We start from the raw sequence: 70881 nt of genomic DNA, 5'->3' as shown, positions 1-70881 counted from the left end.
TCTCAGATCCTGCACAAAAAGTGCAGCAAGTGTAGTATGAGCATGTAAACAACGTGTACCCAGTAAGTATCAAGCCTAATCTCAAAGTGGTAGAGACGAGATGGCCGACTTTGACACTCACTATAGGTCAATAACAATTGAAATAAAACTAGAATATTTAAATCAATGTGATTTACAGAATTTATTTAATCAGCGAAAATAATCAAACTCCTTCAAATGTATCAATTTTTAATATATTAATTAAGATCCTTTAATTTAAATAAACTCTAATTTATCAATTAAATCTCATTTACAGGAGTAACAATTAATTCCTTAACAAGCAAGAATAATAATTCATTAAATTCTAAAGATTTTTCGATTTACTAATTAGCTTTACAAGCTGAAATAAATTATTAAAGTATCGTGTAATTATTATTATTATTAAGCACGATTTCTGCCGAGGACGTACGGCCCGATCCAGAGTGTCGTGTACATTGCCGAGGGACGTGCGGCGCGTTCCATAGATGTATCTATCCTGCCGAGGCGTTCGGCCCGCTCCACAAGAAAGGAGGACATTTTCTTATGTGCCTCCAGAAGGACAGTATGTTTATTATATGATAAATTTGGGAGGAGAACAATTTCTTTTGACAATTAATTGATTTAAAAAGAAATCAAGCCTATGAGATTTTCATCCTTTAATAACTTTATCAAACAATTCACAATATATTCATATATATATCAATTAATATTAATTAATCAAAGAATACAATTTACACAAGTAATACATGCTTTGAGTCCTAAACTACCCGGACTTTAGCATTAATAGTAGCTACGCACGGACTCTCGTCACCTCGTGCGTACGTAGCCCCCACAATTAGTAACAATTATTAAATCTTAATCACCTATGAGGTAATTTCCCCCTCACAAGATTAGACAAGAGACTTACCTCGTCTTGCTCCAATTTAATCCACAATTTTGCCTTTTCCACGATTATCCAACTCCGTCTGGATCGAATCTAGCCAAAATAATTCGATACAATCACTAAATATTATAGGAATCAACTTCTATAAGGAAATACTACATTTTAAATAGAAAAAATCCTGAAATTAATTAAAAATTCGCCCGCGGGGCCCACATCTTGGAATCCGGCGAAAGTTACGAAATCCGACAACCCATTCAATTACGAGTCCAACCATACCAGTTTCACTCAAATCCGACTCCGAATCGATACCGAAATCTCGAAATTTCGTTTCTATGAGATTTCTAAACTTTTCCAAATTTCAATCTCAAAACACTAATTAAATTGTAAAAACAAAGATATATTCTTGTATATTGATCAAATCCGAGTTAGAATCACTTACCCCAATATTTTTCCCTTGAAAATCTGCCAAAAGTAGTCTCTGCTCAAGCTCAAGTTCGTCAAAAATGGCAAAATGGGACGAATGCCCTCTTTTTATAATACTGCCCAGCACTTCGGAACTGGGCCTCAAACAGGGCCTCGATCGCGGCATCGAACATGTGCCTTCGATTAGGGCATCGAGGGTTGGGCCTCGATCCTAGCCCTCGAGCCATACCTTCGATCATGCCATTGAGCCTTACCTTCGATCGCGACTTCGATCACATGCTCGAGTCTGGACCTCGGTCATGGCCTCGATCAGGGTATCGAGGTTGGGCCTTCGATCATAGCCTCAATCATTGCATCGAGCTTGAGCCTTCGAGCCTTACCCTCGATCATGCCCTCGAGCCTTGCCTTCGATCGAGGCTTCGATACTGAGTCTCGTCCCTGACTTCGACTCAGGCCTCGATCGTGGGCTCGATATCTGGGGCTCGATCTGAGGCTCGATATCTGGGGCTCGATCTGAGGCTCGGTCACATCCCAGAAAATGCAGCAGAAGAGAAAATTGCAGCAGCTTTTTAAGTCCAACTTTTGATCCATTAACCATCCGAAACTCACCCGAGACCCTCGGGACCTCAACTAAATATACCAACAAGTCCTAAAACATCATACGAACTTAGTCGAACCTCTAAATCACATCAAACAACGCTAAAACCATGAATCATACCCCAATTCAAGCTTAATAAAACTAAGAGTTTTCAACTTCTACATTCAATGTCGGAACCTATCAAATCAACTCCGATTGACCTCAAATTTTACACACAAGTCATAAATTATATAACGGAGCTATGAAAAATTTTGGAACTGGATTCCGACTCCGGTATCAAAAAGTCAACTCCCCGGTCAAACTTTCAAACTTTAAATTCCTATTTTAGCCATTTCAAGCCTAATTTCACCACGGACTTCCAAATAAAATTCCGATCACGCTCCTAAGTCCAAAATCACCATACGGAGCTGTTGGAATCATCAAAATTCTATTCCGGGGTCGTTTTCTCAAAAATGTTGACCGAAGTCAAACTTAATACATTAAGGCCAACTTAAGGAACCAAATGTTCCGGTTACACTCCAAACACTTCCAAATCCCGAACCAACCATCTCCGCAAGTCATAAATCATTACAAGCACCTACAGGAAGTTTTATTTTAGGGAACGGGGTTCTAAAAGTTAAAATGACCGGTTGGGTTATTACATTCTCCACCTCTTAAACAAGCGTTCGTCCTCGAAAGGGTTTAGAATTATACCTGAAGTGCTGAATAAGTCTGGATATCTGCTCTGCATGTTTTCCTCGGTCTCCCAAGTTGCTTCCTCGACTGGTTGGCCCCTCCACTGGACTTTTACTGTAGAAATCCTCTTGGACCTCAACTGGCGAACCTGTTTATCACCAATGGCAATTGGCTCCTCTTCATAAACCAAGCAATTATCTAGCTAAACTGTGCTGAAGTCTAACACATGTGATAGGTCGGCATGATACTTCTGGAGCATAGATACGTGAAAAACTGGATGAACTCTCGATAGGCTGGGAGGCAAGGCAAGCTCATAAGCAACCTCCCCAACTCCTTTCAACACCTCAAATGGGCCTATAAACCTTGGGCTCAACTTGCCCTTCTTCCCGAATCTCATAATTCCCTTCATCGGCAAAACCTTCAAGAGAACTTTTTCACCTACCATAAATGATATATCTCGCGCTTTCTGATCCGCGTAACTCTTTTGTCTGGACTGTGCTGTACGAAGTCGCTCCTAAATCAACTTTACCTTTTCCAAGGCATCCCTTACCAAATTAATACCATATAACGTAGCCTCACCTGGCTCAAACCATCCGATAGGTGAACGACATCGCCGACCATATAAAGCCTCAAACGGAGCCATCTCGATGCTGGATTGGTAACTGTTATTATAAGCAAACTCGGCCAAAGGCAGGAAACGATCCCACTGACCTCCAAAGTCAATCACACATGCTCTGAGCATATCCTCCAAAATCTGAATTGTCCTCTCTGATTGTCCATCGGTCTGCGGATGAAAAGATGTGCTGAGCTCTACACGGGTCCCTAACTCACTCTGTACTGCTCTCCAGAAATGTGAAGTAAACTGAGGGCCTCTATCTGATATGATGGAAATTGGCACACCGTGCAACCGAACTATCTCCTGAATATAAATCTGGGCCAACCTCTCTGAAGAATACGTAGTCACAACAGAAATAAAATGTGCCGACTTGGTCAGCCTGTCAATAATCACCCAAACTGCATCAAACTTCCTCAAGGTCCGCGGCAACCCAACTACAAAATCCATAGTAATTCGTTCCCATTTCCACTCTGGTATGGTCATCTGTTGGAGTAGGCCACCTGGCCTCTGGTGCTCATATTTAACTTACTGACAATTTAGACACCGAGCTACATACTCAACTATGTCCTTTTTCATTCGTCGCCACCAATAATGTTGCCTCAAGTCACGATACATCTTAGTAGCACCTGGATAAATAGAATATCGAGAACTGTGTGCCTCTTCTAGGATCTTTTTCCTCAGTTCATCCATATTAGGAACACACAGACGATCCTGGAGTCGCAGAACACCATCCGCTCTAATAGTAACTTCCTTGGTATCACCTCATAGTACCATTTCACGAAGAACCACCAGGTGTGGGTCATCATACTGGCGAGCCTTGATCTGTTCAAATAGTGAAGACCGGGCCACAACACATGCAAGAACTCGGCTGGGCTCTGAAATATCCAGCCTCACAAGTCTGTTAGCCAAAGACTGAATATCTGAGGCTAATGGTCTTTCCTCTGCTGAAATGAAAGCCAAACTACCCATACTCTCCGCCTTTCTGCTCAAGGCATCTGCAACCACATTTTCTTTGCCCGGATGATACAAGATAGTAATATCATAATCTTTTAGTAACTCCAGCCATCTGCGCTGCCTCAAATTTAGATCCCTCTGCTTGAACAAATGCTGCAAACTGCGATGATCAGTGTAAACTTCGCAAGACACCCCATAGAGATAATGCCTCCAAATCTTAAGAGCGTGAACAATCGCAGCTAACTCCAAATCATGTACCGGATAATTCTTTTCGTGGGGCTTCAGCTGACGTGAAGCATATGCAATAACTTGCCCTTTCTGCATCAATACACAACCCAAGCCAACGCGCGAAACGTCGCAATACACAATATACATCCCCGAACCAGAAGGCAACACTAACACTGGTGCTGTAGTCAATGATGTCTTGAGCTTCTGAAAGCTCACCTCACAATTATCGGACCATCGGAATGGAGCACCCTTCTGGGTTAATTTGGTCAAAGGTGCTGCAATAGATGAAAAACCTTCCACGAACCGACGATAATAACCTACCAAACCCAGAAACCTCCTGATCTCCGTCGCCGAAGTAGGACGATGCCAATTCTGAACAGCCTCAATCTTTTTGGGATCAACTTTAATACCTTCGCCCGATACGATATGTCCCAAAAATGCTACAGACTCTAGCCAAAACTCACATTTAGAGAACTTAGCATATAGATTTTGTTCCCGCAATGTCTGAAGCACCACTCTCATATGCTGCTCATGCACCTCCTTACTACCAGAGTAGATCAAAATGTCATCAATGAAGACAATGACAAATGAGTCAATATATGGCCTGAATACCCTGTTCATTAGATCCATAAATGTTGTCGGTGCATTAGTTAAACCAAAAGACATTACTAGAAACTCATAATGACCATATCTAGTATGGAAAGCAGTCTTCGGAACATCTGAATCCCGAATCTTCAACTGATGGTACCCCGACCTCAAGTCGATCTTAGAGAATACCCTAGCACCCTGCAACTGGTCAAATAGATCATCAATACGCGGCAACGGGTACTTGTTCTTAATAGTGACTTTGTTTAATTGGCGATAATCAATACACATCCGCATTGTTCCATCCTTCTTTTTCACAAACAATACTGGTTCACCCCAAGGCGATACACTCGGTCTGACAAACCCTTTGGCTAGTAACTCTTCAAGCTGTTCTTTCAATTTTTTCAATTCTTTCGGAGCCATACGATATGGTGGGATAGATATAGGCTGGGTATCTGAAGCCAAGTCAATACAGAAATCAATATCACGATCAGGTGGCATACTTGGAAGATCTGACGAAAATACATCAGGGAACTCCCGAACTACAGGCACTGAATCAATAGCAGGAGTCTCTGCAGCAGTATCCCGAACATAGGCTAGATAAGCCAAACAACCCTTCGCAACCATGTGTTGAGCCTTTATAAAAGAAATAACTCGATTAAATGAACTAACAGGCGAACCCTTCCACTCAAGCTTAGGCAATGCTGGAATAGCCAAGGTAACAGTCTTGGCATGACAATCTAGAATAGCATGATATGGAGATAACCATTCCATGCCCAGAATAATTTCAAAATCGGTCATCTCAAGCAATAGGAGATCTTCTCAAGTTTCATAACCACAGAATGTAATAATACAGGACCGGTAGATCCGGTTTACCACAACAGAATCGCCCACAGGAGTGGACACATAAACAGGAGTACTCAAGGACTCACGAAAAATGCCCAAGAATAGAGCAAATAGAGATGACACATATGAATATGTAGATCCCGGATCAAATAATACAGAGGCACCTTTGCCACAAACAGAAATAATACCTGTAATCACGGCATATGAGGCCTCCGCATCTGGTCTAGCCGGAAAAGCATAAAACCGAGCTGGAGCGCCAACTGGCTGGCCTCCGCCTGGCTGACCTCCACCTCTAGGACGGCCCCAACCCACCTGTCCTCCACCTCTGGGTGGTCGGACTACTGGTGGAGCAACTGGTCCGGTAAGCATAGGCTGCTGACCGTGTTGTACTGGTCTACCCCGAAGCCTGGGGCAAAACCTCCGCATGTGACTCGGATCCCCGCACTCGTAACAACTCTTCGGTGCGATGGGCTGCTGACTAAGTGTCTGGCCTTGGGGACCTGAATACCCACTAGAAGGACCCTGAATAACTGGTGGGCGGTAAGAACTCTCTGGGATAGCACTGAGATAAGGTCGCACTGGAGCACCTCGAGGAGGTGGTGGTGCTGGATATGGGGGTCTGCTGGATTGTCCCCTCACGAACTGACCTCTGCCCCCGGACGGAGCACCTCTGAACTCTCCAGAGTACCTGAACCGCTTATCTCTCATAATCTGCTCTCGGCTCCGCTGACGTACACCCTCAATCCTCTGGGCTATCTCTATAACTCGCTCATAACAAGTAACCATCTCAACCTCTCGAGCCATAGTAGCCTGAATACCAGTATGTAAACCGGCTATAAACCTTCGCACTCTCTCCGCCTCAGTAGGGAGTATCATTAGTGCATGGCGAGATAATTCAGAAAACCTCGCCTCATAATCAGTCACTGACATTTGACCCTGCTGGAGCTGCTCAAACTGAAACCGCAACTCTTCCCTCTGGGAGGGTGGAATATACCTGTCCAAGAAGATGCGGGTGAACCTGTCCCAAGTCATGGGAGGAGAATCTGTTGGTCTGCCAAGAGCATAAGACTCCCACCATCTACGGGCTCTACCCTCTAGCTGAAAAGTAGCGAAATCAACCCCATGGGATTCCAATATCCTCATGTTGTACAGTCTATCCTTGCAACGATCAATGAAATCTTGTGGATCCTCATGTCGCTCACCCCCGAAGACAGGAGGATGTAGTCTAGTCCATCTGTCCAATAGTTTCTGAGGATCGGCGGCTACAGCCGGCCTGGGCTCAGGTGTAGCTGCTGCCACTGGTTGGACTCCACCCACGGGTAATGCACCCTGGGTCTGATACACAGCAGCTGCCTGTCCATGAGCCTGCGCAGTAGGGGTATGTGCTCCCCCGCCCGCCTGAGATGTGGCTGGGTCTGCCGAAAATAAACCGGCCTGAGTCATATTATCCATGAATCGCAGTATACGACCCATAACATTCTGAAATCCTGGTGCAGATGTGAAGTCCACCGGAGCTGGCTCTGCCACAGGCACCTCACACTGCTCCTCAATAATAGGATTCTCTATTGGATCCACTGGCGGCAAAACCGGAATAGTCCTGGGACGTCCTCTCCCTCTACCACGGGCTGGAGCCCTCCCTCGGCCTCTAGCAACTGGGGGAGTAGCTCTTCCCTGGTCTGGAATCTCATTAAAGCGTGTTCTCACCATCTGTGAGAGAATAAGAGAAGGATATTTAGTACTACATCAATTGCACGATAGAATATGAAGAAAGGTAGTTTCCTAACACCATATAGCCTCTCGAAGATAAGTATAGACGTCTCCGTACCGATCCGCAAGACTCTATTAAGTCTGCTCATAACTTGTGAGACCTACATGAACCTAGTGCTCTGATACCATGTTTTCATGACCCAAATTCACATGTAGGTCGTGATGGCGCCCAACACTACAGCTAGGCAAGCCAACTAATAAATTAAGCATATATTGATAAAATTTAAAACCAAAAAAATATAAACCCAAACTCTACCAATGTGTGTGCCAAGACCTGGTGTCACAAGTGAATGAGCATCTAGTAGATTATACAAAAACTCCAAATACTGTCTGAAATAAAATAGACAGAATATAAATATCAGAAGAAGAGACACTAGTATCTGCAAAACGGCTCAGAAAGGCAGCTCACCACTATGCCTCTGGATGACGTGGGTATGTGATGATAGGTCCTCCACTAGTACCTGTTCAGATCCTGCACAAAAAGTGCAGCAAGTGTAGTATGAGTACGTAAACAATGTGTACCCAGTAAGTATCAAGCCTAATCTCAAAGTGGTAGAGACGAGATGGCCGACTTTGACACTCACTATAGGTCAATAATAATAACTGAAATATATCTAGAATATTTAAATCAATGTGATTTACAGAATTTATTTAATCAGCGGAAATAATCAAATTCCTTCAAATGTATCAATTTTTTAATATATTAATTAAATTCCTTTAATTCAAATAAATTCCAATTTATCAATTAAATCTCATTTAAAGGAGTAACAATTAATTCCTTAACAAGCAAGAATAATAATTCATTAAATTCCAAAAAAATTCCGATTTACTAATTAGCTTTACAAGCTGAAATAAATTATTAAAGCATCGTGTAATTATTATTATTATTAAGTACGATTTCTACCGAGGACGTACGGCCCGATCCAGAGTGTCGTGTACATTGCCGAGGGACGTGCGGCGCGCTCCATAGATGTATCTATCCTGCCGAGGCATTCGGCCCGCTCCACAAGAAAGGAGGACATTTTCTTATGTGCCTCCAGAAGGACAGTATGTTTATTATATGATAAATTTGGGAGGAGAATAATTTCTTTTGACAATTAATTGATTTAAAAAGAAATCAAGCCTATGATATTTTCATCCTTTAATAACTTTATCAAACAATTCACAATATATTCATATATATATCAATTAATATTAATTAATCAAAGAATACAATTTACACAAGTAATACATGCTTTGAGTCCTAAACTACCCGGACTTTAGCATTAATAGTAGCTACGCACGGACTCTCGTCACCTCGTGCGTACGTAGCCCCCACAATTAGTAACAATTATTAAATCTTAATCACCTATGAGGTAATTTCCCCCTCACAAGATTAGACAAGAGACTTACCTCGTCTTGCTCCAATTTAATCCTCTATAAGGCCTTTTCCACGATTATCCAACTCCGTCTGGCTTGAATCTAGCCAAAATAATTCGATACAATCACTAAATAATATAGGAATCAATTCTATAAGAAAATACTACATTTTAAAGAAAAGATCCGAAATTAATTAAAAATTCACCCGCGGGGCCCACATCTCAGAAATCCAGAGAAAGTTACGAAATCCGATAACCCATTCAATTACGAGTCCAACCATACCAGTTTCACTCAAATCCGACTCCGAATCGATACCGAAATCTCGAAATTTTGTTTCTATGAGATTTCTAAACTTTTCCAAATTTCAATCTCAAAACACTAATTAAATTGTGAAAACAATGATATATTCTTGTATATTGATCAAATCCGAGTTAGAATCACTTACCCCAATATTTTTCCCTTGAAAATCTGCCAAAAGTCATCTCTGCTCAAGCTCAAGTTCGGCAAAAATGGCAAAATGGGACGAATGCCCTCTTTTTATAACACTGCCCAGCACTTCGGAACTGGGCCTCGAACAGGGCCTCGATCGCGGCATCGAACATGTGCCTTCGATCAGGGCATCGAGGGTTGGGCCTCGATCCTAGCCCTCGAGCCATACCTTCGATCATGCCATTGAGCCTTACCTTCGATCGCGACTTCGATCACATGCTCGAGTCTGGACCTCGGTCATGGCCTCGATCAGGGTATCGAGGTTGGGCCTTCGATCATTGCATCGAGCTTGAGCCTTCGAGCCTTACCCTCGATCATGCCCTCGAGCCTTGCCTTCGATCGAGGCTTCGATACTGAGTCTCGTCCCTGACTTCGACTCAGGCCTCGATCGTGTGCTCGATATCTGGGGCTCGATCTGAGGCTCGGTATCTGGGGCTCGATCTGAGGCTCGATATCTGGGGCTCGACCTGATGCTCGATAACTGGGGCTCGATCTGAGGCTCGATATCTGATGCTCGATCTGAGGCTCGGTCACATCCCAGAAAATGCAGCAGAAGAGAAAATTGCAGCAGCTTTTTAAGTCCAACTTTTGATCCGTTAACCATCCGAAACTCACCCGAGACCCTCGGGACCTCAACCAAATATACCAACAAGTCCTAAAACATCATACGAACTTAGTCGAACCTCTAAATCACATCAAACAACGCTAAAACCATGAATCATACCCCAATTCAAGCTTAATAAAACTAAGAGTTTTCAACTTCTACATTCAATGTCGGAACCTATCAAATCAACTCCGATTGACCTCAAATTTTACACACAAGTCATAAATTACATAATGGAGCTATAAAAATTTTCGGAACTGGATTCCGACTCCGGTATCAAAAAGTCAACTCCCCGATCAAACTTTCAAACTTTAAATTCCTATTTTAGCCATTTCAAGCCTAATTTCACCACGGACTTCCAAATAAAATTCCGATCATGCTCCTAAGTCCAAAATCACCATACGGAGCGGTTGGAATCATCAAAATTCTATTCCGGGGTCGTTTTCTCAAAAATGTTGACCGAAGTCAAACTTAATACATTAAGGCCAACTTAAGGAACCAAATGTTCCGGTTACACTCCAAACACTTCCAAATACCGAACCAACCATCCCCGCAAGTCATAAATCATTTCAAGCACCTACAGGAAGTTTTATTTTAAGGAACGGGGTTCTAAAAGTTAAAATGACCGGTTGAGTCATTACAGCTACTCCCCCAGTTGCTAGAGGCCGAGGGAGGGATCCAGCCCATGGTAGGGGGAGAGAACATCCCAGGACTATCCCGGTTATGCCGCCAGTGGATCCAGCAGAGAATCCCATTATTGAGGAGCAGGGTGAGGTGTCTGTGGCAGAGCCAGCTCCGGTGGACTTCACATCTGCGCCGGGATTTCAGGATGTTATGGGTCGTATACTACGATTCATGGATAATATGACTCAGGCCGGTTTATTTCCGGCAGACCTAGCCACATCTCAGGATGGCGGGGGAGCACATACCCTTACTGCGCAGGCTCATGGATAGGCAGCTGCTGTGTATCAGACTCAGGGTGCATTACCCGTGGGTGGAGTCCAACCAGTGGCTGCAGCTACACCTGAGCCCAGGCCGACTGTAGCCGCCGATCCTCAAAAACTATTGGACAGATGGACTAGACTACATCCTCCTATCTTCAGGGGTGAGTGACATGAGGATCCACAGGATTTCATTGATCGTTGCAAGGATAGACTGTACAACATGAGGATATTGGAATCCCATGGGGTTGATTTTGCTACTTTTTAGCTAGAGGGTAGAGCCCGTAGATGGTGGCAATCTTATGCTCTTGGCAGACCAGCAGATTCTCCTCCCATGACTTGGGACAGGTTCACCCGCATCTTCTTGGACAGGTATATTCCACCCTCCTAGAGGGAAGAGTTGCGGTTTCAGTTTGAGCAGCTCCAGCAGGGTCAAATGTCAGTGACCGATTATGAGGCGAGGTTTTCTGAATTATCTCGCCATGCACTAATGATACTCCTACTGAGGCGGAGAGAGTGCGAAGGTTTGTAGCCGGTTTACATACTGGTATTCAGGCTACTATGGCTCGAGAGGTTGAGATGGTTACTTCTTATGAGCGAGTTATGGAGATAGCTTAGAGGATTGAGGGTGTACGTCAGCAGAGCCGAGAGCAGATTATGAGAGATAAGCGGTTCAGGTACTCTGGAGAGTTCAGAGGTGCTCCGTCCGGGGGCAGAGGTCAGTTCGTGAGGGGACAGTCCAGCAGACCCCCATATCCAGCACCACCACCTCCTCGAGGTGCTCCAGTGCGACCTTATCTCAGTGCTATCCCAGAGAGTTCTTACCGCCCACCAGCTATTCAGGGTCCTCCCAGTGGGTATTCAGGTCCCCAGGGCCAGACACTTAGTCAACAGCCCATCGCACCGAAGAGTTGTTACGAGTGCGGGGATCCGAGTCACATGCGGAGGTTTTGCCCCAGGCTTCGGGGTAGACCAGTACAGCACGATCAGCAGCCTATGCTTACCGGACCAGTTACTCCACCAGTAGTCCGACCACCCAGAGGTGGAGGACAGGTGGGTAGGGGTCATCCTAGAGATGGAGGTCAGCCAGGCGGAGGCCAGCCAGTTGGCGCTCCAGCTCGGTTCTATGCTTTTCCGGCTGGACCAGATGCAGAGGCCTCAGATGACGTGATTACAGGTATTATTTCTGTTTGTGGCAAAGATGCCTCAGTATTATTTGATCCAGGATCTACGTATTCATATGTGTCATCTCTATTTGCTCCATTCCTGGGTGTTTCTCGTGAGTCCTTGAGTACTCCTGTTTATGTGTCCAATCCTGTGGGCGATTCTGTTGTGGTGAACCGGATCTACCGGTCCTGTATTATTACATTCTGTGGTTATGAAACTAGAGCAGATCTCCTATTGCTTGAGATGACCGATTTTGAAATTATTCTGGGTATGGACTGGTTATCTCCATATCATGCTATTCTAGATTGTCATGCCAAGACTGTTACCTTGTCTTTTTTTCCAGCATTGCCTAAGCTGGAGTGGAAGGGTTCGCCTGTTAGTTCATTTAATCGAGTTATTTCTTTTATAAAGGCTCAACACATGGTTGAGAAGGGTTGTTTGGCTTATCTAGCCTATGTTCAGGATACTACTGCAGAGACTCCTACTATTGATTCAGTGCCTGCAGTTCGGGAGTTTCCCGATGTATTTCCGTCAGATCTTCCAGGTATGCCACTTGATCGTGATATTGATTTCTGTATTGACTTGGCTTCAGATACCCAGCCTATATTTATCCCACCGTATCGCATGGCTCCAAAAGAATTGAAAGAATTGAAATAATAGCTTGAAGAGTTACTAGCCAAAGGGTTTGTCAGACCGAGTGTATCGCCTTGGGGTGCACCCGTATTATTTGTGAAAAAGAAGGATGGAACAATGCGGATGCGTATTGATTATCACCAATTGAACAAAGTCACTATTAAGAACAAGTACCCGTTGCCGCGTATTGATGATCTATTTGACCAGTTGCAGGGTGCTAGGGTATTCTCTAAGATCGACTTGAGGTCGGGGTACCATCAGTTGAAGATTCGGGATTCGGATGTTCCGAAGACTGCTTTCCGTACTAGATATGGTCATTATGAGTTTCTGGTAATGTCTTTTGGTTTAACTAATGCACCGGCAGCATTTATGGATCTGATGAACAGGGTATTCAGGCCATATATTGACTCATTTGTCATTGTCTTCATTGATGACATTTTGATCTACTCTCATAGTAAGGAGGAGCATGAGCAGCATATGAGAGTGGTGCTTCAGACATTGCGGGAACAAAAGCTATATGCTAAGTTCTCTAAATGTGAGTTTTGGCTAGAGTCTGTAGCATTTTTGGGAAATATCGTATCGAGCGAAGGTATTAAAGTTGATCCCAAAAATATTAAGGCAGTTCAGAATTGGCATCGTCCTACTTCGGCGACGGAGATCAGGAGTTTTCTGGGTTTGGCAGGTTATTATCATCGGTTCGTGGAAGGTTTTTCATCTATTGCAGCACCTTTGACCAAATTAACCCAGAAGGGTGCTCCATTCCGATGGTCCGATGATTGTGAGGTGAGCTTTCAGAAGCTCAAGACATCATTGACTACAACACCAGTGTTAGTGTTGCCTTCTGGTTCGGGGATGTATACAGTGTATTGTGACGCTTCGCGCGTTGGCTTGGGTTGTGTATTGATGCAGGAAGGGCAAGTTATTGCATATGCTTCACGTCAGCTGAAGCCCCATGAAAAGAATTATCCGGTACATGATTTGGAGTTAGCTGCGATTGTTCACGCTCTTAAGATTTGGAGGCATTATCTTTATGGGGTGTCTTGCGAAGTTTACACTGATCATCGCAGTTTGCAGCATTTGTTCAAGCAGAGGGATCTAAATTTGAGGCAGCGCAGATGGCTAGAGTTACTAAAAGATTATGATATTACTATCTTGTATCATCCGGGCAAAGCAAATGTGGTTGCAGATGCCTTGAGCAGAAAGGCGGAGAGTATGGGTAGTTTGGCTTTCATTTCAGCAGAGGAAAGACCATTAGCCTCAGATATTCAGTCTTTGGCTAACAGACTTGTGAGGCTAGATATTTCAGAGCCCAGCCGAGTTCTTGCATGTGTTGTGGCCCGGTCTTCACTATTTGAACAGATCAAGGCTCGCCAGTATGATGACCCACACCTGGTGGTTCTTCGTGAAACGGTACTACGAGGTGATACCAAGGAAGTTACTATTAGAGCGGATGGTGTTCTACGACTCCAGGATCGTCTGTGTGTTCCTAATGTGGATGAACTGAGGAAAAAGATCCTAGAAGAGGTACACAGTTCTCGATATTCTATTCATCCAGGTGCTACTAAGATGTATCATGACTTGAGGCAACATTATTGGTGGCGACGAATGAAAAAGGACATAGTTGAGTATGTAGCTCAGTGTCTAAATTGCCAGCAAGTTAAATATGAGCCCCAGAGGCCAAGTGGCCTACTCCAACAGATGACCATACCAGAGTGGAAATGGGAAGGAATTACTATGGATTTTGTAGTTGGGTTGCCGCGGACCTTGAGGAAGTTTGATGCAGTTTGGGTGATTGTTGACAGGTTGACCAAGTCGGCACATTTTATTCCTATTGTGACTACGTATACTTCAGAGAGGTTGGCCCAGATTTATATTCAAGAGATAGTCCGGTTGCACGGTGTGCCAATTTCCATCATATCAGATAGAGGCCCTCAGTTTACTTCACATTTCTGGAGAGCAGTACAGAGTGAGTTAGGGACCTGTGTAGAGCTCAGCACATCTTTTCATCCGCAGACCGATGGACAGTCAGAGAGGACAATTCAGATTTTGGAGGATATGCTCAGAGCATGTGTGATTGACTTTGGAGGTCAATGGGATCATTTCCTGCCTTTGGCCGAGTTTGCTTATAATAACAGTTACCAATCCAGCATCGAGATGGCTCCGTTTGAGGCTTTATATGGTCGGCGATGTCGTTCACCTATCGGATGGTTTGAGCCAGGTGAGGCTACGTTATATGGTACTGATTTGGTAAGGGATGCCTTGGAAAAGGTAAAGTTGATTCAGGAGCGACTTCGTACAACACAGTCCAGACAAAAGAGTTACGCGGATCAGAAAGCGCGTGATATATCATTTATGGTAGGTGAAAAAGTTCTCTTGAAGGTTTCGCCGATGAAGGGAATTATAAGATTCGGGAAGAAGGGCAAGTTGAGCCCAAGGTTTATAGGCCCATTTGAGGTGTTGAAACGAGTTGGGGAGGTTGCTTATGAGCTTGCCTTGCCTCCCAACCTATCGAGAGTTCATCCGGTTTTTCACGTGTCTATGCTCCGGAAGTATCATGCCGACCTATCACATGTGTTAGACTTCAGCACAGTTCAGCTAGATAATAGCTTGGGTTATGAAGAGGAGCCATTTGCCATTGTTGATAAACAGGTTCGCCAGTTGAGGTCCAAGAGAATTTCTGCAGTAAAAGTCCAGTGGAGGGGCCAACCAGTCGAGGAAGCGACTTGGGAGACCTAGGAAAACATGCGGAGCAGATATCCAGACTTATTCAGCACTTCAGGTATAATTCTAAACCCGTTCGAGGACGAACGTTTGTTTAAGAGGTGGAGAATGTAATAACCCAACCGGTCATTTTAACTTTTAGAACCCCGTTCCCTAAAATAAAACTTTCTGTAGGTGCTTGTAATGATTTATGACTTGCGGGGATGGTTGGTTCGGGATTTGGAAGTGTTTGGAGTGTAACCGGAACATTTGGTTCCTTAAGTTGGCCTTAAAGTTCTAAGTTTGACTTCGGTCAACATTTTGAGAAAACAACCCCAGAATAGAATTTTGATAATTCCAACAGCTCCGTATGGTAATTTTGGACTTAGGAGCATGATCGGAATTGTGTTTGGAAGTCCGTGGTGAAATTAGGCTTGAAATGGCTAAAATAGGAATTTAAAGTTTGAAAGTTTGACCGGGGAGTTGACTTTTTGATACCGGAGTCAGAATTCCAGTTCCGAAAATTTTCATAGCTCCATTATGTAATTTATGACTTGTGTGTAAAATTTGAGGTCAATCGGAGTTGATTTGATGGGTTCCGACATCGAATGTAGAAGTTGAAAACTCTTAGTTTCATTAAGCTTGAATTGGGGTATGATTCATGGTTTTAGCGTTGTTTGATGTCATTTAGAAGTTTGACTAAGTTCGTATGATATTTTAGGACTTGTTGGTATATTTGGTTGAGGTCCCGAGGGTCTCGGGTGAGTTTCGGATGGTTAACGGATCAAAAGTTGGACTTAAAAAGCTGCTGCAATTTTCTCTTCTACTGCATTTTCTGGGATGTGACCGAGCCTCAGATCGAGCCCCAGATATCGAGCCCCAGATCGAGCCCCATATATCGAGCCTCAGGTCGAGCCCCAGATATCGAGCCTCAGATCGAGCCCCAGATACCAAGCCTCAGATCGAGCCCCAGATATCGAGCCCACGATCGAGGCCTGAGTCGAAGTCAGGGACGAGACTCAGTATCGAAGCCTCTATCGAAGGCAAGGCTCGAGGGCATGATCGAGGGTAAGGCTCGAAGGCTCAAGCTCGATGCAATGATTGAGGCTATGATCGAAGGCCCAACCTCGATACCCTGATCGAGGCCATGACCGAGGTCCAGACTCGAGCATGTGATCGAAGTCGCGATCGAAGGTAAGGCTCGATGGCATGGTCGAAGGTATGGCTCGAGGGCTAGGATCGAGGCCCAAACCTCGATGCCCTTATCGAAGGCACTTGTTCGATGCCGCGATCGAGGTCATGTTCGAGGCCCAGTTCCGAAGTGCTGGGCAGTGTTATAAAAAGAGGGCATTCGTCCCATTTTGCCATTTTTGCCGAACTTGAGCTTGAGCAGAGACGACTTTTGGCAGATTTTCAAGGGAAAAATATTGGGGTAAGTGATTCTAACTCGGATTTGATCAATATACAAGAATATATCATTGTTTTCACAATTTAATTAGTGTTTTGAGATTGAAATTTGGAAAAGTTTAGAAATCTCATAGAAACAAAATTTCGAGATTTCGGTATCGATTCGGAGTCGGATTTGAGTGAAACTGGTATGGTTGGACTCGTAATTGAATGGGTTATCGGATTTCGTAACTTTCTCTGGATTTCTGAGATGTGGGCCCCGCGGGTGAATTTTTAATTAATTTCGGATCTTTTCTTTAAAATGTAGTATTTTCTTATAGAATTGATTCCTATATTATTTAGTGATTGTATCGAATTATTTTGGCTAGATTCAAGCCAGACGGAGTTGGATAATCGTGGAAAAGGCCTTATAGAGGATTAAATTGGAGCAAGACGAGGTAAGTCTCTTGTCTAATCTTGTGAGGGGGAAATTACCTCATAGGTAATTAAAAATTAAATAATTGTTGCTAATTGTGGGGGGCTACGTACGCACATGGTGACGAGAGTCCGTGCGTAGCTACTATTAATGCTAAAGTCCAGGTAGTTTAGGACTCAAAGCATGCCTCACTTGTGTAAATTGTATTCTTTGATTTATTTATATTAATTAATATCTATATGAATATATTGTGAATTGTTAGATAAAGATATTAAAGGATGGAAATCTCATAGGCTTGATTGTCTGTTTAAATCAATTAATTGTCAAAAGAAATTATTCTCCTCCCAAATTTATCTTATAATAAACATATTGTCCTTCCGGAGGCATATAAGAAAATGTCCTTCTTTCTTGTGGAGCGGGCCGAACGCCTCGGCAGGATAGATGCATCTATGGAGCGCACCGCACGTCCCTCGGCAGTGTACACGACACTCTGGATCGGGCCGTACGTCCTCGGCAGAAATCGTGCTTAATAATAATAATAATTACACGATGCTTTAATAATTTATTTCAGCTTGTAAAGCTAATTAGTAAATTGAAAAATCTTTAAAATTTAATGAATTATTATTCTTGCTTGTTAAGGAATTAATTGTTACTCCTTTAAATGAGATTTAATTGATAAATTGGAATTTATTTGAATTAAAGAAATTTAATTAATATATTGAAAAATTGATACATTTGAAGGAATTTGATTATTTCCGCTGATTAAATAAATTCTGTAAATCACATTGATTTAAATATTCTAGATATATTTCAGTTATTGTTATTGACCTATAGTGAGTGTCAAAGTCGGTCATCTCGTCTCTACCACTTTGAGATTAGGCTTGATACTTACTGGGTACATGTTGTTTACGTACTCATACTACACTTGCTGCACTTTTTGTGCAGGATCTGAACAGGTACTAGTGGAGGACCTATCATCACATACCCACGTCATCCAGAGGCATAGTGGTGAGCTGCCTTTCTGAGCCGTTCTGCAGATACTAGTGTCTCTTCTTCTGATATTTATATTCTGTCTATTTTATTTCAGACAGTATTTGGAGTTTTTGTATAATCTACTAGATGCTCATTCACTTGTGACACCAGGTCTTGGCACACACATTGGTAGAGTTTGGGTTTATATTTTTTTGGTTTTAAATTTTATCAATATATGATTAATTTATTAGTTGGCTTGCCTAGCTGTAGTGTTGGGCGCCATCACGACCTACAGGTGAATTTGGGTCGTGACAAACATCAATTTGATACTTGTTTTTTAAAAGTTATATTTACTCAAGATGTCAATTATGGTATTTTATAGTTTGATTATGCTTAGTCATGATAAAATATTAAATATTGTGGCGATAGAGTGAACTAGTTTGTAAGATTCCCTTGAAAAAAATAAGAAAACTAGATATGTTTTTTGCCATGCTCTGAATGAATACATTTGTATAGTCATTAGTAAAGTGTATAAATTATAATATATATTCGTATTCTGTGATATACTCTTTTTAGTTTCTATCTATAAGTACTCTTTTTTAGTTTATTTTTTTGCTATATGTATAGGTTATTCTTAATGGATAAGAGTTGGATAAACATATTGAATAGGAATGATCCTCTATATGAGAATGGAGCCAAAAAGTTTCTTCACTTTGCCTCATTAGATAGGCCTAATGCATCTGAAATCTTGTGTCCATGTCGGAAGTGTCGTAATATGAAATTTATCCCGAAAGAGTTGATTGTTGAACATATTGTGGTTGATGGATTTCTACCTAGTTACGTTAATTGGATTTTTCATGGTGAGACATCATCTTCATCAATGTATGTGGATATATTAGATAGAGGTGATGAGATACAAGGCTTGGTGCATGATGCTTTTGGAGTTCTTCCTACTAGTGACTTTATTAATATGGACACTCGTGATGATATTTTTGGTGGGTCAAATCAACATAATGTGGGATTTGATAAGAAAACTGAAAAGTTTTTTAACTTATTGAAAGAAGCTGAGCGTGAATTATATCCTGGAAGCAAATATTCACTTCTTTCTTTTCTTGTTCGTCTATTACATTTAAAGTGTCTCAATGGGTGGAGTAACAATTCATTTTCCATGTTGTTAGAGTTGTTAAAAGATGTGTTTCCTGAAGGTGAAATATTACCTAAGTCATTTAATGATGCAAAAAGAATTATTAAAAATTTAGGACTCGAATACAAAAAAATACATGCGTGTCCAAATGATTGTATGATCTATTGGAGTGAGACAAAAGATCGAACTGATTGTAAGTTTTGCAAAGCTCCAAGATACAAACAATTTGTAGGTGAATCTGGTAGTTTGGAAACCTCAAAAATTCCAGCAAAGGTGTTTAGATACTTTCCATTGATACCGAGGCTTCAAAGATTATTCATGTCATCTAAAACATCTACTGATATGAGATGGCATGCGGAAGGTCACACTAAAGACGGGGTAATGCGGCATCCTGCTGATAGTATTGCTTGGAGAAAATTTGATGAATCGCATCAAGATTTTTCTCAAGATCCTCAAAATGTTAGACTTGGATTGTCTTCAGATGGATTTAATCCATTCAAGTCTATGTCTATCTCACATAGCACATGGCCAGTTGTCTTGGTTCCATATAACTTGCCACCTTGGTTGTGCATGAAGCAACCATACATGATATTATCAATGATTATTGATGGCCCTCATGCACCAGGCAACGATATTGATGTCTATCTATGACCGTTAATTGATGAGTTAAAAGAATTGTGGGTTGGTGTTGACACTTATGATGCGTCAAAGAATCATATGTTTCAAATGCGTGCTTCATTGCTTTGGACAGTCAGTGATTTTCTAGCACTAGGTAACTTATCAGGATATGGTGTGAAAACTAGATATGCTTGTCCATGTTGTCTGACCAAGACTAAATTTCTGAGATTGAAATATGGGCGAAAATATTGCTTCATGTCGCACAGGCGTTGGTTACCCCATGGGCACAAGTTTCGAAAAGATAAAGTTTCGTTTAATGGTTTTAAGGAGTTAGAGGCAGCATCTAAATATTTGTCAGGTATTGAAGTTCTTAAGCAATTGAAAGGTATTAAAAATAAATTCGGAAAACATCTATCGGCCAAATCCAAGAAAAGAAAATGGAAGAATTCTGATGATGTTGACGATGCCATGTTGCAATATTTATGGAAGAAAAAGAGCATATTTTTTGAGTTAGACTATTGGAAAGACAATATGATTCGTCATAATCTTGACACAATGCATATTGAAAAGAATATATTTGACAATATATTCTGGACATTACTAAATATTGACGGGAAAGAAAAAGACAATCTGAATTCTCGTTTGGATTTACAAGAAATGGGGATTCGAAAGGCTTTGCACCCTAAAAAAAGAGCTAATGGCAAATACTATCTACCTCCGGCATGTTTCACTTTGAGCAATGCACAAAAAGATATGCTCTTACAAGTTTTAAGAGATGTGAAAGTACCAGATGGATATTGTTGCCCTCTTTCTTTGAAGAATCAAGGGTGTCACAAGCCACTGAATCTTAGGAGCTTTGCTCGCCTTTTTCCCGTTTTTGGTAGTGAAATTTCGGCAGTAGATGTTGACATACTTCCTGATATCATCTTCCTTGGAAAGGTTGAAGAGCTTTCTCATCTTTGAGGCATGTTCTTATGAAAAAGCATCACAACTCTTCAGGCTCTTCTGCAGCTTACACTTAATCATGGAGTTCTATTTTTTAAACTTGTGTTTGACGATGATGGTGGCATTTTTGTTGCAGCTGTGAAGAAGTTAGCTTCTTTTTTCTTTTTGTTAATTGATAAGATTCTTATCAAGCATGATTTTACCCTCCTACATAAGGTATTTAGCCTATTGTAGAACCTGGAAGAAAGAGTAAGTTGAAGACTCTTGCCTAGATGAGGAAAATAAAGATCTATGATTGAAACGCCATCATATTAGGAAAAAAAAATTATTATATGACTTTGTCCTGTTTTTTTATATCTTGTATTCACAATTTTCTAAGTTGTAAATTTTGTAAACTACCAGAGTAACCAATCTAATATTTCTTCTCAAGTTAACATAATCAAGAAGACTGGAGTTAGTGAAGTTGGCACTAAGAAAAAGAAGCGGGTAAGTTTGAAAAAATTACAAGGTTCTTGTTCCTCCTTTTCAAAGGGAGAAACCCTTCATGTTATAGTTTGCAAAACTTATATAACATTCATTAGTTTTTATCTCAGTATACCATTTACGGAAACTAATATTTCAGAATTCAACCCTCCCATCTCCCACCCTGTTTCTGCCTCAGTCTCAAAGAAAAATTAAAACTAAAAGAGTAGGGAATGGTTTTCTTAAGTGCAAGATGAATTGAGAATAGCTGAACATTTTCTTTTCCTTGATAAAGGGTGAAATTGTAGTTTGTATTGAACACCATTTTTCTAATATAGAATCGGTGCTGAACTCTGATATGAAAGTGCATTATTGACTATTGATATAGCATTTGTTGCAAAAAATTTATTATTATCATAGAGGTAAATAGATTCTCCTAAGTGAGCTATCTCATTTAGATTTTGTTTCAACCTTTCTTGGACAGGTAGCTTTATGTGTGCTTACTTGTATTTAGCTTTTTATGCCTGATCGTGTTTATATTTATTTAAATCTTGCAGAACCTCCATCGGGTGGAGTTATGTTTTCTCCCTTCCTCTCACATCCCCCACAACCAAAAAAATATCAACTGCATTATGATATTACAATATTTCAATTGTTGTTCGGTTTGGGCGGTTGCGTTCACTTTCTTGAATTTTTTGCTTTATGTTATTTATTTCTTTCTCTCTTCAGTTGCTAGTATTACATTGATTATCAATTTGTTTCTCCTTTAGAATATGAATCTGTTATTATTTTTGGTATTCCAATTGTTTTAGCGGAGGAAAGAATTCACTTTATTATAAAGATATAATTCTTTTTTTTCTTGTGACTTCTTGTACAACATTCCTGAAGGAAGTGATGTCAATTACTGGGAGTGAAAAGCTTGACTTGTGGAGAGTTGGTTTTATAAGATTTAGTCTAGAAGTTGAGAAAAATTAATTCGAATTAGGAGTGATCTTAAAGTACTTACACATTGATATTACTATCTTTTATTATTTAGTTACATTTGAGTTTTACGTGAGAACAAATTATTTGATTTGACATTATCTATCTTGTACTAAGTACGTTTTATATTGCTACTTTGTTCTTTGGTTAACTTAAGGAAAAAGATATTTGCTTTACATTTATTTCATGTTTGTTATAAAAGTTGATATTTGTGAATGTAAATGTGTTCATGATGAAAATAAACAAAGCATTATTATTTACATTCTAAAAAATATGATACCGACATTAATTTAAATGTCAAACATTTAATGCGACATTTTACTATGTTGTAAAAGATATGTCACTAATTTTTTTAATGACATTCACATAAAGTGGAAACGACATTTTATATATGTTGTGAATTTTCTTAGTGGCATTTACCAATATGTCGGAAATTTCAATACGATATTTTATGATGATCATACGTAAATGTCGTATTTTTTTAGTAAAATTAATCTAATTGTCGAAAATTTTAAGTGACATTTCCTATATGTTGTAAACTAAATATCGTAACATTCTTACCGATATTTACCTAAATATCGTAAATTAAATGTCATAAATTTCTTATTGATATTTACCTAAATGTTGCAAAGTAAGTGTCGTAAATTTCTTATAGACATTTACCTAAATATCGTAAAATAAGTGTCATAATTTCTTATTTACATTTACCTAAATATCGTACACTAAGTGTCATAATTTCTTACCGACATTTACCTAAATGTCGGAAAATTACCGACATTGAAATTAACGACATTTGATGCAAATGTAAATTAAATGTCGGTAAATAAATTTGTGACATTTAAACAGCTTAATGCGACATTTATTAAATGTCGTCATATCTCCACTTTCTTGTAGTGTACGTTGTCGATGTTGCTCAGACCATTTGTCGTTTCTTCCAAGTTAGATGAATTTTGAGATTCTGAACTTGATTTTGAAAGTTTGAAAGATGCTTTAGGATAATCTATTAAAATTTAAGTTGAATTATAAATTAAAATATCTATTTGAGAATCCCGAATAATTGAGTACACTTATAAAATAAAACTATTTTAAGAAGTTCTAACAAAAAAGTAAAAGAATTAAAGAATAAAAAAGTAACAAAATAACTTAATTGACCCCAAGATTAAAAAAGAAACAACAAAAGTAAAAGTGTGTAAAGCCGCTGAATGAAACAATCTCCAACGAATGTTCTATCCCTCGATCTTTCGTAAAGAAATCAAGCGCTATACCAACTGGCCAAGAAGCGCTTGATTGCAAATGATGTCACACTTAATGATTTTTGTAGCTTATATAGTACTTTGCAGATTATTTATATATACATTTAACAAAAATTTACGACGACCGCTTCACTCTTACTAGATCCGCCCATGTATGCATGCATGCTGAACTAAACTTTGCGCCTACAAGAAAAGAAATTTTTATACCACGTGAACCTAGGGTTTGAAACTTATAAGCTTCTTTTCTCCCAAGCCAGAACTATAAATAGTTCTTTTGTTTCCAATTTCACCATCAAACTTTGCAACAAGAAAACATGACTAGTTTCAACAAGTTAACAATCTTTCTCTTTTTTTCAATTTGCCTTTTATCATCATGTGTTCCCTCAGCAAGTACTCATGATCACTTTGTTGAATGCCTTTCTCACAAAACTATGAACTCAAGTTCAATGTCACAAGTCATCTACGCACCTACAAACCCATCATATTCTACCATTTTGAACTCTTTTGAGAATAATCTTAGGATAAGCTCCGACGTCAAACCATCAATTATTGTCACTCCTTTGGACGAATCTCAAATCCAGGCAGTTATACATTGTTCCAAGAAACATGGCATACAAATCAGAATTCGAAGTGGTGGACATGACTATGAGGGCCTTTCTTACATTTCTGAAACCCCTTTTGTCATCATTGATCTTAGAAACCTAAGATCAATCTCCATTGATACCGAAAACAAGACTGCTTGGATTCAAGCTGGCGCGACCTTAGGGGAAGTTTACTATAGAATCGCCGAGAAAAGTAAAACATTGGCCTTTGTTGCCGGGGTTTGCCCTACTGTTGGTGTTGGAGGACACTTTAGTGGCGGAGGCTATGGAATGATGTCTCGAAAATTTGGTACTGCTGCAGACAACATTATTGATGCTAAGCTAATCGATGCCAATGGAAGAATATTGGATAAAAAAACAATGGGGGAAGATCTCTTTTGGGCTATTAGAGGAGGTGGAGGGACTAGCTTTGGCCTCATTATTTCATGGAAGGTGAAATTACTTGATATTCCAGAAAAGGTGACGGTCTTCAACGTGAGACGAACATTAGAACAAAATGCAACTCAACTTGTCTACAAATGGCAACATATCGCGGACAAAGTTGATGACAATCTCCTCCTCAGACTCTTCCTAAGCAGGAGTGAATCTCCATTTCGGCGTGGGCAAAGGACTGTCCACGCCTCTTTCACTACCATGTTCGTTGGAGGAGTCGATGAACTCCTCCACGAAATGCAAAAGAGCTTCCACGAACTAGGGTTGGCAAAAGAAGATTGCATTGAGATGAGTTGGATAGAATCTATACTCTATTTTTTTGGTTTCCCAAGGGGCACATCACTTGACGTGTTACTAAACAGAAATATCACAGATAAAAAGGGATACTTCAAACGAAAATCAGATTATGTCCAACAACCAATTTCTATAAATGGTCTCAAAGGTATATGGAAACTGTTCAACCTAGTAGATGAAAACTTAGCCGAATTACAATTCAGTCCTTACGGAGGAAAGTTGAATGACTTGTCAGAATCTGAAACCCCTTTCCCACATAGAGCTGGAAATATATTCTCAATCCATTATGAGGTGATTTGGGAAAAAATGGAAAGTTCTAAAAAACATATAGCTTGGATTCAGAAGCTTTATAGATACATGGCTAAGCATGTTTCAAAATCTCCCAGAGCTGCTTATTTCAACTACAGAGATCTTGACTTGGGAGTGAACAACAAAGGAATCACAAGCTATGCACAAGCAAAAATCTGGGGAGAGAAATACTTCAAGAACAACTTTGATAGATTGGTACAAGTGAAGACTAAAGTTGATCCAACAAATTTCTTTAGGAATGAACAAAGTATTCCTCCTCTCATGGTAATTTAATTTATGCAGTCTGCTAAGCCATCGCCAGTTTTCTATAAAATAAGGCTTTTGATACTGTTCTTTTATGCATGTGTACTACTAGTGAAAAATAAATAGAGGCATGATGTATCCAGGAAAATGGTGTAAGATGTTTTCTGATTTATAAATTATTTTTTCAAGTAATATACTTTCTATTAAATGTTCTTCATATTGAAATTTGTGAACTTGTACGTACATGTGATTTGAAATTATTAATCTTGAATGGCGAGAACTTGGAGAGGCAAGGCCAGAGGGAGAGCAAGCACCAAAAGTAGGTGGAGAGTTGATAGTATCTCAGAGAAAGCATTCAATAAAAAATTGATTAATAATTCGTTCAATTATTATACTAATAAACTACAAAATTTCCTATACTAAAAAACTTAAGAGTGTTTCTTTTTGTATTTGTGGCCATTATCAGCATCTTTTGCCTTTCTCTTCATCCCACCTTTTCCTGCTCGCTTCGGTGCCTGCAATCAAAGAGACATTTTTTCTATTAAAAACCTCAACAGATTTTCATAAAATAGCAAATGAAACGCCGGCCAACATCCCCATAATAAAGCCGATGTACAAGTCCACATCTTCGTAGCAAATGTTGGTTCTCAAGTCAAGGATACCAAAACTAAAATAACAGAAATTATGTAGAAGCAAAATTCTTCTTTTTTATAAAGTAAGAGATTATACAATCATTTCCTTCAGAAACCTGATATCGTGATTAGATCTATTTATTTTTTTCTTAATTTTTTATCATGAGAAACATAATAAATACAAGTAACTAGAAAACGCAGCAAAAGGATGAAGAAGATCCAAGTAAATCTCTGGTCATATCTGTATGAATAAACATAACTTTGCCAAAACACTCTTAAAGTTATTTTATAATTATTATTAGTAAGAAAGAAATAAACTTCGTTGATAACTCGGACAGAGTATCAAGATACATGACAGATTATCTGCATTCCACAAGTTTTACGTTCCTTGACATAGCAAGGAACCCATTAGACTATATCATCGTGTTGACAAGACACGGTCAGTAGAATCTTTAGTTTGTGACTACAACTATTCCTATTTCTAGAAACATGAATGAAACTATCAGGAACTGAAACATCAGAATATGTACGGGTTTTTTTACCTATCTACAATCAGTATGATTGTTTACACCATCTTAAGACCATAGTTTGATGACTACAATAATGGCAGAAGTACGATGACCAAATGTTAAGCTAAATTTCTAGTGGTACACAGATAAGACATGAATGTAAAATCAGCAACACTTGCAGCTAGTGCAAGTAAAGGTTGGGAAGGTATACCTCAGCTGAAAATGTTTTAAGAGGGTCTCTGCTTTTTTTGAACCTTCCCTTTGATCCTTTGCCACGAGATGCATTAGTATTGCCCATTGCAGCTCTGGCAAGCTTCACAATCTTGCTAGCTTCCTGTGTTGTTGGATCCACTAGGTAGTCAGGTACATCACGTAGGTGCGGGGCAGGAGCCTTCTTACTTAACATCTTATCATGCTTCAAGAGATCTGCCACAACATTTGAATATAATGAGTCCTATGATTGTGTTCACTCACAGTATATTCCACAAACTACAGCTTAATTACCGAAGTCTTTTGGATTATCTTGAAAATGCGCCTTCAACCTGATTAAGACCAGTGGAAAAAACACTTAAGTCAATCAAGATTTCAAGTCAAGCACAGTAAAATATAATGAAGGAGAAATCATACAACAGTAAGAAGAGACTTGGGAAGTGCCTCCTAACAATGTAGGTGAAGAATAATAACAAACAAACAAACAACTATTTTCTAGCACCCTTTAATCCTCACACTATAACAAGTCTAGTAGGGGCCTATACAGCCAAATACCAGATGACAAATATTTTAACTTCTTCCCGCAAGTATATTTTACTGCAGCTTCTACATATTATGAGTCATTGAAACCTGTTGATAAAGTATAAGCCATTCAGGTTCATTTGATAAAGTAGGAGTATTCAAATCTTGAAATTCCTGGCAAAGAAATCTGACAAAATTTTCAGCAGATAGGCATCATACAATCAAGAGTCACGTAACCTTTTGTAGCATCAAACCATCCCTTTTTTAACTGGAAGAACATCAATTCAAGTGATGTCTTAATCAGTACAATCAGATTTCATCACGTTTTAGAACATCTTAAGGTGATGAAGAATGGGATAAGGAGGTCCTTATCAAAAAAGAATGGGATGAGTAGGAGAGTAACACCTATTTTGGACGGAAACATGACAATTATTCTTGGACAGAAAAACATGGCAATTAAATAAAAGAATCAGGGCCATATTTTCAGTACTAGTTAGAATAACCCCAATAAGCAAGAATATCTGTGACCAAAAAGCAAAGGAAAATAAGCTATTCTGAGGAGAAAATGGAAAAAAGAGTAGCTTACTTTTCAGAATTAAGAATTTCATTCCTCAGATCCTGAGCCCGTGATTCTCTTACAGCAATTTTTGTGACACTCCTTGCAACATCCTACATAAAAGATGCCAGTCAAGCTATCTAGACTTTTGAAACAAGGATACCGGCAGGACTGCACCAGTATAGAATTCGAAGTATACTCCTTTCTAACTTTTGAATGTTCTTTTCTTAACTTCCTATTGTCCTGGCGATGTGGGAAGGATGAGGGAACTGCAGCAATAACCAACTTCCTAAAAGCTTTCAGTAGTCATGCGAGCTAGTTTTACTTGCATGGATCTTCTGTGTAGTTTTTGCATGCTTGTGCATCAAGAAGTTGACAAAATATGGACTTACTAATAATCTATTGACTTACAGCTTGGAGCATCTGGGCTGCATTTATCTAAAGGACGCCAAGACAATAACTCCAAATCATTTATGCTTTTAACTAATAAACTTCACTAGTTAAGCAGTTCTAAAACTGAATGAAACATCACAATATTTGTTTGTTTCTTTTCCCAAAAGCGTACTCAAGATAACTAAAGCAGGAAGCCACATATATCTCGTAAGACACTCCCCTCTTGATAACCTCAGTTCCACGAAGCTCACTGCAACTGGGACTAGGTGACACTCTCCTAACTTTGCAAGGCTCCCAATTGATACTTATCACACAATGACTACTGAACCGTCTTCTAATACAAGTATAATTGATGAAACTTTTACCTCGGCTCGGTAACGCAAAGACTCCACTGCGTTCTTACTCAGCAACGGGAATGGGGCAATAAACTGTGACACCTTATCATCATTTTCCCCAAGTAAAGATTTAATCTCTTCAAATATTTCTGTCTCTTCAGCAGAAACCTGTAGCAGAATAAAGATATGGTTGCTAAGGTAGAAAACATATAGTTCTCTACTGTATTCCTCATATGAGAATTCGTAGGAAAAGAAGAATAAGTAATGTTAGAGAAAATGTACGAAAATAGATCATTAATTCTACAAACTCATGGCTCCCTCCAATGAAAAGTAAATTCAACGATAGTACAAAATAAGAACTTCGGCTTATTTGTTAATGCCAAGAGCTAAATTATATATAAATCAGCAGTTTAACACTTAAAACTAAACAACATTTAAACACATAATCTATAATCTGATATTGAGAAGTTGTCAACTAGATTATATGCTAGAAATCACAATTGCACATCAATAATCTCAGCAATGCCTTCAAGGTTAGAAATCACAATTGCACATCAATAATCTCAGCAATGCCTTCAAGGTACTCACAAGAGAGACAGATGCTCCAGTATTATATGCTCTTCCAGTACGTCCAATTCGATGTACATAGCCTGCAGCTGTTTGAGGCATCTCAAAATTTATCACCTGTTCAAAATAAGCCATAGAGAGAATGTGGAGTATTAGGTCTATGAAAGAGCAGATACTGGGAGTATATCCTCTATCACTAAATGGCTCAAGGGGAAAGATAAAAGAAAAAGAACATCAGCTGCCAAAAAGAGGACAAGATTCCACAAAGAACACAACAAACTTACAGTATACACATTTTTGAAGTCTATCCCTCTAACCACGCCAAACTCTGCATCCAATTTATGTTTTCGGTGTTTTTTCGATTTCTTCCGCTCACTGCCATTTTGATCATCGACCTGTTCCTTTCCATCTGATTGACTTTCATCAGTCGCAATCAAGTAATCAAATAGCCCAGCATTGAATTCCTGATATAAAAGAAGAAAATTAGATGCAACATTAGACTTCAGAGAGAAGGAGTGAACAATAAAAAAAACATACAAAGGGTGTGCATTTCTTGGCATTTGATACTCATATGACAGACCTCAAGGATGTGTAGACGAGAACTCTGAGGCAGCTCCGCATTTAATACTGCAGACTTGATCCCAAACTGCCAAAAATAAACACCGATGTTAAAAATACTATCAGGAACACCTCAGGCCAGCAGTAAGTATAGCATCTGAAACATAGACCAATAAGTTAATAACATACAAGCAGAAGATTACAGGTCGTAAGATGTAGCCTTATAGGAAATAGTTAAAATAGAGGCCTATTGGGTTTTGTGCAAGCAAAAGCTACACTTTTGCATACCCAGCGCATCCACGACTCCCTAAAACTTTCAACTATGAGTGTATGACTGAGCACAAACTAACGAAAAGAATTCCCCTCTCTGTGGTGCACCATCCACAGACTGGGAGGTATAATAGAACTAACTTCATAATTCCTAAAGAGAGGTGTTTTGGAAAAATGTTAATATAATAATAATAGAGAAGAAAATAAGTTTCAAGCAATAAAGAAGTTTTGGTGCTTTCTAAAAGAGGTACAAGAAGATAAAAGTGATATTTTACTTAGTAAAGCATTTATATATTGATCACATGTCCTACGATAATTAGTGGCACCTTGTACATGAATATACCTGCTCAAAGAATAGTTTGAGTCTAAAACTCATGTCAATTGAATTTGTAAATATCAGCACTTTTTTCTGAACCAACTCTAGCTTCAAGAGGGCAAGGATATGGACAAGCTTATCACGAGCAGCACAAGAAATCTGAACAAACAGTAAAAGTTTGTCAGAGACAATAAAGTTATAAAAGAAAACAACATTACAATAACAAAAAACACACAGTTGTTGAGGTGTATTTGTTTTAATGAGATGTCTAGAACACAATAAAGTCCTGTAGACAGTGCCACTGCCTACTGGAAATTAGTGTCAAAATGTGGCACTTATCCACCACAAGTGGCTGAAAAATGTGTGATGATTGAACATGTATGATAATTTACCATTGTAGATGTATCCTAAATCCACGCATTACAACAGAAGCTGCGGCTTCTTAGTCAGTATTACAGAAGCCAAAAGTATGAGGATCACAGTACCGAATTTAAACATATCTATCAGATGATAAATAACAATTAAAGGCACCAAAATTCTTAATGTAAACTGTTGAAGAAAGGACAGATTACGAAATCAGTAAATGGAAAACCTTACAAAAAGAAATGATTTTCTACAAAAGCCAGAGTCTTCTATACATACAGGGATCTCATGTGTGCACCAAAAGGAAATAAGGGATAAGAGGCTACTCCTCAACGGTACATAATTCATTTGCACCTTCAAAATCTCTCCCATCAAAATTCTTAATGTAAAAATGCTGAACAAAGGACAGAACACTAGGTCAGTTAATAGAACTATTGAAGTCGTATACTTACATAAAATTGCTGAACATTTTTTGGTATAATGTCATCCTTTGTGTCACCGACTTCAGGCAAAGTTAAGATGTAGGGATTGTGTAAAATAAGCTTTTTCAGCTTTTCAACGTCAGAACTGCAAAGTTAACATGATTAAAAAAGTTCATACCGAAACCTTGAGACGGAGGAAAATGGGAAGTGAGATGGTAAAAGTGAAGGAGACAAAAGAAGTCAAGAACTTTGTGATGGATAAAATCAATATATGCAGCATTTAAGGAATGCAAGAATTTGCTTAACATATATGCGCCGATGGAGTAAGGCGAGTATACCTTGAGGTTGCAGACATCAGAAGGCACTGGCAACGTCTTGGTACGTGAGATGTAAGAGCTTTCAGATCATCTTCATATCCGTATGACAAAAGAAGGTCTGCCTGATACAGAAAACATAATTATTAACCTCATGTCATTTCAAACAAATACAGACAATGTGTGGTTACACTTAAAAAGATTTATCGCATTATTACTGTCCAACCTTTACAGTGGAATTTTTGAGATTTTGAGCAATGCAACTCATTAAATGCTATCTCATAACAACAGTAAAAAGTCCTTTTGCAACTAGAGGAAGTTCCAAGGAACAAAGTTTATTATGTAAACTAACCCACCTCATCGAGAATGAGAATGGAGAGAGAATCCTGAACAGCTTTTGCTTGAATAATTCCATTCTTCAAGCATGTCTGTATACAAGCAGGAGTAGATACAACAATTTCAGGAGGCCCCGCCAATGTAGTTCTCTGAAACAAAAAGTTCATAAATTTACCATCTCCACACCATTTTATCACGTATACATAAAAAGATCAGAAACTAATAGTAATAATCAGCAAATCAATAGTGAGTAAAAGAACCAACCAATTCAGAAACAGACATGGAACTAGTCAATTGGACAAGCCTCAATTGCACTCTACATAATTCAATCAACGAATTGGCCTCTGAACAAACCTGAACCAATAAACATAAATAAAACATACACACAAACTTCAAAAAAAAACTGAAAAATCCCAAAATAAAAGCAGAAAAATATTTCACCTGTTGGCACAGTTCCCTAGTGGGTACAAGAATTAAAGCAGTGGGTGCAAGATTCATGTTTGAAGGTGACTGAGTAGTAAAGAGCTTCTGAAGTAAAGGAAGGAGATAAGCAAAGGTCTTTCCGGAGCCAGTCTTAGCTCGGGCAACCACATCTTTGCCTTCCTAAGAAAAAGAGCTAATGAAATCAGTAAAATTGTGAGAAAATGTTAGCATTATAGGAGTAATAAACTTACGAGGATAAGGGGAATAGCAACACGCTGAATAGGGGTAGGTTTTAGGATAGATTTCTTGGTTAAGGCACGGATAAGACGAGGATCAACTCCTAATTCCTCGAAGCTCTGCTCCTCTTCTTCCTCCTCTGCTCTTTCTTCTACTTTGTTCATATTTTCTGATAACTTTGGTGAAGGTGGAAACAGAGGAGAAGGTAAATGGAGGGTTGAGGAATTCGGCTGGCACGATGGTGGAAAGAGGCGAGGGTTTTGGTTGGGTTTTAGCTTTGGGAGTTAACTGGCTGAAGATTCTGAACTTGTTTTTGCGCACACGTCGAAATTTGGTTTGGTCTGAATACATTGAACTCGTTTTTGCAAGGAAAAAGGGAGGAAAGATTTAGGGCTGGGCGATAAAGACCTACTGATGTGGGCTTCTATATCAAAACTGGCTATTTGGGCTTCTAACTAAATTACAAAAAGATGGAATCATAGTTGGCCGGATACACTATTTACTTTCTCGGACCGATATTTATTTACCGATTAAATATAATTATACACATATTATATATGGATTATACATTCATAGCCTATTTTTAGTATAAGCGATTGGGTAGCGGCTATTTAGTTTAATTTTTCAAATAAATTTCAATCAACTTTGCAACCAAACCCTACTAGACTAATTCAAAATAAATATTAGTAAAAAGAATAGTTCCTTAAGTTAGTAGGTAGGTCTATTTTGGTCCGTGATATATCACCCTAGACATTAACAGTCCTCTAAATATATAAAATTGAATCACTTTTAGTACATGACTAAAGGAATCATAAATGTATAACGGCATAACACAAATCCGTCCATCATGAATTCTAATGAGAAAGATAATGTTATAAAATTAATTATTTAGGATGTGTTTGGCATGAAGGAAATTGTTTTCTACGGGAAATGTTTTCCTAGAAAATATTTTCATAGAAAATTAGTAATTTATATCACTCATTTTTCCTTGTTTGGTTGGTGAATGAAAAAAAAAATTCGAAAAATATTTTATAGTGTTTGGTTAGAGTGTATAAAATAATTTTTTATGCTACTCTCTTCAACTCACATTCCTCAAAATTCTCATATTTTCGGTACTCTCTCTCCCCCCCCCCCCCCCCCTCCTCCTCCCTTCTAGGACTCTATTTTCTTCAAGAATTTAATTATTCTTTTTAAAATTTACACAAAATCAAAGAAACTAACGAACTACTTTACTTTTTCACACAAGAACAATGTTGAAAATTGAGCTTGATAACTAAAAAAATACTACTTATTTTTGTTAAAAAGAAAGTATTCTTTCTGCAACATGAAAAGAAATTACTCATTTTGTTGAATGAAAGAAAATGCTATTTGTACATCATGAAAAGACAATACTCAGTTTGTTGAAATGAAAGAAAATATTTTTTCTACATCATAAAAAGAAAGTACTCGTTTTGTTAAAAATAAAAGAATATATTTTGTGTGCGTCAAGAAAAGAAAAAATTTAGTTTATTGAAATGAAAGAAAATATTTTTTCTACATCATGAAAAGAAAGTACTCGATTTGTTGAAATGAAAGAAAATATTTTTTCTACATCATGAAAAATAAAGTACTTATTTTGTTAAAATATTTTTTCTACATCAAAATACTTAGTTTGTTGAAATGAAAGAAAAAAAATACGTTTCTACATCATGAAAAGAAAATACTCATTTTGTTGGAAAAAAATACTTTTTCTATTTCAGAAAAAGAAAATACTTAGTTTGTTTAAATGACTCGTTTTGTTGAAATAAAAGAAAATGCCTTTTCAACATCATGAAAAAAAAAGTATTCGTTTTGTTGAAATGAAAGAAAATATTTTTTTCTACATCATAAAAAAAATATACTCATTTTATTGTAATAAAAAAAATACTTTATTTACAAATGAAAAGAAAATACTCTTAATAATACTTCTATTTAGGGTGGGTAGTGGGCGAGGTTGGGGTAGGTGGGGTAGGGGTGGTTTGGGGGTGGGGATGGATGAGGTGGGTGGAGGTTGGTGAGGATAAGGAATAGTGTGAGGAATGTCGAAAAGGAGTTTTGAAAAATAATTTCCTTTCTTTTGATAGGGAAAACATTTAGAGAAAAATGAGTTGATGAGTAAAAATATTTTTCAAAATATTTAAGCTAACCAAACATGAGAAAATCAGGGGAAAAAAAAATCTTTCGTACCTAACACACCCTTAAGATGACCGAGTTTTACTTCCCGCAACTCTGTGTATGAAGATGTGGAAGTGCCTCCAGATGACTTCAACCTTTGATTTGCGCTTTGCAGTAAGAGGATGGCGGTAACAAATTAAAGAGCTTGTGGAGCGAGCGTGCATGGCTTGTTGTACTTTGACTAGTCATTATATCTTCTATCTTAGCTAGCGTTTGAACATAGATTTCTAAATTTATTCAAAAAAATCTAATTTTGGTAAAGTTTGGTTTGAAGATGAAAATGTGTTTGGACATCTATTTTGGGTGAAGTTTGGTTTAGAAAAATATGAAACATGACTTATACTCACAAGTTCTAAAAACTATCACAAATACCCAATAGTATCATTATCAATAACATTCATTGTATTATCGCAAACCATAGTCCTGAACATAAATAAATTTGATACAAATTTATCATTTTTATAATGAACTACATGATACACTATCAGATGACCGAGAAGACGAATCAACATCGTTACAAAATAATAAATGGTGGGCTCTTTTATAAAATATAAAAGTTTGGGACAATTTTTAAAAATATAATAATAATATTTTGGCCCAAAAGCTGGTTTTGGGATTTAGAATTTGGCCAAAATGTAGGTAAAATTTATGATCAAATATGTGTTTGCCAAATAAAATTCAAGTTTATTTTGACAAAATCTATAGTCAAACGCGCCATTAGTTTCAAGTTCTAAATACGTAAGTGATAACATCAAAATCTAAGTCTGAATTTGAGTTGGAGGTCAACAAAATAGGCCATCCACCACAAAACTTTAATAGATCGTGCCGTCAATACTCAATAGGGGTAAAACTTCGACCATAATTAAGTAGACTACTTCTAAAATCGATCCAACTTTTCATAGGACAAGTTTTTTTTTCTCCTTTGACGTATAAAGGATATGTACTGGTGCTATTTGGTTGAGGTTAATATATCCTTGTGTCATTTCATAAGCCATTCATCTTTACGCCATGAAATCTTCTTCTTTCACCATGTTACATTTTTTCTTATTAATCTTAGCCAAACTTTGGTGTTATTAATTTTTAGAAATCTTAAAGCGAACATCGGCTTCTCTAGGGAAACCATATTTCGGTTTTTGAGCAAATGTGACTACAGAATGTCGTAATTCTTTGCTAAAAATTATAAGTATGATTGTTAGAATAAGCCTTCAGAAAGCTTACACTAAAAAGTACTATATGAGATCATAAAGTTGAGTCGAGAAATTTTTTAATCGAATAATAAGACCATTTTTGCACATTTAAATAATTGAATTTTCACTAATATATAAGATAATCTTAAGATAAGTTGACAAGAAAGTGGGACACGGATCAAATGTGGAAGCGTTTGTGCACGATACGTTATAATATCAGCAAGTTGGCATTTGTGTATAAGTACAGTCGAGATATACACTAATATTTCCCAGATAAATAACTAAATTTTACGTTGAGAATTAAAATAAACTAGAAAATTGACTATTGAGCTTCGTCATGACGTGATCGTGCTGTCACCTGATTCCCATTGCACAATTTTGACTTTTTCTTACAATACTCTATCTTATACAGTAGTAGTATAGAAACGTGTCCAAGGTCAGCAATATAATTAATAACACAATCGAACATTAGAAAGATGAGCAGGGGCGAAGCTATGTTGGCCCAAAGGCGATCAAATGACCATCGTTCGCTGAAAAATTATACTACGTATAAGGTAAAATATTGTTTGTTATTGATTAAAAATAGACTTTGAACACTCTTGCATAGCTTACTAGCAAAGGGTGTTCAAAATTTGAACACTCTTATTGAATTTTCTGACTTCGTCACGGAAGATGACGATGAGAAAGTAAACGATGTATCTACAAGAATGTCAAAGACAAAAATAATACGATTCTTCAATCTTACTTTGAATTTTCTTTGGTCAAAATGGTAGCAAATTTGATCTAACATATTATATCTGTCTAACTTTTTTTTATACCTGTTTCATTGACTTATTAGCCTAACGTTTGCCTATAAAATACCACATAGCAAATCATTTTTATCACATCAAATTCATCCAACCAGTCCACCAAAAAAAAGAAAGGAAATTCCAATGACGAAAATTCCACTATTCTGCTCGTCCCTTGTTATTCTTCTTCTTCTTGCAACTTCAATTAGTCCTTCCCAGGGAAATCAAACTTTTCTTGAATGTCTCAAAACCAATTCAAACCCTTCTTATCCAATCTCCTCACTAGTATATTCTCCCAACAACTCTTCATTTCCAACCGTTTTACAAGCTTACATAAGAAACCTAAGGTTTAACGAGTCCACAACAACGAAACCTCTATTCATACTCACTGCATTGCATGAATCCCACATTCAAGCAGCGATTGTATGTGCTAAAGCACAAGGTTTACAGATGAAAATCCGGAGTGGTGGACATGATTATGAGGGTCTATCTTATATCTCCGATGTTCCCTTTTTCATCCTTGACATGTTCAATTTCCGATCTATTAACGTTAACATTGACGATGAATCTGCTTGGGTTGAAGTGGGTGCAACTCTTGGCGAAGTTTACTATAGAATTGCTGAAAAAAGCAACGTTCATGGCTTCCCCGCTGGAGTTTGTCCCACCGTCGGCGTCGGCGGCCACATCAGTGGAGGTGGGTACGGTAACATGATGAGGAAATACGGCCTTACTGTTGATAACATCGTTGATGCTAAATTAATCGATGTTCAAGGCCGAATCCTCGACCGAAAATCGATGGGAGAGGACTTATTTTGGGCTGTTACAGGGGGTGGAGGAGCTAGTTATGGAGTTCTCTTGTCGTATAAAATAAAGTTGGTTCGAGTCCCACTAAAGGTGACAGTTTTTCGAGTCCCAAGATTTTATGACCAAAATGCTCTCGAACTTGCTTACCTATGGCAACGTCGTGCAGACAAGTGGGACGATGACATGTTCATGAGAATGATTATCGATGTAGTAAATAGCACTACACGTCCTACAGAAAAAACTATAAGGGTGTCTTTTTTTACATTATTTCTTGGTGACTCGAAGCAACTTGTCTCATTTATGAACGAAAATTTTCCAGAATTAGGGTTACAACAAAAGGACATTACTGAGATGTCTTGGGTAGAATCTGTCCTTTACTATACAAGTTTTCCTATTGCCCCAATTGACGCTTTGCTACGTAGGCAACCTCCATCAGTTACATATTTGAAAAGGAAATCTGATTACTTGAAAAAACCAATGTCAAAGGAAGGGTTGGAGTACATATTCAAGAAAATGATAGAATTACAAACGCCAACAAGTTTGACATTTAATCCATATGGTGGAAAGATGAGTGAAATCTCACCTTCGGCTAAGCCATTTCCACATAGAGCTGGGAATATAGCCAAGATTCAATATTCAACGAATTGGAATGAAGGTGGAGTTGAGGCTGCAGACCATTATCTCAACTTGACAAGAGTCCTTTACGATTATATGACTCCTTTTGTGTCAAAATACCCAAGGGCAGCATTTTTTAATTATAGGGATATTGATTTGGGTGTTACGCACAATGGAAAGTTGAGTTATTTGGAAGGGCAAGTGTATGGGATCAAGTATTTTAAGGGAAATTTCAACAGGTTGGTGAAGATCAAGACAAAGGTTGATCCTGATAATTTCTTCAGGAATGAACAAGGCATCCCAGTTTACCCAACTTGGAGGAAGTAGATATTATAGGGGGGAAATATGGATTATTATTATTATTATTTAATAGGTCGTTTTATTTGATTTTTAATTGTGAATTATAATTGTTGATTGATTCTTAAAATGTAATATTCACACTTAGTGATCCGTTTGTGAAGATAATGAATAATATATTTATAAGGGTTGAAAATTATTCAATATGATTCGATTACCTATCAAGAATAAATAATTCAGCTTTATTAATTAATTAACTCTAATCTTGAGTTTTTGTTAGTGATTCGATCGGATCTTCAAAATTATACGTGAAACAAAAACAATAATATTATTTGTTTCATCATTTTGGTTAATTAATGGACCGTATAATTCTCGACTGCGTGGTCGAAGAGGATTAGAGAAGAAGAGATCAAGAATTGATTCTCAAGCTAAGCGTGAAATAAAGACCAGGGATATATATGTTGACATTCTGGAGTTGAGTACCAAGAGCTGGGTCAGAACCTAATATAATGAGGACGTACGTCATTGTCAACAATCGAGCTGGGTCAGAACCTAATATAATGAGGACGTACGTCATTGTCAGCAATCGAGGTACCAAGATCGTTATAACGCCTAATATTTTACTTGCTAGGCAAGCCAACGTTAAAATAGTTTATCCATTTTAATAGTTCAGATTAAATAATAATAAATAAACTGAAATAAATCTGAAGTAAAATGCGAAAAATCATAACAACTGAAATATCTAATACAACCCCGAATCTGGTGTCACGAGTGCACGAACTACTAGAATAATACAGATAAAGGTCTGAATGAAAGTAAAGATGTCTGAATGAAAATACACAGCTAAAATAAAGCAGAAGGAGACTTGAGGGCTGCGAGCGCCGAGCAGTTGTACCTCAAGTCTCCGTACTGATAGTCAACCCAAGCAATTTACTGACCGCCGCTGGGACCGACTCCAAAATCTGTACAAGTCCAGAGTATAGTATGAGCACAACCGACCCCATGTACTTTGTAAGTGCCGAGCCTAACCTCAACGAATTAGTGACGAGGCTAAGGCGGTCACCTACAGTATAACATGTATGCAGTATAAAATAATGATAGGAAAGGAAAATACGGAAACAAAATAAGGCAGTTAACTCATGAAAATAGCTCAATCCTCAAAGAAAACCAGTAAATACCAGATATACCAATCCTTAGAGTTTCGTATGAAAGTACTGCGAATAGAAAACACATAAATTGTTACTGCGCGTAACTCGATCCCACTGTACAACACTATCCTCCCTTATGCCACCATATAAATGTCAATAATAACAAGTAAATATATGTTATGACGCGCAACACGATCCCACCATATAATCAGAGTCAATATCATAATTCATCCTTATTTCATGTGTTACGGCGGGCAACCCGATCACACCATATCAATATGCATTCTCCCTTATTTCACCATATCAATCCACCCTTATTTCACCTGTTGCGGCGCGCAACCCGATCCCACCGTATCAATATAAATAAATCAATAAGTACAATCAATTTAACAACTCGATGTTATACCCTATTTTAAACTGGTTAAAGTAAGGTATAACATATAGGCGATTCCGTATTTGATTAAAGTTAAAGAGTCGCCACCTAATTATTTCTAAGATGAATTAGGACACCTAAATTGATTGTAGTAATTTAAAGTAAAACTTATTTTATTTCGAAAGCAACAAATAGCTTGATGTGAAGAATTAAAAGTTAGGAGTAATAGCTCAACTTAGTGTAAAAAATGTTACTTTAAGAGTTAAACACCTTTAGGCGGTAGCAAAATCTTTCTGCCACCCCATCTGCTTAAGTAATCCAAGAAAATCTGATTGGCCTTTTTTTGTATTAAAAATAGCTCTTTGACTTAGAGAGGGATCAAGACTTAAAGTCACTTTAACTCTTAAAACTATCTAAAGTGGAGAAAATCAAAGTCAATTTGAATTCTTGAAATAACAAAGGAAACTATAGAAAATAGTTTTCGTATTTTAAAAGTGGTGCCGACTTCGGTCCTTCAAGCTTACAAAAGATTCCAAAACTTATCAGACATTAAACTTGAAAAAAATCCCACTTAGCAGACAAAGTAACGGACATGGGTTCTGATTTTAGCTTATAAATTAAAAATGATTGTTAACTAGAGATAGATGGCCTAGTGAAACTCAATTAGCAGGAAGCATGCCTAGGTTCAACATACAACTGAAAATAAACATGTTAGTCACAATAGGGGATAGTACAAGAATAAATGAAAATATAGTAAAATGGTTCGGAGCCATCTTCCTTCTGTATGTTTGCTGTCAAATGATAATAAGAGTGGGGAAAAAGTAACGGCGTGTGGACTCTATGCGGCAGCGACATTGAGTCTCAACTTGGGACTCTTCGGCTCGGGTATGTCATGCAAAAGAAAGAGAAGAGGAAAATGAAGAGAAATCTGATTCTTAAACAGAATGAAGTAATACTTACTGTTATTCAATTTACCATTAAATACATGCTAACAAGCTTCATCATTAATTCTTAAATAAGCATGGGCATCAAATGTAGTGAAAACAAATCTACAACTCCGTCTCCTACCAAGATGCACCCACTGTCGATGATCACAAACAGGGAAGACCACATCTTTAAAACTTTACAAATGGAAAGGAACTAAGTACTATTTCCACTTCATATAAAGAGATATTCAAACTAACATACTAAAGTACAAGGTCATTTCGGATTTGGTAGTGTCATAGATCCTATAGGCATGATGTCTATTTTTTTTTTTCAAACCTAAAGTAATATTTCTAATTCTTCAAATGAGCGAATAGAAAAGCAGTCATACAAATACCCCGTTTTAAAAGAGAACAAGTAATGTAGTCAAGTAATTAATATTCTAACAGCAAAGCAAAACATTTTTTTATAATAGGTTTGAAAGTATGAAGGCATTCTTGATGTGTAAAAAGAAAATACAAGTTCTAATCAAGACCTTGAAACAACAGATTGTTACAAATAAATTCTAACATTCTGTTAACATGGATTATAAACCATAGACTTCTAAAGACACGAAACAAACAGATTTAACATAGGGAATTTACTAACTTCTTTTGTCAAGGTTCTAGATGCTCCGGTACGGAGGTGTGAGCAGCTGGTTGTGGAGGGCACCAGAAGAGGTAGAGGGCGGCCTAAGAAGTATTGGGGAGAGGTGATCAGGCAGGATATGGCGAGACTCCAGATTTCCGAGGACATGACACTAGATAGGAAGATGTGGAAGTCGAGTATTAGGGTTATAGGTTAGGAGGTAGTTGAGTCGTGCATTACTTCGTACCATTGTGGGACTAGTCATGTAGGGTTTTTGTCTGAGATAGCTAGTGGCAATGTTGTGGATTACTATTTCGCTTTTCAATGCATGTCTTATTTACTAGCTATCACTTTTTCTTTGCATCTTTCTTCTAGATTTCATGGTGTTTCTATTGTTCTTATGATTGTCGTGGTGATACTAATATTTACTAATATTGTCTCCCTTTGCTTTGCATCCTTCTTCTGGATTTCATGGTGTTTCTATTTATCATATGATTGTTGTTGTGATACTAATATTGTCTCCTTTTTGTCCTTTTGTATTTTTGTTTCTTTTTGAGCCGAGGGTCTTTCGGAAACAGTCTCTCTACCCCGTCGGGGTAGGGGTAAGGTCTGCGTACACACTACCCTCCCCAGACCCCATTAGTGAAATTTTACTGGGATGTTGTTGTTGTTGTTGTTGTTGTTTTGTCAAGGTTCTAACATAAACGACTTCAAGCTTCTTAAGTAGAAAATCTATTCGTAAGTCCTAGTGTTCATTCTCTTCTGTATTTAATCGTCAATATCAAACACATAAGTCTAAGCAGAACAAAAATAAAAGAACAGGAAGTCGAGATTACGCGCCGAACTTAAGGAATGTCAATTCAGAGCAGATGCTTTGAGTGGCAAGGTTGCCGAGAAGGCAGAGTTGGCTCGGTCGGGGGATATGAGAAAGGCGGAGGCTTTGGAGATCGTGATCCGTATTCTTCTTTCCGAGCGAGAGAGTGCTTTAGAGACATCCAGGCTCAAAGAAGAACGTCTTGATGAACAGATTGAAGAGTTAGAGAAAGAGGCTTCTAGCCTTTGTGATCGAGTCATCCCTCTTGAGGCCGAGAAGGCCCAACTACTGGCTCGACCGTCCTCTTCTTGTACTTTTGATTTTCCTGATATTCCTCAAGATTTGTACGAGGTGTGGATTCATACCGAGGCCCAGCTGGATATATTTAGAGATCTAATGAGGGCGGGCACCGTTTCAGAAGCCGTCTTCGAAGATGCTCGTGTTAAGGCGCGAGAAGCTCGGGTCGCTTGTGGTTATGATCCTGCTACACCGGAAGCTGGTGACAATGAGAGATATGCGGGCATGGACCGGATTGAAGAAAACGTCTGGTATGAGGATGCGTATTGATAGTAGGCTATAATTATATAGTTTAGCTACTATTTGCACTCTAACTTAGCTACACTTTATTGATATTTGAATATTAAATGATAACAAATTTCTCTAATTAAGAACTTTATGCTTTGCAGGAGCAATTTCGGGCTATGAGGACGTTAAAGAGTGTTTTGGAGCTAATATGAAGCATTAAAGCTCAATTGGAGATTAGTGCGCTTAAAAAGAAGAGAGAGAAAATGCTGCAAAAAATCCTCCAGGTGCGCGGTCTATGCGCGACCGCGCACTGGGCAGCGCATGTCAGGCAGAAACTGGCCAAAGTGCGCGGGTGATGTGCGATCGCGCACGTGCTTCTGAGAAAAAATCATCCAAGGCCAATTTTGTAATTTGAGAGGTGACTAACCTTGACCTATATGAAGCCCAGCTCACCCAAAAAGAGGGTATCTCTATTTTTAGAAGCATTTTGGAGGCAAGAACACAAAAGGAGCAAGACGGAGAATTCTCCTATAAGTTTTTCATCTTCTTCTTCTTCTTATTTCCATTGTTGGTTATGACTTTTTATATTGTAATCTTGCATAGTAGTATGAGTAGCTAAACCCGTCATCTAGGGTTGATGGAACTAATTGTTGGATGAAGTGTTGATTACGTTTTGATATAATTGAGCCGTTTTTACTCTATAATTGTTCAACTATGTGTTTCTTGTGATTAATTGAAAGGGACCTTGATTAATCATGTCTAGTTGTCTAGTGTTGCTTGAGAAAGAATACTTGATTAGATTAATATTGAACAACGTCACTTTCGAGTAAGTTAAGAGATTAATTACTTAAATTTAAAAGTGAGATTAGAGATAACGAAGCTTTGGTGTGATATTTATGAGTTGTACAAATTGTCAACTAGAGTATTTAGAGAGAATGCTTCTAGTAAATTATTGTAATTGATCGAGAGGTAAGTACGGTAAGCAAGAACTCATCATCTTTATAGAGTGCTACGTCGAGATTATAGCTAACGTGTCATGAATTAATCCGACAATTGGAGAAATAAAAAACCCTAGATTCTTTTACCCTTGAATTCAACTTAATTCTTGCTTATTGATTGTTTTTATTGTCATTTTCCTTAGTTAAATAATTTCTGTTAATCATCAAATAAAATCTTGAACTTTGAAAATTGTCTGAGCTTATCATTAGTGATACTAAAAGTTGTAGCAAATAGGTTAGTTCCCTGTTGGATTCGACTCCGGACTCTTGAACCGGATTATTTTTGCAGCGATCGCTTAGTCCTTTTTATAAGGCATAGTTGGGCGTGATCAAATTTTTGGCGTCGTTGTCGGGGAACTAACGATGTTATTTATTACAACTTGGAAGAATTGCTAGGAATTTTAGTTTAGATCAATTTTCTGTGGTGTTAAAAATATTTCCATTGAAATTCTCACGTTTGAACTCTTATGTGACTCAAGTGCATGCCTAGAAGCTCCTTGAGAACTGGTGAACTTTTTGAAGGACTCTTAGATCCAAGAAAGCATTCAGGGAATTGGATCGGGCTAACAAGATGGGCAAATAGCTAAAACAAGACGAACATTTCGAAATTGAAATGGACGACGTCGAGAACGTCAACGAGAACAATAGAAATGATCGAGTTGACCCAAACATCGGAGTGGTAACACCTCTTGTGCCGGAAGCTGCTCTATATGATTGGGCGCAACCAACTGCTGATAATCTGGCCACTGCAATTGTAGTCCCTTCGATACAAGCGGAGACATTTCAGATTACCAACAACATGTTGCACTTGTTGCAAAATAAAGGGTTGTTCTCTGGGTCGTACATCGAAGACCCACAACAACATCTGAAGAACTTTCTATCAATTTGTGTCACTCAAAGACAACCGAATGTGACTCCTGAAGCAATCAGATTAGTACTGTCCCATTCTCAGTGACTGGGGAGGCTCAAACTTGGCTGAATTCGCTCCCAATAAACTTCATTGTTACTTGGGAGGAACTAGTCAAGCAGTTCTTAAACAAGTTTTATCCACCCAATAAAACTGCGAGACAAATTGATGAGATATTGTAATTCAGGCAGAAACCGACTGAAACCTTGCAGGAAACCTGGGAGAGGTTTAAGGGTATGCTGGTGAAGTGTCCACACCATGGCATCCCAGATCAGATGCTTGGACAAAGATTCTATATGGGTTTGGCTGACGGTCTGAAGGCCAATGTAGATGCTTCAGCTGGGGGTGTATTCTTGAGCGAAACATTCACATAGTGTAAGATTCTTCTTGACAAGATGGCTCAAAATTCAGGCCGGATGACGAGAGATACAACACTCACTCCAATAGTACATTCTGTTGCTCTTGACCCAAACAATACAAATGCAGAAAACATAGCCACTCTCATGACCCAGATGAGCTTGTTGACAAAGAAAATTGATGAGATGGGTACGAAACCGGTGCACATTGTTGATACGACAAATGGAGGCCTATGCACTCCCTGCATAAATCAGTCATATGTTTGCTCGTGGAGTGGAGAGAATGATAACCAGGGTTTCAGAGAAGACACGAATTACGTCAATAATTTTGGGGGTCATAGACAAGGTGGACAATAATGGGGACCTCAAAATCAGTAGTACAGACCAACCCAGCAACAATATAATACCATTCCAGGGGGAGCACGACCACAAGACCAAGTCGTGCCTTATCAAAGGCAGCAAGGCTACAATCAGCAACACTAACAACAGTTGGCTTACCAATCGCCTCATCAACAGCAGGACAGTAATATGATAGAAATCAAGGGCATGCTGCAACAACTCATTGGGACAAATGGAAAGATGCAAGAAAAGTTAGCCGCACATGATTCGGCTATTAAAGGCATTGAAACTCAATTAGGCCAGTTATCTATGTCCTTGAACAGTCGCTCACAAGAAACGTTACCTGCAGACACAAACATCAATCCAAAGGAGCAGAACCCAAATCAACTAATGGCAGTAAGTCTCAGGAATGGAAGGAATTTAGACAGAGAGCAAGAAGTTGCTCAATCTAGGAGAGACGAAATGCCAATTACTCCAGTGACATTAGAGACCGACGAGTTAACGAAGCTCATAGAAGTTGTAATTGAACAGGCACAAGTAGACAAAGACAAGGAGAAGGAATTTGAACAACTCCCATAACAGGTGGTGGAAAAGGCTCCTAATAAAGAAAAGACACCAAGCAGTGGGCAGAAGCTAACTCCTGCACCATTCCCTCAAAGGTTGGCAAAGCAAAAGAAAGATGATCAATACAGGAAATTCATGGAAATGCTTAGACAAATTCAATTGAATATTCCGCTGATGGATGCTTTGAGAGAAATGCCAGGCTATGCAAAAATGATGAAGGATTTGATGTCTCGAAAATTTGACTTCCAGGACCTATCTACTGTAACTCTAACTCAAACCTACAGCGCGGTAGTGACAAGACCTATGGCTAAAAAATTATCTGATCCCGATAGTTTTACTATCCTATGAACAATTTGAAGTTATGCTTTTGCTAAAGCATTGTGTGACTTGGGAGCGAGTATCAAGTTATTGAATTTGGCAATCTACACAAAATTAGGCATTGGCAGAGCTAGACCGACCTCAATGTTGCTGCAACTGGTTGATTGCACAGTCAAAAGGCTGACAGGAATTCTGGATGATGTGCTCGTTCAAGTGGGGAAGTTTGTATTTCCCGCCGACTTCGTTATTCTTAACTGTCAAGTTGACGAAGAAATACCAATAATTTTGGGGAGGCCGTTCTTAACCACTAGGAGAGCATTAATCGACTGTGAGACTGGAGAGTTAAAAATGAGGTTGAATAATGAGGAAATAATATTCAATGTTCAGCAATCTATAAGGAGGCCCAGCGAATTTGCAAATTGTTCACTAGTGGAGGCGGTGGATGTAATAATACAAGAGGAGGATGAGACCCTTAACGTCAGAGATCCGTTAGAAGCTTGCTTGATGAATTTGGAAGATGTGGATGGTGAAGAGTTGGCAGAGTGGGTCATGGATCTCGAAGGTCAAGGGTTCTAGAAAAGGGAACCCCGGTTCGAGCCATTACACTTAGAAGAATGGGCAACACCACCTGCGAAGCCATCAATAGAGGAGCCACCACAGTTGGACCTGAAACCGCTTCCAGCTCACCTCAGGTACGATTTCTTCGGGCCTAACTCTACTTTACCTATTATTATCTCATCCGCTTTGTTAGCTGTGCAGGTAGAACAACTCATACATGTGTTACAGGAATGTAAGATTGTTATTGGTTGAACCATGGCAGATATAAAGGGTATCAGCCCGGCCTTTTGTATGCACAAGATTCTCTTGGAAGAGGGGCACAAACCTTCCAGAAAACATCAAAGAAGGCCGAACCCGAACATGAAAGAAGTGGTGAAGAAAGAAGTGATCAAGTGGTTAGATGCGGGTATAATCTTTCCCATCTCTGACAGTAACTGGGTCAACCCAGTTCAGTGTATACCAAAGAAGGGTGGAATGATGGTCATGCAAAATGAGAATAATGAGTTGATCTCGACTCGTACGGTAACGTGTTGGCGAATTTGCATGGATTATAGAAAACTGAACACAGCCAAACGGAAAGACCATTTCCCTTTTCCATTCATTGACCAAATGTTGGATAAGTTGGCTGGGCGGTCTCACTTTTGCTTTTTGGATGGATATTCGGGGTACAATCAGATCTCAATAGCCCCTGAATATAGAGAGAAAACATCCTTTACTTCTCTGTATGGCATCTTCGCCTTTCGGAGAATGCCGTTTGGCCTATGCAATGCATCAGCTACATTTCAGAGGTGTATGTTAGCCATTTTCACTGATATGGTTGAAGATATTATGGAAGTCTTTACGAATGATTTCTCAGTGGTGGGGGATTTATTCGAAGACGGTCTTCACAATTTAAGGAGAGTGCTAAAAAGGTGTGTGGAGACAAATTTTGTGCTGAACTGGGAGAAGTGCCATTTTATGGTACAAGAAGGTATAGTGTTGGGGCATCGAGTGTTCAGTAAAGGTATTGAGGTCGACCATGCTAAGGTTGACGTGATTGAGAAGTTTCCACCACCCACTTCGGTCAAGGCAGTGAGAAATTTCCTTGGGCACGCCGGGTTCTACAGGCGATTTATAGAAGATTTCTCTAAAATTGCTAACCCCCTATGTAAACTCCTTGGAAAGGATCATCCCTTTGTGTTCTCTGATAATTGCAGGTTGGCATTTGTGGAGCTGAAGAAGAGACTGGTGACTGCACCAATCATCATTACACCCAACTGGGAGTAGACATTCGAGCTCATGTGTGACGCGAGTGACTATGCTATAGAAGCAGTCCTGGGGCAGCGAAAGGACAAGCTGGTGCACCCAATTTACTATGCAAGCAGAACGCTAAGCAGTGCATAACTCAATTATACCGTGACTGAGAAAGAGATGTTGGATGTCGTGTTTGCATTCGACAAATTAAGGTCTTATTTGATTGGTTCAAAAGTGATTATTTATACTAACCATGTAACACTTAGGTACTTGATAGCAAAGAAGGAGTCAAAGCCACGCTTGATCCGTTAGGTTCTGTTGCTACAAGAATTCGATTTGGAGATCCGCGATAGGAAAGGGACAGATAACCAAGTGGCAGACCACCTTTTAAGGTTGGAGGGAGCTGAAAAGAAAGTACAGGTTGAAGATATAACTGAGACATTCCCGGATGAATAATTACTAGCAGTGGCAATGAAGGAGACGCCATGGTATGCTGATATTGCTAATTATTTGGCAATCGGTATTGTACCTTATGAACTTTTTTCGATTCATAAGAAAAAGTTCTTTCGCGGTTGTCGGTCTTATTATTGGGATGAACCTTTACTTTATAAAATATGTGTAGATAACATGATTCAGAGGTGTATCCCCGAGAAAGATCAATCTTCTGTTTTTCAGGCTTGCCATGCTTCACCATATGGTGGGCACTTTGAAGGAATTCGGACAACGGCGAAGGTGTTGGAGTCGGGTTTGTATTGGCCGACTTTATTCAAGGATGCCCATGCTTGGGTGAAAAGTTGTGATGAGTACGAAAGGACATGCAACATATCTCGCCGTGACGAGATGCCGATGACTACAATTCAAGAGGTGGAAGTATTTGACATGTGGGGGATTGATTGTATGGGACCATTTGTCATCTCGTATGGTAACAAGTACATATTGGTAGCAGTTGAATATGTCTCCAAATGGGTTGAAGTTATGGCCCTTCCAACAAATGATGCCAAATGAGTGACAGGCTTTCTAAAGAAAAATATTTTCACACGTTTTGGCACTCCGAGAGCTATAATCAGTGATGGTGGTACCCATTTTTGCAATAGAGAATTCACAAGGATATTAGAAAAGTATGGAGTTAACCATAAGGTTGCCACACCTTACCACCCACAAATAAGCGGGCAAGTGAAAGTGTCCAACAGGGAAATCAAAAGTATCCTAACCAAAATGGTGAATGCGACAAGGACTGATTGGCCAAAGAAGTTGGATGATGCATTATGGGCGTACCGCACAACATTTAAAACTCCAATTGGTATGTCTCCAAATAAGTTGGTGTTTGGAAAAACATGCCATCTTCCGGTGGAGCTTGAGCATAAAGCCTTATGGGCACTGTGGCAGTTGAACTTGGATATGGAAACCGTAGGCACAAGTAGAGTCACAGAGCTACATGAGCTCGAGGAATTCCAGTTCCATGCATTCGAGAATGCAAGATTGTACAAAAAAAGGTTAAAGATGATGCATGATAAGCACATTCTAGATCGGAACTTCAAACCCGAAGATCTAGTGTTGTTATACAACTCGAGATTAAGATTGTTTCCGGGGTAAGCTGAAATCTAGATGGTCAGGACCATTTAGAGTTGTGCAAGAGTTCTCAAGTGGATCAGTAGAAATTAAGTCCGAAGATGGAACGAATAGGTTTAAAGTGAATGGGAAAAGGTTGAAACACTACCTTGGAATGGTTGAAGAAAAATGGGAGAAAGTTGTGATGTCTTTGGAAGAGCCCCAATATGTAAGCGAAGTACAATCATGAAAGCATGCGTCGTGCCGCGACGTTAAATCAGGCTCTTCTTGGGAGGTAACCCAATATTTTTTCTTTGTTATTATTTTTAATATTTGATTTTTAACGGTGAAAGTATTGACAAGTTTATTAGTCTGCAGGGATGAAATTGTGCGCGACAGAAGGACTCGGGGTAAAGAAATCCATCCGGAGATAGGTAAAAAGTGGCTAAAAGGGAGAAATTTCGAAGGACAAACGTGTGTGGCCGCGCACTGACCGTGCACAGGTCACGCACTTTTGGACCCCTACTGTTTCACATGCGCGGTCGTGCACTGACCGTGCATGGACCGCGCATTTGTCGACCTCCACTGCCCCACGTGCGCGGCCGCGCACTGACCGCGCACTGGGCTCCATTTTTAGGTTATTTCATTAGTTAATTTTTTTTTCTTCTTCTCCCTTACTAATAACCCCCCCCCCCCCCTCCTATTCATCCCCTAAAATCTGAATAAAAACAAAACAAACTTTTCTCTCTCATAACAAACACACGCTCAAAACCCTCCCTTTTCCCCAATTTCAAAAGCAAAAACCTACCTCCCTTTCCTCTTCTTCCCTACTCAATCACTCCCCAATCTCTATTCTTCACAAGCTTCTTCAGGTAAGTGCCATGGCTTCTATTTTCCTTTTCCTTTAATTTTTATTTTTTTACTTTTTCCAATTTGTTTTCTTTTCTTCTTCTCTTTTAATTGTATGGTAATAGAAGTCATTGGTGTTCTTTTCTTTGCTTTGTATTATTAAGTATACTTGTTGGTATGTGAGGATAGTGGAATTTCATCTTGTTGGGTTGGATTAGACATTGTTAAGATTGTGGTGGAATTGAGGTATAATTGGGTGTTTGGGGAATTTGGGGTGAATTTGCACATCAAGTGTTTGTTTAAATGCCACAGTGAGTTCGTGAATGTAATTTATGACTAATTGTGCGGGTGAAGTCTGAATAACAGCTATTGGTTCACACATCTGGCCTTGTACTGATAGTGGTATTTGTTTTGTAGCTACTATGACACCCTCAAAGAAAAGACGAACCACACGTGCCTCTTCTTGTGGTCATGCAGGCTCGTCCCGGGCACGGGCCTCGACTAATGCACCTCAGTTTGATAGCACAAGGTTTGTATCAAGCTCAACCCAAGAACGTTTTAGTCAGAAGGCTCCTGAAAAGCCCATATGATCGATGCCAAACCTACACCACTATAGAGTAGCGAGGATGGTCGATGCAGTTTTACCCAACGAGGTTGGGATCGATTTCCACAGGGAGTTAATTTGGCTTGGAGTTGGGTATCTAGCTAATATAGATGTGCGTGTTGTTCCTAATTGCACTTCTAAACATTGTTGTGATTGATTTTCTATTCTAATTTTATACTATTGTATGCTGAGTGTAAGCTAAGTACAATATTTTTTGTGAAAGTTTTCAAGTGTTAAAAGGCACTAGGGAAGTGACTTCCGTCTAGGTGAGTATCTAATGGATATCAAGAATCTAGGACAAGCTTGTTAGGATTGGGGTCGTAATATAACCATCACACATAAGTGCTCACTCTATACCTTTCGGTAGTTTGAGTGACTTTGCCCGATTTGGCTTTCTCAAGCCCAAATAGGAGTTCATACAATACAAGTAAAATTGGCTCAAATCGGGTATTACTATCTCTAGGTTTAACTCTTTAATTGGGGCTATCAATCTTTTGAGTTCATCCCAATTCCTTGTTAGCCTAATTTTCCTAGACTTAGTCCCTCTTTCTCAAGAAGAGCCTAAGTCATAAAGGCATGAGTCAGTGTTTGCAACCACTAATTATATAATTTTAGCATGAATTAGGCTAAATATCACTAACCCATAAACAATTAAGCCCTAAAATTTAAGACCCATTAGATACCCACACTAGGGTTGGGTCACAACCCTAGCTATGGGGTCTAGCTACTCATAAACAACAAAAAGCAAAGATAAAGATGAAATATAAGCCATAATATTAAAGTACAAGATGAAAATCTAAAGTTTGAAGGTAAATCTACTCTAAAATTGTCCAAAAGGGGAAAAACCAGCCGTTCACGTGATCTGCTAAAAAGAACTTTCCCTAAAATTGATAAAAGGATCTATTTATACAAGGCTGAAAAATTCGGACAAAAATGCCCCTACGGAGGTTTCGCGGACGCGTAATTCTGATCGCGTCCGCGCTTGGGCTTTCGCGGCCACGTAATAGTGAGCGCGGTCCGCGTTTCTTCATAGCTGGGCCTGGGTAGATCTTCGTTTCGCAGACTGCGTAATGTTCACCGCGTCCGCGTGAGATTCCTTCGCGGCCGCGTAATTTGGACGCGAACCCCCTTCTTCATTTATGCCCATCTTGCAAAGTCTCTGAACCTCGACAAACGTTGTCCGCTAAATTCCAACCGCAGCCGCGCCAGTCACTTCGCGGGCGTGTCTTTCTGCCACTCTCAGCGCTCAATTTTAGTGCTCAAAACAACCTCTCTGAATCTCTATTTCGCGGTCCGCGGAATAATGGCCGCCTCAACGATGATAATTTCGCGTCGCCTTTTTTTATACGGTCTGTATTCCACAGTATTGGTCAAGACTTGGTTTTTGTTCAAGTTTGACTCCTTTATGAGTTGGTTATGGCTTCTTTGGCTTATTTCGAACAAAACCCTGCAAGCAAGCACATTAAGTTAGTTTCCGGGAATACCTTCACGCACTTTTGGCCCAAAACCTAAGTAAAAGAGAGTAAATAATAGGCTAAAATCCCTACTTATCAACTCCCACAAACTTAAGTTTTTGCTTGTCCTCAAGCAAACAAGGTAATTCTCACCTCCACAAGAAAAATAAATGAAAATTTCAACAGTCCTAAGGTGACTTCATCAAGCATCAATTGGGACTAACAATTACCCTCAACACAAATGCATTATTAACAACATCATGCTATGACTTTTTGAGTTCCATAGTTCTAATGTGACACAAAAGTATCAAGAGTTGACTTAATTCATCAAAGAAGCTTGCTCTCTCACTTAGGTCATTGTGGATCCCAATTTTCTCCTCCTCTACTCTCCATTAGAAAATCTCACTTTATAGAATGTGACACTCAAAACAAGGATTGTAAAGAAGTGCGCTCATCACTCTCAAAAGAATGCCACAAGTTCGGCTCTAAGTACCATAAGCTTTCCCCTTATGTAAATCACCACTAATGTAAGCTCACCCAACTTGAAATCCTATAGGGCTTTGGCGGGATGTAATGAAGGCTTTTTGGATCAAGGTAGGATATAATGAACTATGATGGTTTCATCTTTCCTTGAGCACTCCATTTTCTCATTTCGGTTCATACTTTCTTGACTCTTTGAGTCATTTTCTTCTTCCTTAGGGGAACTAGAGAGACACATTGTCACTCTTTCTTGTTCATGACAATCATTTTTCTCCTTTTCTCATCATTCCATGCTTTTCAAAATTGTTTTCTTTGAATTGCTAATTATTCCATGCCCTTCTCATCATTCCATGCCCTTCTCATCATTCCATGCCTTTTCTTTTAACTCTTCATCCTTTTCTTTGCCTTTCCTTTTCATCAATTCTTTTTGTTCTTTGTACCTTTCATCACTTTGAAATTCCTCATCTCTCTCCCAAAATTATGTTTTTGCTAATTGCTCATCATGAATGCTAAGGAAAGATTGGGTGCCAAGAGAGGGTCATTATAAAACGGATGAAGGCTTGTAATGTGGCTATTGAATGAAAAAGTCTTAGGCTCAAAGGGGTTGACTAGGGATATCATATTGGTAGGCTACAGAAGCTTTCACAGTTCAAATGGGACCAAGGATAGCCTACAATCACTTCTCAAGTGGAGCTACACTTAGAATTTCGCCTAGACAAACATTCAGGGCAAAGTCTAGACTTATTGGCACGGGACTTGGACTTGCAATTCAATACCTCACCTCTTTCTCAAGCTAATAGATTGTTAAAGAGAACAGAGTCGAGGGCCCATAACAACCCTAGCTAAGATTGAAGATCACAGATGGCTCAAAGAAACCACTTGATGATAGTTTTAGTCAACTCAAGAGTCTAAAGGTCACAACTAGAGCTATTCTTTGTCAATCAACTTGTTTCTAGCCATGAGGTCGAAGGTAAATGTGTTAGTACGAAGTGAAGCCTGCTTGAGACACTTTTATTCATTACTACTACATATCATAGCAAAAAGAAAAACAGACTCAATCCCTTAAGAAGGTTGCCACGCCATCCATCGTTGGGAAGAGCCACCCGGTTCACACAATATGCACCTTTGGAAAGAACAGTGGCATTAAGAAAACCAAAGGCTTATTCATCACGCAAAAAATATGAAAAGAAGCTAAAAACTCAAAAAGAAGCTACTAAAGGAAATGAGAAGCTAAGCTATTAAGGAAAAATACAAAAGAAGTATAAAGTAAACTACGGAAAGTAAAATGAATATGTACAATAATGGAGTGAACCGAATATATACAAAATGGAGATGAATATATACATGGAATGGTAAAGTTATATACATACCAAAAGTAAAAAATAACGAAAGTGAAAATAACGATAAGTAAAAATAAAGGAAAATAGTATCATAATTATCAAATCAAAATAAGACCACCCCCCAAATAAAAGATAGCATTTTTCTCAATGCTAAAAGCAAAAATAAGATTAGGGAAGGGATAAAGAGTGAAGACAACTCCTTATGTGGTCTCTGTCTGCATAGGGTCAGGCTCACTAGTGGGGACCTCGGACTGCATAGGATCATCAACTCCCTCCGGGTCCTCCAACTGTATCTCCAGGTCCTCTGACTAGGTCACCACAAATCCTTTCACCGGCTCTCTGTCAGCCTCCTGGTCTGATGCCTGTGCTGTCGGTGTTGTAGGGGCAGTCTCCTCCATAAGCAGGTCCAGTGGAATATCTCCGGTAGAAGTGAACTTCTATACCTCCGTCTTCAGCAGCTCCACTGACTCTTTTGAAGCTTGAGTCTTCTTCATCTTTTTGACCTGCTTGCCCAACTCCTTGATCACCTTCCCATGAGTATATAATGTCTCCGGGATTTCCTTTTGGTTGTCCAGGAGCTTCTTCTGGTTGTCCAGAAGCTCCTTCAATGAATCCTTCACTGATGGAGGTACCTGAAGCTGTGCTGGGGCTGCTTGTGCTGTGACTGCACTGGATAAGATAGACAACTTTGATGTAGCTGCCTACAACTAGTAATTGATGCTGGATAGCATCTGAGAGACCCGCGGTGAAGTCTGAGGATATGCGGAAGATGAGGGCACAAATAATGGGGCTGTGACAGATGGCCCGGATGAGGGAGGTGGCATAGCAGCCGAAGAACCCTCCGCTGTGGAAGGCTTGGAACCAGTGGCCACTACCCTTGGCTCTTCAGACTGGCCAGTGGAGGTAGTGGCTTTGCCTTTGTACTTCGGGTTGTCTGCTCCCTAAAGGTTGTACCATGAGAAGGGCCTTTTCGGCTTCACCTTCGTGTCAAAGTGTCTCCCCTCAACCCTTTGTTCCTCTAGGTACATAGTGATGAAATTGGGGTAAGGGTAGGACCTTTCTTCCTTCCCGATTGCCTTAGATATGTTCTGGACCATGAGGTTCCCCAATTTTATTAGGTGCCCCGCTATGATGGACGCTATGAGGATCGCCCGAGAGAGTGGAATGTCACTGTCATGCTAGCACGGATCAAGGCGGCTGCAGACGAAGGTGCACCACCCTTTGGCTTCAAAGCTAAGGATGTTTCAGGCAATTGAGACTCCCGGTGTAAGCCAGGCCGATGTTGTCCCTGGTATGGCTATCACCTCTGCTACCCATGGACGGGTTGCTTCATCTAATACCAACTTCTGTATGTATAAAGCAGCGTCTACATCATCAAACCTAGCATATGTATTCAAAGTTTTGCCATCGAACCAGGTCTTCTTATTTCGTACCTTAGTCACATAGGTACCCTTTTTGATGTGGGCAACAATGGCGTAGAATTCCTTGACTAGGTACTCATTTGCTTCCGGCAACTTGCTAGTGAAGAATTTCCACCCCACTTTTTCATCAAATTGTCTCTTCACATTCGGGTTGTGAGGGAGAAGGTCTCTTTCTATGAAATGTCTCTCAAGGGTGAGCGACCTTTGTGGCCACCATTCCCGAAATTTGTGGTAGGCCTTCTTACTCACAAACCTATCTTGCCACACTGCCGGCTTCCTTGATCTAATTAACCCCCCCTCATGGGTTTCACCTCCTTTCCCGTCATCCGGAACCTCTTATTCATCATCAATTACAATAGGAACAACTGTTGAGGCCGGAGTTGCAGCAGGTGGGGGAGATGGTGCTGAAGTCTCACTACCTCCTTCTGAACCATCAGATGACTCAGATGAGGAGGTGGGTTGATTGACGAGATGGAAAGGTTGAGATTGAGCCTCGGGTTATTGTGCAGATTCTCCCTCGGAAATCTCCCAGGAAGGGAGGTATTCACTAGTGTTCGAGGAGTCAGCCTGAGGTCTCACAGATGGGGCCTTTTGCTAATAATCTTCTGAGGTGCTAAGGGTGCAGTCTGCTTCCCTTTACCTCAGCCTCGAGAGGATTCTCCCCTCCCTTTTGATTTGTTGGGACCATACGAGATCGCACCATTATCTGCACACACAATTAGTGAAAGATCATTAGTATTGTGGTTCAATGAATCCTTAAATAAATGCAGATGAAATGAAACAATGCTTCCCAAAATAGTGCACCGTGGACCGCAAAAAAATGGGAGCGGGCGCGTAAGGGCCATCGCGGACCGCGTAAAAATGGGCGCGGCCACGAGGAGGTTGGACTTAGACTACCAACTCTCTGATCATGGTCTTCCGCGAACCGCGAAATTTGGGACGCGGCCGCGAAAGATCAAACGCGGACCGCGTAAAAATGGGCGCGGCTGCAGAAGCAATTTCCAAACTCTCTGAAACTCATGAGCGCGGACGGCGAATTTTGGACGCGGCCGCGTAAGTTCAAATGCGGACCGCGGAAAAATCACCGCATCCACGAACATGCAACCATACTGAGCTCTCATAATGTAAAGAACGAGGACCGCGTAAAATGGACCGCGGTCCGCGGAATTCAAACAAAACGGGCACTGGCACATTTGAAACCTAGGGTTTTCACTAAGTGCTAAAATTAATGCAATTAACATGCATAGTTAATAACAATATCCCCCATTAGGCATGTAAAACAATTACCCACATGAATTTAAGCATCAATTAAACATGATTTTGAGATTGTGGCATGTATTAAACCCTAACTAAAAAAAAAAATTAAAACTAGAAGAAAAGAAAAGAAAGAGATAAAATCAATGCAAAGATTTGAGCATACCAGTTGTGAAATTGTAGAGGAAAATGGATTCTTGATTGATATGAAATGAGATTGCCAGTCAAAGAAAAGGAAGATGAACAATGCTCTAATGTGGTGAAAGTTTGAGGTTCGAAAAGTGTAAAAGTCCTAAGGACTTTCTATTTATATCAAACCAATAGGAACCCACCGACTAACCTTAGCACGGTCTGCACAATTCTAACGCGGTCTGCGCTTTTTACCTTTCGAAGAGCTGCTGCAAAATCTTGGGCGCGGTCCGCGGAAAACTGGGCGCGGCCGCGAATGTTACCACGGTCCGCCAAATTATGAACATGGACGCGAACTCAACTTCAGAGAGTTGATATTTTTGGCTCTTCAAGTACGCGTCCGCGGATAAAATGTGCCACCGCAAAATGCTAACGCGGACCGCAAAATTTTGAGCGCGGTCCGCGAAATTCCCACACTTAGTCATATTTTTCTCCGTCAAAGTCCTGTACTGCACAACCAATTCCTACACAAACTTCACAACTAGTTAGTCCAAAACAATGCCTAATCTAAGAAGAAAATCAAAAAGAAAGAAAAGAAAAAGAAAATGCCACATGGGTTGCCTCCCAAGAAATGCCTGATTTAACGTCGCGGCACGATGCATGTTACCATCATCATGTGAAATTGATCAAGGCCACCACGTGGCTGTCATCAAACTTGCCGAGGTAGTGCTTCACTCGGTGCCCATTAACACTAAAGATTTCAACATTTTTGTTTTTCAAATCAAGAGCACCAAACGGAGTTACATGCACTACTTCAAAAGGGCCACTCTATTTTGACTTGAGATTTTCCGAAAATAGTCGTAACCGAGAGTTGAATAGAAGAACCAAGTCACCCTCCTTGAATTCTTTGTTTCGGGCATATTTGTCATGTAAGTACTTCATCTTGTCCTTATACAAGGACGATCTGGAATAGGCATGAAACCAAAATTCATCAAGTTCATTGAGTTGCTTTACCCGGAGATTGGCTGCTACATCTCATTCAAGGTTTAACTTCTTGAGCGCCCACATGGCCTTGTGCTCTAACTCAAACGAAATATGGCATGCTTTCCCAAATACCAACCGGTATGGAGACATACCAATTGGGGTCTTGTACGAAGTTCTATAAGCCCACAAAGCATCGTCAAATTTCCTTGACCAATACGTCCGATTTGCATTGACAGTTTTTGATAATATGCTCTTTATCTCCCTGTTGGAGACCTCAACTTGTCCACTAGCTTGGAGATGATAAGGGGTTGACACCTTATGATTGACACAATACTTGGAGAGTAAAGTGTCGAAGGCCTTGTTGCATAAATGAGAAGCCCATCACTGATGATCGCCCTAGGAGTGCCAAACCTTGTGAAGATATTTTTCTTTAAGAACGCCACCACACTCTGTGCCTCATTGTTGGGCAAAGCTACAACTTCAACCCACTTGGAAACATAATCAACAGCAACCGGAATGTAAGTGTTACCACAGGAACTCACAAATGGCCCCATGAAGTCTATGCCCCACACGTCAAAAATATCGATCTCAAGAATAGTGGTGAGAGGCATTTCATCCTTCTTGGAAATTCCACCATCTCTTTGGCATTCATCACACCTCTTAACAAGCTAACTTGCATCTTTATACAGGGCAGGCCAATAAAATCCACAGCTAAGGACCTTTGAAAAAGTTCCCGCCCCACCATGATAACCACCGTAGGGCGAGGAATGGCAAGCATCAATAATATTCATTTGCTCCTCTTCTAGGACACATCTCTGGATCACACCTTCATTACAATTCTTGAAAAGATAGGGCTCGTCCCAATAATAATCCAAGCTGTCCCGTTTAAGCTTCTTCCTTTGGTTAGAAGAGAGCTCACTCGGGACAATGTCGGTCACAAGAAAGTTAGCCACATCGGCGAACCAAGGCATACCATTCAAAGACATGGAGATGAGTTGTTCATCCGGGAACAAATCATTAATTTTGAGGCCATCATGGGGCTCCCCTCCTCTTCTAAGCGGGACAAGTGGTCCGCCACTTGATTATCACTTCCTTTTCTATCAATGATTTCAAAGTTAAACTCTTGAAGCAGAAGAACCTAACTCATCAACCTAGCCTTCGAGTCCTTTTTGGTCATCAAGTAACGGAGTGCAATGTGATCGGTGTGCACAATCACTTTGGCACCCATGAGATATGGCCTGAACTTTTCCATAGCGAAGACAATGGCTAATAACGCTTTATCGGTCACTGTATAATTGACTTAGGCGTCATTCATCATTTTGCTTGCATAATAGACTGGATGAAATATCTTGTTGACCCTTTGCCCCAAAACCGCTCCTACCGCAATGTCACTAGCATCACACATGAGCTCAAATGGTAAGCTCCAGTTGGGTGCGGTAATGATGGGAGTGGTGGTCAATTTATACTTGAGAAGCTCAAAAGCTTTCATGCAATCTTCATCGAACATAAACTTTGCATCCTTTTCTAGCAGCTTGCACAAGGGGTTCACCACTTTTAAGAAATCCTTGATAAACTTTCGGTAGAACCTCGCGTGCCCAAGAAAGCTCCTAACTCCCTTGACGGAAGTAAGAGGAGGGAGTTTTGAAATAATTTCAATCTTCACTTTGTCCACTTCAATACCGTTCTTTGAGATCTTATGGCCGAGGACAATGCCCTCCTCGACCATAAAATGACATTTTTCCCAATTAAGCATTAGGCTGGTCTCTTCACATCGGACCAACACTTTGTCAAGATTATCCAAGAATTCTTCAAATGAGCCCCCCCACAACACTAAAATCATCCATGAATACTTCGAGGAAGTCCTCTATCATATCCGTAAATATTGCCATCATATACCGCTAAAAGGTTGCCAGTGCATTACACAAACCAAACGACATCCGTAAGAATGAAAATGTGCCATACGGACATGTGAAGGTGGTTTTCTTTTGGTCTTCCGGTGCAATGAGAATATGGTTGTACCCTGAGTATCCATCCAAAAAGTAATAGTAGGCACGCCCGGCAAGTCTGTCCAATATTTGATCAAGAAAGGGCAATGGGAAGTGGTCTTTGCGGGTCACTTTGTTCAGCTTTCTGTAGTCCATACATACCCTCAATCTGATGACAGTACGAGTGGGGAACAACTCATTTTTCTCATTTGTGACCACAGTCATACCCCCCTTCTTCGGCACCACATTGTACCGGTGAAGTCCATGAACTATCCGAAATAGGGCATACAACCCCTGCATCAAGCCATTTGATAATTTCCTTCTTGAAGTCCTCTTGCATAGCCTAGTTCAACCTCCTTTGATGTTCCACGGAGGGTTTGGCATCATCCTCTAGTATAATTTTGTGCATGCAAAAGGCGGGGTTTATACCCCGAATGTCAGCCAAAGTCCATCCAATTGCCTTTTTCCTTCTTTGAAGCACCGCAAGGGTGGAGTCTACCTGCACGTTAGTTAGGCAAGCAGAAAGAATAACAGGTAATATGGAAGAAGGGCCTAAAATTCATACCTGAGGTGTGAAGGCAAAGACTTCAACTCCAATGTTAGTGGCTCCTCGATTGAGGGCTTTGTTGGTGGAGTCTTCCAGTTTTCCAAGTCCAAGGAAAGTTTACGGGCCCCATGTGAGTAGGATCACATTCCTTGCAATGCATTTGCACATTCAACCAAGCCTTCCTTTTCATCATCCTCATGGTTTAACAACACAACTTCCAAAGGGTCTTCCACATTGATCATGGCACTCGTGTCATCAACTATCACCTCTGTCAGAAGATCCACAAAAGAGCAAACTTCATTGCTATTTGGTTGCCTAATTGATTTGCACACGTGGAATATAACTTTTTCATCGCCCACTCGGAAGGTGAGCTCCCCTGCTTCCACATCAACCAATGCCTTCCCTGTTGTTAGGAAAGGTCTCTCTATTATTATAGGCACCTCATAGTCTACTTCGCAGTCGAGAATCACAAAATTAGCAGGCAAAATAAACTTGTCGACCCAGACTAGAACATCATCAATAATACCAAGCGGCCTTTTCATTATCTGATCCGCCATTTGTAATCTCATGGAAGTAGCTCTTGGTTGCCCAATACCTAGTGTCTTGAACAAGGACTATGGTATCAAATTAATACTTGCTCCCAAATCATACAAGGCTTTTGCAAAATCGGCGCTACCAATGGTGCATGGAATTGTAAAGGCACCAGGATCTTCAAGCTTTGGAGCCATCGAGTGCACAATGGCACTCACTTGATGAGTCATTTCGATGGTCTCACAATTCATAGATCTCTTCATAGTTACCAAGTCCTTCATGAACTTGGCATATCCCGGCATTTGTTTGAGAGCTTCCACCAAGGGCACATTGATTGACACATGTTTCATCATCTCAATAAACTTCTTGAATTAGTTTTCATTATTTTGCTTTGCAAGTTTTTGAGGATACGGTAGATGAGGCCTTAGCAAAGGGGCCTTGGCTTTGGGCACTACCATTTCTGGTATGTCTATCACGTGTTCCCTAGACGGGTTCACATCATTTTGAGTCTTCTGCATGTTGTCATCAATATCGATCCTCACTTCATCATTCACATTCTCATCATTGGCTTGAATCTCATCATCTTCTTGCAACACAACATCATTACTCACAATCTTCTTTGGATTAGAGGTATTTGCATCTCCACCTCTACCGCTTCTTGTGGTCACCGCCATAGCATGGCCTGTATTGTTCCCACCCTTCAGGTTCACTACCGTATCACTTGGTAGTGCCCCCTTAGGGCGAGTATTCAATGCTTGATAAATTTGACCCATTTGTACTTCCAAGTAGCGAATAGAGGTAGTATGGGAGGCTATTTGGGCATCAGAGTCAGCATTCCTTTCCATCATTTATTTGAACATACTCTTTATCCGCCACATCTCATTGTTTGAAGAACTTTGCCCTTGAGACGAATATGGAGGCAGATTGTTGGGTTGTTGATACATCGGGGGGCTTTGAAAGCCAGACCCTCGGTTGCCTTGATTATTATTATTCCAACCCCCTTGGTTTCCATTGCCGCCCCAATTGTTATTGTTGTTCCCCCAATTGTTCGAGTTGTTGTTGTTGCCATTGTTCCAATTCCCTTGGCCTTGGTTGCCCCAATTTTGATTGTTCCCTTGCGATCTCCATTGTTTATTTGGAGCATTGCTTTGTTGACCTTGGTCGTTATTAGCATATAACACTTCCTCACTTTGATTATCATAAGAATCGTCTTGATTGTAACCACTACCACTTTGCTCATATTGATCTTGATTGTTTTGCACTTGTTGACCAAGCTGTCTCCTCTTGTTGACCATGACATTTACCCCTTTCATGGCATTTACTTGCTTTGTCCCTTGAACTTCCTGAAGCTAGGCCTTTGCTAACTGATTTATAGTAGTTGTCAACTCGGCTATGGGTTGTCCGTGATCATGAAGTTCCTTGTGAAGATGGATGACATTAGGGTCACCCTGTGAAACATTTGCCCGACTCTGCCAAGCTGAGGATGTGTCAGCCATCTCATCAAGTATGTCACAAGCATTGGCATAAGGCATTTTCATAAAATTTCCCCCAACTAGCTTATTTACCATACACTGGTTGGTCGTGTTGATGACCCTATAGAATGTTTGCTGAATCATTGCTTCAGTCATATTATTGTTGGGGCATTCATTGACCATTGTCCGGTATCGCTCCCAGATTTCATGTAGGGGTTCATTCGGTTCTTATTTAAAGGCTAAGATCCCATCCTTCAATGCTGCCATATGACCCAGTGAGAAAGACTTGGCTATAAACTTTTCTGCCAACTCATCCCACGCGTGTATGGAGTGGTTGGGTAGCCTCTAGAGCCAGTTCAAAGCTTTCCCTCTAAGTGAAAATGGGAAAAGTCTCAATCTCAGAGCGTCCTCCGACACGTTCGTCTGTTTGCTCCCCCAACATGTGTCTACAAAACCCTTTAGATGCTTGTATGCATTCTGATGAGGAGCTCCAGTGAGAAAGCCCCTTTTCTCCAATAGGGTCAGCATGACATTTGTAATTTGAAAATTGCCCGCCCGAATCCGATACGGGACAATTGCACTTGCGTAACCATCATTGGGTAGCACCCAGTGTGATACCCGTGGAGGAGGTGGGGGAGAGTTTGGAATGTTGTCATTATCCTGATGGCCTCTTCTTTGAACTTGAGGTTCTAGATTAAACTCATCCTTACCATTGTCATCTACCTCCTCCCCCGGAAGAAAATGTCCGAGAGCATCATGATGAGCCATTTGGTACCTTAAGCGATTGATACACAAAAGTTAGAAAAACAGAAGGAAAGAAAAATAAGACACACAAATAGTTAGATAGATAGCCAACACTGTCTAACTCCCCGACAATGGCGCCAAAAAGTGATCGAGGCCAAACCTACACCACTATAGAGTAACGAGGATGGTCGATGCAGTTTTACCCAACGAGGTCGGGATCGATTTCCACAGGGAATTAATTTGGCTTGGAGTTGGGTATCTAGCTAATCTAGATGTGCGTGTTGTTCCTAATTGCACTTCCAAACATTATTGCGATTGATTCTATTCTAATTTTATATTATTGTATGTTGAGTGTAAGCTAAGTACAATATTTGTGGTGAAAGTTTTCAAGTGTTAAAAGGCACTAGGGAAGTGACTTCCGCCTAGGTGAGTATCTAATGGATATCAAGAATCTAGGACAAGCTTGTTAGGATTGGGGTCGTGATATAACCATCACACATAAGTGCTTACTCTATACCTCTCGGTAGTTTATGTGACTTTGCCCGATTTGGCTTTCTCAAGCCCAAATGGGAGTTCATACAATACAAGTAAAATTGGCTCAAATCGGGTATTACTATCTCTAGGTTTAACTCTTTAATTGGGGCTATCAATCTTTTGAGTTCATCCCAATTCCTTGTTAGCCTAATTTTCCTAGACTTAGTCCCTCTTTCTCAAGAAGAGCCTAAGTCATAAAGGCATGAGTCAGTGTTTGCAACCACTAATTATATAATTTTAGCATGAATTAGGCTAAATATCACTAACCCATAAACAATTAAGCCCTAAAATTTAAGACCCATTAAATACCCACACTATGGTTGAGTCACAACCCTAGCTATGGGGTCTAGCTACTCATAATAACAACATAAATCAATGATAAAGATGAAATATAAGCCATAATATTAAAGTACAAGATGAAAATCTAAAGTTTGAAGGTAAATCTACTCTAAAATTGCCCAAAAAGGAAAAAACCAGCCGTTCAGGCGCTCTACTAAAAACAACTTTCCCTAGAATTGATAAAAGGATCTATTTATACTAGGTTAAAAATTTCGGACAAAAATGCCCCTGCGGAGGTTTCGCGGACTCGTAATTCTGACCGCGTCCGCGCTTGGGCTTTCATGGCCGCATAATAGTGAGCACGGTCTGCGTTTCTTCATATCTGGGCCTGGGTAGATCTTTGTTTCGCGGACCGCGTAATGTTCACCGCATCCGCGTGAGATTCCTTCGCGGCCACATAATTTGGACGCGGACCGCCTTCTTCATTTATGCCCATCTTGAAAAGTATCTAAACCTCGACAAACGCTATCCGCTAAATTCCAACCGTAGCCGCGCCAGTCACTTCGCGGTCGCGCCTTTCTGCTGCTCTCAGCGCTCAATTTTAGTGCTCAAAATATCCTCTTTGAATCTCTATTTTGCGGTCCGCGGAATAATGGCCGCCTCAACGATGATAATTTCGCGGCCGCCCTTTTCTATCGCGGTCCGCATTCCACAATCCTGGTCAAGACTTGGTTTTTGTTCAAGTTTGACTCCTTTATGAGTTAGTTATGGTTTTTTGGCTCATTTCGAACAAAACCCTGCAAACAAGCACATTAAGTTAGTTTCCGGGAATACCTTCACACATTTTTGGACCAAAACCGAAGTAAAAGAGAGTAAATAATAGGCTAAAATCCCTACTTATCACCATACCAGAACGGGGTGTTGATAGGGGGTACCTCTAGATTGATTGCCCCAATATATATCAGGAATTGGTTCGACGCAGGCTGGATATGTTCTTTGAAGAACTTGAGGAGGCCAACTTGATGGTTGTACGAGAGTTCTACGCGGACTGCTCTGAACATGAGGACCATATTTACACTGTGCGACAAAAGAGTGTTGATGCGTTGATAGACGCCATTAGGAGGGCGTATCGGCTGCCAGTATTTGGTGGGGAGGAGGACTATTATGATACGTATAGGCGAGAACCAACCTTCTGGAACCTGTTTTTCAGAACAATCTGTGTGCCAAACAAAGACATAGTGTAGGTTACGCCGGGCCGGAAGTTTCACTCGGCCTCACTCACCTTTGAAGGGAAGTGTTGGCTTTATGTCATCAATAGCCACGTGTTGCCTTCCTCCAACACCACTGAGGTGAATGGTCCTAGAGCTGCATTGATATGGTGCTTCATGAATGGCCACGATTTTGATGTGGCTAAGTTTATTCACGACGAGATGTTCATCCGTTGTCCAGTGCAGAAGTATGGGTTCTTCTTCCCTTCACTAGTCACTAGATTATGCCGGACAGCACGGGTGCCGGAGAACAAGAACGTGGATGGAAGAGTGAAAAAAGAACCAAAGTTTCGGGTAGATAAAGTGACCATTGGGAAAGATCCTATGGTACATGGCAGAGCTAATAGTGATGAGTCTGATGCGCCAGAAGAGGGAGATGAGGGCAGGCTGAGGCTATGGCTGAGTCACCCCCACACGAGCAAGTTGCTGAGGCTGAGGGAACCTCTTTGGTCAGATGGGATACGCGGATGACGGCCTTAGAACATGAAATGGCAGGGTTATGCACTTCTGTCACGGATTTGGGGACTCGAATTGATGCACTGGCCACCCAAAATGCAAAATCTGAGAAGAAGATCATCACTTGGCTGTGTGCGTTGGGGAGGGCATGCCATCTCTACCCCGACACTGTCTTCGATCAATATTGATGTACCAGGGAAGTTTCCTTTACCTCGCATTTTTTTTATTTGTGTGGCATGGGGACATGCCAGCATTTTAAGTGTGCGGTGGGGGATATTTTGTATGTATGTTTTATGTATAGAGTTATGTAGAGTAGTGTAGTTTCGTTAGTTAACTGAATATAAAAAATAAAATAAAAAAATCTTTAAAAGTTTTGATTTGTCCCGACGATGGATATCATTCGACGGGTTTCTCGAGGGATTCAAGTCGAAGAAAAAAAAAACACAAAAAGATTTTCTTTTATTAGGAGTGTATCAACTTCCCCTTGGTTTTTCTTTAGGCCACAGTTCTTTTCCAAGGGTTTCGTTTGAACGAGGTGTAGTTAGTTTTTTAATTTTTTTTTTTTTTTAAGTTAGTAACCCTTGGGCTATGGGCTGAATTAGAAATAGGATCTCTTAACTTCATTATGCCTTGAATATAGCGAGTACTTTAGTGTGATGCTCAGGCTCAATTGTTGATTCTTGTAAGAGTGCCTTAAATTGTATGTTCTTAACTTTTCTTAAGTATCCTGACTAGAGTGTTTTGATGATCCAACCTGGAGTGACTCTTGTGCCATGTGTGTGTGAGGCTTGTTGTATTCCGTGCACTAATTTGATGCCTAGAACTTGCCCCGTGTATTTGCAAAGAGAAATAGTAGTCTTGTTCAGTCTTGGAAGTGATATAGGCGTTTCTTTGTTGAGCCATATATATATATATATATATATATATATATATATATATTCCACCTAATTGTTATGTATCATATTTAACCCCTTTGAGCCTATAATCCTGTTTCTTTGGCAACCACATTACAAGCCTTACCCCTTTGTTTGAATTAACCATCTATTTGAACCTGTTCACCTCTCATGAACACTTGAATTGCTATGAACTTGCAAAGGTTAAAGTGTGGGGTGGTTGGTGGGGCTTTTGAGTGGAACTAATGAAATAAGGAGAAAGGTGCACTGTGTTGAAAAAATAAAAAATAAAAAAACAGTTGTATTGTGGTGAATAATATTCCTTTGGTGGCTTTTGATGTAATTGTGCTTAAAGAAGTATGGGGTAATATACGTTGATGTGAATGTGGAGTGTTGGTTTGACATAAGTATGGACTTGAATGTTAAAGTGTATGTATTAAAGTGCTTAGGGAGGTGTACTCACTCTTATATCAAAATATATCCTACCCGACCCGCAGCCTACATTACAACCAAATAAAGTCCTACTTGATCTAGACTGAATGAGCTCGACTGGTAGAGTAGTACACTACGGGCAAGCCTATGGATCATCTTTTGTGACACAAGAATATCATTTTTGAGGGTGAGTGAATTCTGTCTATTTTGAAGTCCCTCATTGTGCGTGAATTTTATTGATTGTGGAATGAGTCTCTTTTGTTGTGAGCAGACACTTGATTCATGAAGGAAAGATAATTCTTGACCTCTGCATTATAGTAAGTGAGTAAGTTAGGAATATTTGCGTGGTGCGTGAGAGTCAACTCTTGAGGTGAAGATGTTACACTATTGTGCTCAATCTATGCAAAATATTCTTGGTGTGATGAGTTAGGGAAGTCGCTTAGTGAAGTTAGGCCTCTGTAGAGTGTGGTTTGATTGCTCGGGGACGAGCAATGATTTAAGTGTGGGGTATTGATAGTAGGTTATAATTATGTAGTTTAGCTACTATGTGCACTCTAACTTAGCTGTACTTTATTGATATTTGAATATTAAATGATAACAAATTGCTCTAATTAAGAACTTTATGCTTTGCAGGAGCAATTCCGGGCTATGAGGACGTTAAAGAGTATTTTGGAGCTAATATGGAGCATTGAAGGTCAATTGGAGGTTAGCGCGCTTAAAAACAAGAGAGAAAAAATGCTGCAGAAAATCCTCCAGGTGCGCGGTCTATGCGCGGCTGCGCACTGGGCCGCGCATGTCAGGCAAAAACTGGCCAAAGTGCGCGGTCGATGCGCGGGTGATGCGCGGCCGTGCACGTGCTTCCGAGAAAAAATCATCCAAGGCCAATTTTATAATTTGAGAGGCGACTAACCTTGACCTATATGAAGCCCAGCTCGCCCAAAAAGAGGGTATCTCTATTTTTAGAAGAAGTTTGGAGGCAACAACACAAAGGGAGCAAGACGGAGAATTCTCCAACAAGTTTTTCATCTTCTTTTTCTTAATTCCATTGTTGGTTATGACTTTTTATATTATAATCTTGCATAGTAGTATGAGTAGCTAAACCCATCATCTAGGGTTCATGAACTAATTGTTGGATGAAGTCTTGATTACGTTTTGATATAATTGAGCCTTTTTTACTCTATAATTATTCAACTATGTGTTTCTTGTGATTAATTGAAAGGGCACTTGATTAATCGTGTCTAGTTGTATAGTGTTGCTAGAGAAAGAACACTTGATTAGATTGTTGTTGAACAACGCCACTTTCGAGTAAGTTAAGAGATTAATTACTTGAATTTAAAAGCGGGATTAGAGATAGCGAAGCTTTGGTGTGATATTTATGAGTTGTACAAATTGTCAACTAGAGCATTTCGAGAGAATGCTTCTAGTAAATTATCGTAATTGATCGAGAGATAAGTACGGTAAGCAAGAACTCATCATCTTTCTAGAGTGTTACGGCGAGATTATAGCTAACGTGTTAGGAATTAATCCGACAATTGGGGAAATCAATAACCCTAGATTCTTTTACCCTTGAATTCAACTTCATTATTGCTTATTGATAGTTTTTATTATCATTTTCCTTAGTTAAATAATTTCTATTAATTATCAAATAAAATCTTGAACTCTGAAAATTATCTGAGCTTATCATTAGCGATACTAAAAGTTGTAGCAAAAAGGTTAATTCCATGTGGGATTCGACTTCGGATTCTTGAACCAGATTATTTTTGCAGCGACTGCTTAGTCCTTTTTATAAGGCATAGTTGGGCGTGATCACGTATCCTGAGGGTGGTGGTGATGGTGAAAGGGAAGATGGGGATGGTTCAAGTGATCAAGCCGATGGCAAAGCTGTGCCCGACGACAACCAGTAGTTTTTATTTTTCCCTCATTTTGTTTAGCCGTAAACTTGTACATTTTTGTGGGCGTCTTTACGAGCCTTTGTAAAAAATATTTTAAGTATGAAATGCCAGTTTTGTTATTTGTACCTGATTCCTTTTTCTTCGGTTCGTGCTAGTATGCTTTTTGATTTTGTCGCTTGGTTTTCTTGGTCATGATCACTTAGCTCGAATATGGTTGAACATATCCTTAGTTTAACTACGCCTGAGGTTCAGCAGGTGTTAGTTCAAACAAGGTTTAAGCAAAACCTAAGTTTGATCATGGACGAGGGCCAGTAGATGTTATTTCGAACGAGGTCGAACATATCATATGTTTATTTATGGCGAGGGTCTGATTGTTATCCGTAAGTCTTGTTTTGACCGCGGGAAGGTGAACTTTGCAAAAGTGCTTATTTGGTTGGGAAGAATAGGACTTCTGACTCCAAGCCTACCCTACCCGAAAAAAAGTTTCAGCTATTGATGTAAGGCCGGTTAGGTTTTCATTCAAACGAGGTCAAATATAACCTCTACTAAGTTATGGTCGAGGGCCAGTTAGGTGTTAATTCGAATGGGGTCGAATTTAACCTATATTTAGTTATGGTCGAGGGCCAGTTAGGTGTTAATTCGAACAAGATCGAATATAACTTCTACTTAGTTATGCCCGAGGGCCAGTTAGGTGTTAATTCGAATGAGGTCGAATGTAACCTATACTTAGTTATATATGCCTCTAGGTATGACATTTTCCGACGTTGTGAACTTTAAGGCAACATATTCTTGGTTGTACATTTGGAGAAATAGAAATAAACTTCATGCATTTGTGATTTGTTCATACACTTAGAGAAATTTACATATTTTCTTTTGTGTTGGCTAGTGTTTCAGTCCCAGTCACAGTCTATCTAGTCCCTTCATTGGTCGATTTGGAGAAGTATTGAGAGGTCGAGCAATGAACTAGCCATCCTGTGTTTCTATCTGTGCGCACTTCAACCTGAAGTGTACCCTCCGTCGCCTCGTTAAAAACCTCCTTGAGAAAATCCAATTGGGATAAAACTCAAGTGAGGGAAAAAAGAGTATGACTTTGGGGGTGCTTTATCTCTTAAAAGTTGAAGTACTTGAGGTGTGCAATATTCCAGTTATTTGGTAGTAGCTTTCCTTCCATTGTTTCTAGTTGGAATGACCCTTTGTTTGATGTTGCTGTGACTTTGTACGGGCCGTCCCGATTTATTCCTTGTTTACCTTCCTATGGGTCTTTGCTCGCTTGTGTTTTAGCTTTAAGCACGTAGTCCCCAACTTTGAGTGACCTAATCTTTACCTTTTTGTTATAATAGTGTTCTGCTTGTTGCTTTTGGGCGATCATCCTTACATAGGCCATATCTCTTCGTTCTTCGACTTCATCGAGCTCCTGCCTTCTGATTTCATCGTTATTAGATCCGCTTTCGTAGGAGTATCTTAGGTTGGGCTCCCCGACTTCGATCAGTATTACTGCATCAGTCCCATAGACCAATGAGTAAGGCGTCTCTCCTGTGCACGTCTTCGGCGTTGTTCGGTAGGCCCAGAGTACTTCTGGTAGTATTTCCGGCCACAACCCGTTGGCGTTTTCAAGTCTTTTCTTCATGATGTTCAATATCGACTTGTTGGAGGACTCCGCTTATCCGTTTCCCTTGGGTGGTATGGCATTG

General features: G+C 39.8%; 8 protein-coding genes and 1 non-coding gene across 10 annotated transcripts; 5 read left to right on the top strand and 4 right to left on the bottom strand.

The window, feature by feature from the left end:
* Positions 1–18917: 18917 nt before the first annotated feature.
* Positions 18918–20075, top strand: LOC138904867 (uncharacterized). Its single transcript, XM_070193367.1, has one exon. The coding sequence runs from the start codon at positions 18918–18920 to the stop codon at positions 20073–20075; it is 1158 nt and encodes a 385-aa protein (XP_070049468.1).
* Positions 20076–23994: 3919 nt separating this feature from the next.
* LOC138906492 (tetrahydroberberine oxidase-like) lies at positions 23995–25755 on the top strand. The gene has a single exon (XM_070195410.1). The coding sequence runs from the start codon at positions 23998–24000 to the stop codon at positions 25591–25593; it is 1596 nt and encodes a 531-aa protein (XP_070051511.1). The 5' UTR covers positions 23995–23997; the 3' UTR covers positions 25594–25755.
* A 146-nt stretch (positions 25756–25901) lies between these two features.
* LOC104092219 (DEAD-box ATP-dependent RNA helicase 16) lies at positions 25902–32863 on the bottom strand. 2 transcript variants are annotated; one of them, XM_009597755.4, is made up of 15 exons: positions 32541–32863; positions 32308–32469; positions 32131–32220; positions 31887–32015; positions 31555–31655; positions 31247–31361; positions 30459–30590; positions 29868–29933; positions 29572–29751; positions 29309–29404; positions 28751–28888; positions 28023–28105; positions 27209–27246; positions 26916–27130; positions 25902–26078 (listed from the first exon to the last, which is right to left on the bottom strand). In XM_009597755.4, the coding sequence occupies exons 1-15, from the start codon at positions 32688–32690 to the stop codon at positions 25992–25994; spliced, it is 1782 nt and encodes a 593-aa protein (XP_009596050.1). In that variant the 5' UTR covers positions 32691–32863; the 3' UTR covers positions 25902–25991. The 2 variants fall into 2 exon arrangements, with proteins under 2 accessions (XP_009596050.1, XP_070051510.1); XM_070195409.1 differs by lacking the exon at positions 32308–32469.
* Positions 32864–36784: 3921 nt separating this feature from the next.
* Positions 36785–38614, top strand: LOC104092218 (berberine bridge enzyme-like 8). The gene has a single exon (XM_009597754.3). The coding sequence runs from the start codon at positions 36839–36841 to the stop codon at positions 38438–38440; it is 1602 nt and encodes a 533-aa protein (XP_009596049.1). The 5' UTR covers positions 36785–36838; the 3' UTR covers positions 38441–38614.
* Positions 38615–44884: 6270 nt separating this feature from the next.
* Positions 44885–44991, bottom strand: LOC117275781 (small nucleolar RNA R71). Its single transcript, XR_004505980.1, has one exon. It is a non-coding gene; the product is annotated as a small nucleolar RNA R71 (small nucleolar RNA).
* A 619-nt stretch (positions 44992–45610) lies between these two features.
* On the top strand, positions 45611–46879 carry LOC138904866 (uncharacterized). Its single transcript, XM_070193366.1, has 3 exons — positions 45611–45958; positions 46004–46212; positions 46345–46879. The coding sequence occupies exons 1-3, from the start codon at positions 45611–45613 to the stop codon at positions 46877–46879; spliced, it is 1092 nt and encodes a 363-aa protein (XP_070049467.1).
* A 2430-nt stretch (positions 46880–49309) lies between these two features.
* On the top strand, positions 49310–49892 carry LOC138904865 (uncharacterized). The gene is made up of 2 exons (XM_070193365.1): positions 49310–49587; positions 49700–49892. Exons 1-2 carry the CDS (start codon positions 49310–49312, stop codon positions 49890–49892), a joined length of 471 nt encoding a protein of 156 aa, XP_070049466.1.
* Positions 49893–60829: 10937 nt separating this feature from the next.
* Positions 60830–61246, bottom strand: LOC138904864 (uncharacterized). Its single transcript, XM_070193364.1, has one exon. The coding sequence runs from the start codon at positions 61244–61246 to the stop codon at positions 60830–60832; it is 417 nt and encodes a 138-aa protein (XP_070049465.1).
* A 9196-nt stretch (positions 61247–70442) lies between these two features.
* LOC138904863 (uncharacterized) lies at positions 70443–70817 on the bottom strand. The gene has a single exon (XM_070193363.1). The coding sequence runs from the start codon at positions 70815–70817 to the stop codon at positions 70443–70445; it is 375 nt and encodes a 124-aa protein (XP_070049464.1).
* Between the last annotated feature and the right edge of the window lie 64 nt (positions 70818–70881).

Source organism: Nicotiana tomentosiformis, chromosome 2 (assembly GCF_000390325.3).
Source record: "Nicotiana tomentosiformis chromosome 2, ASM39032v3, whole genome shotgun sequence".
Classification (NCBI taxonomy): domain Eukaryota; kingdom Viridiplantae; phylum Streptophyta; class Magnoliopsida; order Solanales; family Solanaceae; genus Nicotiana; species Nicotiana tomentosiformis.
Note: the sequence above shows the minus strand (reverse complement) of the source record. Positions and strands in the feature narration are given on the sequence as shown.

What these genes read in the sequence shown, in the direction of transcription:
- LOC138904867 (XM_070193367.1), top strand. Translation starts at nt 18,918, where the DNA reads ATGGATAAGAGTTGGATAAACATATTGAATAGGAATGATCCTCTATAT.
- LOC138906492 (XM_070195410.1), top strand. Translation starts at nt 23,998, where the DNA reads ATGACTAGTTTCAACAAGTTAACAATCTTTCTCTTTTTTTCAATTTGC.
- LOC104092219 (XM_009597755.4), bottom strand. Translation starts at nt 32,690, where the DNA reads ATGAACAAAGTAGAAGAAAGAGCAGAGGAGGAAGAAGAGGAGCAGAGC. An exon ending in AAAATGTTCAGCAATTTTAT is followed by an intron (nt 30,591 to 31,246) that starts GTAAGTATACGA and finishes CTGTTTGTTCAG; the next exon opens with ATTTCTTGTGCTGCTCGTGA. An exon ending in CTTTGCGTTACCGAGCCGAG is followed by an intron (nt 28,106 to 28,750) that starts GTAAAAGTTTCA and finishes TCTTTTATGTAG; the next exon opens with GATGTTGCAAGGAGTGTCAC.
- LOC104092218 (XM_009597754.3), top strand. Translation starts at nt 36,839, where the DNA reads ATGACGAAAATTCCACTATTCTGCTCGTCCCTTGTTATTCTTCTTCTT.
- LOC138904866 (XM_070193366.1), top strand. Translation starts at nt 45,611, where the DNA reads ATGATAGAAATCAAGGGCATGCTGCAACAACTCATTGGGACAAATGGA. An exon ending in TTGTAATTGAACAGGCACAA is followed by an intron (nt 45,959 to 46,003) that starts GTAGACAAAGAC and finishes CTCCCATAACAG; the next exon opens with GTGGTGGAAAAGGCTCCTAA. An exon ending in AAAATGATGAAGGATTTGAT is followed by an intron (nt 46,213 to 46,344) that starts GTCTCGAAAATT and finishes AACAATTTGAAG; the next exon opens with TTATGCTTTTGCTAAAGCAT.
- LOC138904865 (XM_070193365.1), top strand. Translation starts at nt 49,310, where the DNA reads ATGGTGAATGCGACAAGGACTGATTGGCCAAAGAAGTTGGATGATGCA. An exon ending in GCAAGATTGTACAAAAAAAG is followed by an intron (nt 49,588 to 49,699) that starts GTTAAAGATGAT and finishes GCTGAAATCTAG; the next exon opens with ATGGTCAGGACCATTTAGAG.
- LOC138904864 (XM_070193364.1), bottom strand. Translation starts at nt 61,246, where the DNA reads ATGGCGGATCAGATAATGAAAAGGCCGCTTGGTATTATTGATGATGTT.
- LOC138904863 (XM_070193363.1), bottom strand. Translation starts at nt 70,817, where the DNA reads ATGAAGAAAAGACTTGAAAACGCCAACGGGTTGTGGCCGGAAATACTA.